We start from the raw sequence: 72,089 nt of genomic DNA on the forward strand, positions 1-72,089 counted from the left end.
TTTTACCTCTTGCCATCCTTTCCCACTCCCTGAAACGACCAGCATAATGTGTAGCTTTCTCATTTTATCCATGTGTTCCTTACATCTGGAACATCATGTTTAGCACTGTAGAAAAACAGATTTATTTCTCACACATTTTTAGGCAACATAACAGTCCATAGAACAGAAGTACCAAGTATTTCAGACCTAGCTTTTTGAGGGACACTCAGGTTACTTTCTGTTTTATTTTGTTGTTCTGCTAATTTGTTTTAAGCCCAGGAAATATTTTTTTAAATACAAAAAAAATTTTAGTTAGGTGTAAGGAGTAGAGTTTAGAGTACGGGTTAGTGTATGGGTTAGGGTACGGGTTAGGGTTAGGGTTAGGGCACGGGATAGGGTTAGGGTACAGTTTAGGGTATGACTACAGGTTAGTGTTAGGGTACGTGTTAGAGTATGGTTTAGTGTTAGTGTACGGGTTAGGATTAGGGTACAGGTTAGTGTAATGTTTAGGTTTAGGGTTAGGGCATGGGTACAGTTTAGGGGACAAATTAGGGTGTGGCAATGGGTTAGGATTAGGGTACATGATAAGGTACAGGTTAGTGTTAGGGTAAGGGTAAGGATTAGGATACGGTTTAGGGTATGGGTTAAGGTTAGGGTTACGGTACGGCTTAGGGTTAGGGTACAGTTCAGAGTATGGCTACGGTTTAGTGTTAAGGTTCGTGTTAGGGTATGGGTTAGTGTTAGGGTACAAGTTAGGATTAAGGTATGGGTTAGGGTACGGTTTAGGTTTAGGGTTAAGGTACGGGTTAGCATTAGGGTACGGTTTAGGGTATGGCTACAGGTTCTGGGTAGAATGTGGGTTAGGGTACGGTTTAGAATTAGGGTATGGTTTAGGGTACAGTTTAGGGTTAGGGTTTCAGTTAGGGTATGGGTTAGGGTTAGGGTACAGTTTAGGGTATGGCTACGGTTTAGAGTTTGGGTTAGGGTTAGGGTACTGGTTAGGATTCGGGTACGTGGTAGGGTATGGATTAGGGTTACATTTAGGGTAAGCGTTAGGGTATGGGATAGGGTTAAGGTACAGTTTATGGTATGGCTACGGTTTAGGGTTGGGGTACGTGTTAGGGTATGGGTTAACGTTATGGTATGGGTTAGGAGTAGGGTATGGGTTAGGGTACAGTTTAGGGTTAGGATTAGTATTAAAGTTCGGGGTCAGGCACCAGTACGGTTTAGGGTACACAGTAGGGTACAGCAATGGGTTAGTGATAGGGTATGTGTTAGTGTATGGGTTAGTGTTAGGGTACAGGTTAGGATTAGGGTACGGTTTAGGATATGGGTTAGGGTTAGTGTTAGGGTTAGTGTACAGTTTTGGGTACAGGTTAGGGTTTGGCTACAGGTTAGGGTTAGGATACGGGTTAGGGTACAGTTTAGGTTATGGCTATGGTTTAGGATTAGGGTACTGGCTAGGGTACAGGTTAGTATTTGAGTACTGTTTAGGATTAGGGTACAGGTTAGGGTACAGTTTAGGTTATGGCTATGGTCTAGGATTAGGGTACCAGCTAGGGTACAGGTTAGTGTTTGAGTACTGTTTAGGATTAGGGTACAGGTTAGGGTATGGTTTAGGGTTAGGTTTAGTGTTAGGGTTAGGGTACAGTGTGGGGTTAGGGTACAGTTTAGGGTATGGCTACTTGTTAGGGTTAGGGTACGTGTTAGGTTATGGGTTAGTGTTAGGTTATGGGTCAGGATTAGGGTTTGGGTTAGGGTACAATTTTGGGTTAGTGTTAGGGTACGTTTACAGTTTAGGGTACAGCTTAGGGTACAGCAATGGGATAGGGTACGTGTTAGGGTATGGGTTAGTTTTAGTGTATGGGTTAGGGTAAGGGTTAGGGTTAGGGTTAGGGCACATGTATGGTTTAGGGTACAGGTTATGGTATGGCAATGGGTTAGTGTTAGCGTACATGTTAGGGTATGGGATAGTGCTAGGGTATGGTTTAGGATTAGGGTACAGTCTAGGATACAGTTTAAGGATAGGGTTACGGTAAGGGGTTAGGGTTAGGATACAGTTTAGGGTATGTCTACGGTTTAGGATTAAGGTACAGGTTAGGGTATGGGTTAGTGTTAGTGTATGGGTTAGGATTAGGGTACAGGTTAGTGTTAGGGTTAGGTTTAGGGTTAGTGTACAGTTTAGGGTACAGGTTAGTGTTTGTCTATGGGTTAGGGTTGAGATAAGATTTATGGTACACTTTAGTGTTAGGGTACAGGTTAGGATTAGGGTACAGGTTAGGGTACGAGTTAGGGTTAGGTTTAGGGCTAGGGTTCAGGTTAGGGTTAGGGTACAGTTTAGGGTATGTCTATGGTTTAGGGTTAGGTTACAGGTTAGGGTATGGGTTAGGATTAGGGTAAGGGTCATGGTATGGTTTAGGGTTAGTGTATGTGATAGGGTTAGTGTACAGTTTAGGGTATGGCTACGGGTTTGTGTTAGAGTATGTGTTAGGGTATGAGTTAGTGTTAGTGTACGGGTTAGGATTAGGGTAAGTGTTAGGGTTAGGGTTAGGTTTAGGGCACGCGTATGGTTTAGAGTACAATTTAGTGTATGGCAATGGGTTAGGGTAGGGTACGTGTTAGGATACATGGTAGTGTTAGTGTATGGGTTAGGATTAGGGTACGGTTTTGGGTATGGGTTAGGGTTAGGGTTACGGTATGGGTTAGGGTTAGGGTACAGTGTAGGGTATGGCTACGAATTAGGGGTAGGGTACGTGTTAGGGTATGGGTTAGTGTTAGTTTACAGGTTTGGATTAGGGTAAGAGTTAGGGTAAGGTTTAGTTTTAGGGTTAGGGTTAGGGCACAGTTACAGTTTAGGGTACAGTGTAGGGTACCTCAACAGGTTAGGGTTAGGGTACATGTTATGGTACAAGTTAGTGTTAGGGTACGGGTTAGGATTAGGGTATGATTTATTGTATGGGTTAGGGTTAGGTTTACAGTATGGATTAGGGTTAAGGTACAGTTTAGGGTATGGCTATGGTTTAGGGTTAGGGTACAGGTTATGGTACAGGTTATAGTAGGGTATAGGTTAGGATTAGGGTATGGGTTAGAGTTAAGGTATAGGTTAGGATTCGGGTACAGGTTAGGGTACGGTTTAGGTTTAGTTTTATGGTTAGGGTATGTGTTAGGGTTTGGGTACAGTTTAGGGTATGGCTACAGGTTAGGGATAGAGTACGGGTTAGAGTATGGGTTAGGATTAGGGTACCAGTTAGTGTACAGATTAGGGTTAGGGTTAGAGTTAGGGTACGGTTTAGGGTACAGGATAGGGTATGGCTATGGATTAGGGTTAGGGTACAGGATAGGGTTAGTGTATGGTTTAGGCTTAGGGTATGGTTTAGGCTTAGTGTATGGGTTAGGGTTAGGGTATGAGTTAGGGTTAGGTTTAGGGTCCGCTTTAGGGTTAGGGTATTTATTAAACCTTTCCCACTCTCCATATATCATTTAGCACATAAAGGAATATTATTTGGGGTCCAGCCATAGAGAGGACTTTAGACACTAGGATAAGACAAAGAGCACACACATTATAAGTAAATCACATTAAGAATTTGTTTTTAACATGTACATTAAAATGCTAGTGCTTAGGAAACCTAGTGAAGGCAGTAGCAGTAAAGGGTAGTTTAATGAGAATAACATCACAGGTTTTCTGTAGAATACATAGATTATGACTGGTTGGAAAGTCAAGCAGGAATGCTTTTGTTCTGAAGATATAAACCCTCTTCTAAATTGAGCTGTTATTAGAAGTTAGAATTTTTTTGCTGCTGTTGTATTGCTTTGTGTTTTCATGATTATTCTGCTCGCATCTCCCTTGTTAAAGCTTTGATTTGGGGAAGAGTGCCATTACTGAAAATGTGTTTACAGAATTATTCTCAAAAACAGAAGGAAATGGTTCTCACCTAAATATTAAGAAATAATCTCTATACTGGTGTACTAACAGAATTATGATTCAGGGATAATAATTCTATGAAATGTAATTAAACACACTATATATATTTTTTTAATTTCCATTGTTACTTTTTAAAAGTACAATTATAATTCAAGTTCTTTGTAACAAGTGAAATTTAAAAAGATTAATGGAAAAGAAAATATTTTACCTCTTGCCATCCTTTCCCACTAGCTGAAATGACCAGCATAATGTGTAGCTTTCTTATTTTATCCAGGTGTTCCTTACATCTGGAACATCATGTTTCTCACTGTAGAAAAACAAATTTAGCTCTCACACTTTTTATAGGCAACATAATAATCCATAGAACAGAAGTACAAAGTATTTCAGACTTAGCTTTTTGAGGGACAATCAGGTTATTTTCTGTTTAATTTTGTTGTTCTGCAAATTTGTTTTAACCCCAGAAAAATATTTTTTTAAATACAAAAAAAAATTAAGCTAGGGGTAAGGATTAGGGTTTAGGGTACGGGTTAGGTTATGAGTTAGGGTATGGGTTAGTGTTAGGGTACAGGTTAGGGTTAGGGTATGGGTTTGGGTACAGGTTAGGGTTAGGTTTAGTTACAGGTTAGGGTACAGGTTAGGGTACGGCTATGGGTTAGGTTTAGGGTATGGGTTATGTTACTGGTTAGGGTTACGATACGGGTTAGGGTACATGTTAGGGTTAGTGTATGGGTTAGGGTACTGGTTAGTGTTAGGGTACGTGTTAGGATTAGGGTACGGGTTAGTGTCAGGGTTAGGTTTAGGGTTAGGGATAAGGTTAGTGTACAGTTTAGGGTATAGGTTAGGGTACAGCTACAGGTTAGGGTTAGGATATGGTTTAGGGTATGGTTTACTGTTAGGGTACATGTTAGGATTAGGGTTAGGGATAGGGTTAGGGTACGGGATAGGGTTAGGGTACAGTTAAGGGTATGACTATGGGTTAGGGTACATGTTAGGGTATGGGTTAGTGTTAGTGTACGGGTTAGGATTACAGTATGGGTTAGGGTAAGGGTTAGGATAAGGCTTAGGGTTAGTGTTAGGGCACAGGTACGGTTTAGGGTACAGGTTAGTGTATGACAACAGGTTAGGGTTAGGGTATGTGTTAGGTTACAGGTTAGTGTTAGGGTATGGATAAATATTAGGGTATGGTTTAGAGTACGGTTTAGGGCTAGGATTAGAGTTACAGTACAGATTAGGTTTAGCGTACAGTTTAGGGTATGACTATGGATTAGGATTAAGGCATGTGTTAGGGTACCAGTTAGTGTTAGGGTATGGGTTAGAGTTAGGGTAAGGTTAGGATTAGGGTACGGATTAGGATACTAGGTAGGGTTACAGTTATGGTAAGGGGTTAGGTTTTAGGGTACAGTTTAGGGTATGGCTACGGTTTATGGTTAGTGTATGGGTTAGGGTATGGGTTAGTGTTAGTGTACGGGTTAGGATTAGGGTATGGGTTAGGGTACAGGTTAGGGTTAGTGTACATTTTAGGGTACAGGATAGGGTATGTCTACAAGTTAGGGTTAGTATACGGTTTAGGGTATGGTTTACTGTTAGGGTACGGTTTAGGATTAGGGTATGGGTTAGGATACGGGATAGAGTTAGGGTACAGTTGAGGGTATGACTATGGGTTAGGGTTAGGTTATGTGTTACAGTACGGGTTAGTGTTAGTGTATGGGTTAGTATTAGGGTACAGGTTAGGGTAAGGCTTAGGTTTAGGGTTAGGGCACGGCTACAGTTTAGGGTACAGGTTAGGGTATGGCAATGCGTTATGGATAGGGTACATGTTAGCGTACGGGTTAGTGTTAGGTTACAGTAAGGTTAGGGTACGGTTTAGGGTACAGGTTACAGTTAGGGTTATGGTACGGGTTAGGGTTAGGGTACAGTTTAGGGTATGGCTAGGGTTTATGGTTAAGGTACATGTTAGGTTACAGTTTAGTTTTAGGGTACGGGTTAGGATTAGGATACGTGTTAGGATATGGTTTAGGGTTAGGGTTAGTCTACAGGTTAGTGTTTGGGTACAGTTTAGGGTAAGGCTACGGGTTCGAGGTAGGGTACGGGTTAGGGTAAGGGTTAGTGTTAGGGTACGGGTTAGGATTAGGGTACAGGTTAGGGTACAGTTTAGGGTTAGGGTACGGGATAGGGTTAGGGTTAGGGTACGGGATAGGGTTAGAGTACAGTATAGGGTATGGTTATGGGTTAGGGTTAGGGTAGGTGTTAGGGTACAGTTTATTGTTAGTGTATGGGTTAGGATTAGGGTAGGGGTTAGGGTAAGGTATAGGGTTAGGTTTAGTGATAGCGTTACGGCATGGGTACAGTTTAGGGTACAGGTTAGTGTACAGCAATGGGTTAGGGTTATGCTACGTGTTAGGGTATGGGTAAGTGTTATGCTACAGGTTAGGATTAGGGTACAGTTTCGGGTATGGGTTAGGGTTAGGGTTACGGTATGGTTTAGGTTTAGGGTACAGTTTAGGGCATGGCTATGATTTAGGGTTGGGTTACGTGTTAGGGTACGTGTTAGTGTTAGGGTATGGATTAGGTTTAAGGTACTGTTTAGGGTATGGTTTAGGGTTAGGGTTAGTGTTAGGGTTAGGTTACGATTTAGGGTTAGGGTACAGATTAGATTATGGCTACAGGTTAGTGGTAGGGTACGGGTTAGGGTAACAGTAGTGTCAGGGTATGGGTTAGGATTAGGGTATGGGTTAGGGTACAGTTTAGGTTTAGGGTTAGGGTACCGTTTAGGGTACAGTTTAGGGTATGGCTATGGGTTAGGTTTAGGGTACAGGATAGGGTTAGGGTACAGTTTAGGATTAGGGTGGGGGTAGGCTGGGTGTATGGGTTAGGGTTAGGTTACGGGTTAGGGTTAGGATACGAGTTAGGGTTAGGGTACACTTTAGGGTTAGTGTATTTATTAATCCTCTCCCACTCTCCAGATATCACTTAACACGTAAAGGAATATTATTTGGGGTCCAGCCATGGAGAGGACTTTAGACACTAGGATAAGACAAAGAACACACACATTATAAGTAAATCACATTAATGTTTAACTGTACATTAAAACACTAGTGCTTAAGAAATCTAATGGAGGCAGAAGTAGTAAAAGGTAGTTTTATGGAATAACATCACAGATTTTCTGTAGAATACACAGATTTTGACTGGTTAGAAAGTCAAAGAGGAATGCTTTTGTTCTGAAGATATAAACCGTCTTCTAAATTGAGCTGTTATTTGAAGTTAGAAATTTTTTGTTGCTGTTGTATTGCTTTGTGTTTTCATGATTATGCTGCTCGCATCTCCCTTGTTAAACCTTTGATTTGGGGAAAGTGCCATTACTGGAAATGAGTTAACAGAATTATTTTCAAGAACATAAGGATACTGTTCTCACCTAAATGTTAAGAAATATCTCTATACTGGTGTACTAACAGAATTATGATTCAGGGATACAATTCTATGAAATGTAATTAAACACAATATATATATTCTTTTCTTTTAAGTGTCCATTGTTACATTTCAAAAGTACAATTATAATTCAAGTTCTTTGTAACAAGTGAATTTTAAAAGGATTAAAGAAAAGAAAATATTTTACCACATACCATGTTCTCCCACTCCCTGAAACGACCAGCATAATGTGTAGCTTTCTCATTTTATCCAGGAGTTCATTACATCTGGAACATCATGTTTCTCACTGTAGAAAATCAAATTTAGCTCTCTCACTTTTTATAGGCTACATAACAGTCCATAGAACAGAAATACCAAGTATTTCAGACTTAGCTTTTTGAGGGACACTCAGGTTACTTTCTGTTTTATTTTGTTGTTCTGCTAATTTGTTTTAACCCCAGAAAAATATATTTTAAAATACAAAAAAATTAAGTTAGCGGTAAGGATTAGGGTTTAGGGTATGGGAAGGGTACATGTTAGGGTTAGGGTACAGGTTAGGATTAGGGTACAGGTTAGGGATAGGATCCATGTTAGGGTATGGTTTAGGGTACAGGTTAGGGTATGGCTACTGGTTAGGGTTAGGGTATGGGTTAGTCTATGGGTTAGGGTTATGGTACGGGTTAGGATTAGGGTATGGGTTAGGGTTAGGGTACAGTTTAGGGTATGGCTATGGGTTAAGGTTAGGATACGGGTTAGGGTATGGGTTAGTGTTAGGTTACAGGTTAGGATTAGGTTTCAGGTTAGGGTATGTTTAGAGTTAGGGTTAGGGTACGGAATAGCATTAGGGTACAGTTTAGGGTATGGCTAAAGGTTAGGGTTATGGTACATGTTAGGGTATGGGTTAGTGTTAGTGTACAGGTTAGGATTAGGGTACAGGTTAGGGTAAGGGCTAGGGTTAGGTTTAGTGTTAGGGCACCGGTAGGGTTTAGGCAACAGATTAGTGTACGGCAACTGGTGAGGGTTAGGGTACGTGTTAGGTTACGGGTTAGTGTTATGGTATGGGTTAGGATTAGGGTATGGTTTAGGGTACAAGTTAAGATTAGGGTTACGCTACTGGTTAGGGTTAGGGTACAGTTTAGGGTATGGCCACGGTTTAGGGTTACAGTACAGGTTATGGTATGAGTTAGTGTTAGGATACGGTTTAAGATTGGGGTACAGGTTATGGTTAGGTTTAGGGTTAGCTTTAGGGTTAGAGTATGGGTTACGGTTAAGGTACAGTTTAGGGTATGGCTACAGGTTAGAGGTAGGGTACAGTTTATGGTACATGTTAGTGTTAGTGTATTGGTTGGGGTATGGTTTAGGGTTAGGGTTAGGGCTAGGGTACAGTTTAGGGTATGGCTACATGTTAGGTGTAGGGTACGGGTTAGGGAATGTTAGTGTTAGGGTACGGGTTAGGATTAGGGTACAGGTCAGAGTACAGTTTAGCATTAAGGTTACAGTTAGGGAACGGGTACGATTTAGGGTACAGGTTAAGGTACAGCTATGGGTTAGGTTTAGGGTACGGGATAGGGTTAGGGTATGGGTTAGGTTTAGGTTACGGATTAGGCTTAGTGTATCTGTATCGGTTAGGGTTAGTGTATGTGTTACTGTTAGGTTAGGAGTTAGGGTTAGGATTAGGGTACGCTTTATGGTTAGTGTATTTATTAATCCTCTCCCAATCTCCAGATATCACTTAGCATGTAAAGGAATATTATTTGGGGTCCAGCCATGGAGAGGACTTTAGACACTAGGATAAGACAAAGAACACACACATTATAAGTAAATCACATTAGGATTTTGTTTTCAACCTGTAAATTAAAACACTAGTGCTTAGGAATTCTAATGGAGGCAGAAGCATTAAAGAGTAGTTTTATGGGAATAACATCGCATATTTTCTGTATATACAGAGATTTTGACTAGTTAGAAAGTCAAGGAGGAATGCTTTTATTCTGAACGTATAAACCCACTTCTAAATTGAGTTGTTATTGGAAGTTAGAAATTTTTTTGTTGCTGTTGTATTGCTTTGTGTTTTCATCATTATTCAGCTTCGATCTCCCTTGTTGAACCTTGGATTTGGGGAAGAGTGCCATTACTGGAAATGAGTTTACAGAATTATTCTCAAGCACAGAAGAAAATTGTTCTCACCTAAATATTAAGACACAATCTCTGTACTGGTGTACTAACAGAATTATGATTCAGGGATAATAATTCTATGAAATATAAAACCCAGATTGGAAATGCAGAAATACTATCGCCTTGTGGCCATTTCCCGCAAGAGCAGATTAAACCCACATCTAATGGTCACTTAACATTCAAAAGGACTCAGGGCTGTAAAGGACACCTCTCCTCAAAAACTATCCTGGGGTAAGGAATGGCCAAAAAAATTCAAAACCGGCAAAATGTTCAAGAAGATAACATGAGGAGGTAAGTTTTACTCACTCTCTTTAAACAGAAAACGAAAATGGATAAAAGCTCAATATCAAAAATTATTAGGCTCATGCAAATCTAATCTACAAAAAGCTTTCAACTCACACCAGTCGACTGACCATCAGCAAAAAGTCTACAAACAATAAATGCTGAAGGGATTTTAGAGACCTGTGTACCCTCTAGCTGCTGGTGAGATGTGAAGTGGTAACAGCCAATAATGAGAACAGAAAGGAGCTGCGTTGAAAAGTAAAAATTGAGCTACCATTCGATGCAGCAGACCCACCGCTGGGCCTCTCGCGTGACAACACCAGAATCCCGAAGACACAGGCTGCAAAAGCTGCACTGAAGCCTTATTCACAATAGCCAAGATATGGAAGCAACCTAAATGTCCATCAACAGATGAATAGATGAAGAAAATGTGGTCCACGTATACAATGGAATATTAGCCATGGAAAACAATGAAACACTGCTCTTTGAGGCACCATAGATGAGCCTAGAGATAATCACAGAACGTGAGGTAAGCTGGAAAGCAAAGGACAGATATCCGATGGTATCACTTATAGGTGTTACGTACGACCTGACAAAAATGGACATATTTCCACAGAGAAAGACACACAAAGACTTAAAAAACAAACCATGCATATCTAAAACCAAAGGTGGTGGAAATGGATAAATTAAGACTCGATTTACCATACCTACACAAATACAGATTAAGTACATATATCTAAAAAGACCAAGCACATGGCAAGGGAGGTCTGTGAAACATTCTGTAATCTTTTACATGGGAAAAGGATCTGTACATGAATAGATATATATGATGTACAAATGAACCAGATTTTGTACACCCAAGACAAACTGTATTCTAATCATTAACCCAATTAAAACAACGAACAATAATTAATAAGACATAAATTTCAGGGGCTTTTCCTGGCACATTCCATTGTAATTTACAACCTAGGAACACGCCTTCCAGAAAGACTCTGCTGCCCGTGTACCCAGATTTGGGAATGGAGAAATGCTGCCCCCTTGTGGCCTTTTCTCACAACACAAGCTTTAAACCCAGTACTAAAGGTCACTAAATATGCACAATCATTGCAGGTATGTAAATGACACCTGACCTGCTCTCAAAATAAATCCTGGGGCAAAAATTGACAACAAAATTCAAAAGAGGGCACCTTCCAAGACAATTTCCGGAGGTATATTGTACTCACACTTTTTCTTTATTTTTTTTCTTAAAGCAAAGAGAAGGGTGTGGAAAGATGCTGAACATTAGGAATTATTAAAGATATGCAAATACAAATTACAAAAACCTATCAGCTCACACCAGTCAGAATGGCCACGAGAAAACATTCTGCAAAAAATAAATGCTGAAGGCGTTGTGGAGAAATGGGTACCCTCGGTTCTAAGGGGGACGTGGTAAGAGCCACTAATGAAAACAAAATGGAGGTGCTTTGAAACGTTAACATTGAGCTACCAGTTAATGAAGCATACCCACTGCTGGGCCTATCACTTGAGAAAATGAGAATCAAAAGTCACAGGCTGGTAATACTGCACTCCAGCAATAATTACCATAGACAACACTTGGAAGCAACGAAAATGTCCATCAACAGAGGAATGCACAAAGAAGAAGTGGTCCATGTACAAAACGGAACATTACTCCACTGAAAAACATAAATCAAATTTAAAAAACACACATAAGTAAGAAGATATAAGCTTTTGGGAGTTAATCAGGGCACATTGCACTCTAAATTATATCTGAGGAACACCACAGGCAGGAAGTTCTGTTTCCCTAGGTACCAGAGTGGGGAACGTAGAAATGCTGCCGACCTCTGGCCGATACCTGCAAAAGCAGCTTGAAAATATGTGCTAATGGTCACTTCATATGCACAAATACCGCAGGTCTGTAAATGAAACATGCCCTCAAAATGTCTTGACGCAGGTAAAGGCCAAAAAATTTCAAAATGGGGCACATGTTTCAAGAAAACAATTTGAAGAAGTAAGCTGTAATAACAGTTTGAACAATAAAAGGACATGCCTGAAAGCTCAATTTCAAAGGATTATGAGACACATGCAAATCCAACCACAAAGAGGTATCAGCTCACACCACTCAGAATAACCATCAGCAAGAAAACTATAAACTACAAATGCTGAAGTGGTTGTGGAGAAATGCATACCCTCAACTTTAACTGGGATGCACCCTGGAAAGGGCCACTAATGAGAACAGAATGGAGATGCCTTTAAAACGTAAACATTGACCTACCATAGGATCCAGCAGGCCCATCCCTGGACCTATAACCAAGAAGACAGAATTGGAAAGACACACACAGACAAATCTGCACTACACAGGATTACAATAGCCAAGATATGGAAGTAACCAAAAAGTCCAGCAACAGATGGGTGGAAAAAGAAGAACTGCTACAAGTAGAGATGGAATATTAGCTGGGGAAAAAATGAAACAATGCCATTTGCAGCACCATAGATGAGTCTAGAAGCAATCACGCAAGTTGTACTAAGTGAGAAAGCAAAAGACACATATCCTATGATATGACTTATAGGTGTTACCTAAAAGTGATACCAATGAAGATATTTCCACAGAGAAATCCAATCACAGATTCATTAAGCAAACTTATGCTTGACCAAATGGAAAGGTGAGAGGATTGGATATATTAGGATATTTGGGTTAACAGAGATATACAAACACACGTGAAATATAGAATCACCAAAGACCTACGGCATACCAAGAGGAGACTGCTCAACATTGTGCCATAACCTACATGGAAAAAGGATCCGAAGGAGAATAGATATATGTATATGTGTAAAAGAACCACATCTTGCACACCTAGAACAAAAAAAAACATTGTAATCAAATTGGTTGTGATAAAAAACAAAAATTAAATTAAGAAACGAACAAGAAGTAATGAGACATAACATTAAGGAGATTTCGCTGGCATTTTCCAGTCTAATTTACAACCTACAGCACAACTTCCATTAGGGCTCTGTTGCCCTAGTAACCAGATTTGGTAAGGAGAAGAGCTGCCACCTTCTGGCCATTTCACACAACAGCGCTAATGCTCACCTAATATTCAAAATAATTGCAGGCCTGTAAATGACACCTGCCATCAAAAAAAATCCTAGGGTCGTAAATCGACCAGAAAATTCCAAAGACGTCAACATTTCAAGAAGATAATTACAACAGGCATATTTGTCGCACACTTGTCTTTTTTTATTTTTCTTTAAAATAAAAGGGAAAGGTAACATGCTCAACATCAGCAATTAATAAAGCCATGCAAATCCAGTCTACAGAAATCTTCACCTCACAGCCGTCAGAATGATTTTCAGCAAAAAGTCTACAAAGAATAAATGCTGAAGGGGTTTCAGAGAACTGTGTACCCACTAGCTGCTGGGGGGATGTAAACCCCTAACAGCCATTACTGAGAACATAATGGAGGTGCGTTTAAGGGTAAAAATTGAGCTACCGTGTGATCTCGTAAGTCCATAGATGCGCCTATCACCTGAGCAGACCACAATGAGAAAGATACAGGCTGGCAATCCTGCACTGCAGGAACATTTACCATAGCGAAGACTTGGAAGAAATCAAAATGACCATCAACAGAAAAATGTACAAGGAAGAAGTGGTCCATGTACACAATGGAATATTAGCCATGGAAAAGAATGAAACTGTGCCATTTGCACCACCATAGAAGGACCGAAAGATCATCACCCAACTTGAAGTACGAAAGAAACTGAAAGACAGATATGCTATGAGGTCACTTATAGGTGTTACCTAAAAATTGATACCCACGAACTAATTTCCAAGAGAAGGAAAAGCATGGATTAAGAAAAAATTACGTTTAACCAAATGGAAAGTTGTAAGGAATGGATGAATTAGGATATGGGGGTTAACAGACATGTACTAATACATATGAAATATATAATCACAAAATACCTATGGAATACCAAGAAAGGTCTACTCAACACTCTGTAATAACCTACACGGGAAAGGATCCAAAGCTGAATAGACAGATACATTGATATAATGAACCAGATTCTGTACACCTAGGAGAAACAAACTCTTTTTATCAAATTTGCTCTGATAATTAATAAAAGTTAAATTTAAAAAACAAACAAGAAGTAAGGAGATATAAGCTCTTGGGGTTTGTCCTGGCACATTCAACTCAAGTTTGCAGCCTACTAACACGATTTCCAGGAAGGCTCTACTGCCCAAAAACCGAGTTGGAAATGGAGAAATGCTGCCGGCTTGTGGCCGTTTCCCGCAAGAGCGGCTTTAAGCCCACAGCTAGTGGTCACTTAACATTCACAAGGACTCAGGGCTGTAAAGGACACCTGCCCTAAATATTTGTGCTGAGGTAGGGAATGGATAAAAAAATTCAAAACAGGCAAATGTTTCAAGAAGATAGTATGAAGAGGTAAGTTTGACTCACTCTCTTTTCTAAAAAAAGGAAAATGGATAAAAGCTCAACCTCAGGAATTATTAGACTCATGCAAATCTAATCTACAAAAAGCTTTCAACTCACACCTGTCGACTGACGATCAGCAAAAAGTCTACAAACAATAAACACTGAAGGGGTTTTAGAGAACTGTGTACCCTCTAGCTGCTGGTGAGATGTAAAGTGGTAACAGCCAATAATGAGAAGAGAAAGGAGCTGCTTTGAAAAGTAAAAATTGAGCTACCATTCGATGCAGCAGACCCACCGCTGGGCCTCTCGCGTGACAACACCAGAATCCCGAAGACACAGGCTGCAAAAGCTGCACTGAAGCCTTATTCACAATAGCCAAGATATGGAAGCAACCTAAATGTCCATCAACAGATGAACAGATGAAGAAAAAGTGGTCCACGTATACAATGGAATATTAGCCATGGAAAACAATGAAACACTGCTCTTTGAGGCACCATAGATGAGCCTAGAGATAATCACAGAACGTGAGGTAAGCTGGAAAGCAAAAGACAGATATCCGATGGTATCACTTATAGGTGTTACGTACGACCTGACAAAAATGGACATATTTCCACAGAGAAAGACACACAAAGACTTAAAAAACAAACTATGCATATCTAAAACCAAAGGTGGTGGGAATGGGTAAATTAAGATTCGATTTACCATACCTACACAAATACAGATTAAGTACATATATCTAAAAAGACCAAGCACATGGCAAGGGAGGTCTATGAAACATTCTGTCATCTTTTACATGGGAAAAGGATCTGTACATGAATAGATATATATGATGTACAAATGAACCAGATTCTGTACACCCAAGACAAACTGTATTCTAATCATTACCCCGATTAAAACAATTAGAACAACGAACAATAATTAATGAGACATAAACTTCAGGGGCTTTTCCTGGCACATTCCATTGTAATTTACAACCTAGGAACACGACTTCCAGAAAGACTCTGCTGCCCTAGTACCCAGATTTGAGAATGGAGAAATGCTGCCCCCTTGTGGCCTTTTCTCACAACACAAGCTTTAAACCCAGTACTAAAGGTCACTAAATATTCACAATCATTGCAGGTATGTAAATGACACCTGACCTGCTCTCAAAAAAAATCCTGTGGTCAAAAATCGACCACAAAATTCAAAAGAGGGCACCCCTCCAAGACAATTTTAGGAGGTATATTGTACACACACTTTTTCTTTTTTTTTTCTTAAAGCAAAGAGGAAGATGTGGAAAGATGCTGAGCATTAGGAATTATTAAAGACATGCAAATACAAATTACAAAAACCTATCAGCTCACACCAGTCAGAATTGCCACGAGAAAACATTCTGCAAAAAATAAATGCTGAAGGCGTTGTGGAGAAATGGGTATCCTCGGTTCTAAGGGGGACGTGGTAAGAACCACTAATGAAAACACAATGGAGGTGTTTTGAAACGGTAAACACTGAGCTACCAGTTAATGAAGCATACCCACTGCTGGGCCTATCACTTGAGAAAATGAGAATCAAAAGTCACAGGCTGGTAATACTGCACTCCAGCAATAATTACCATAGCCAACATTTGGAAGCAACGAAAATGTCCATCAACAGAGGAATGCACAAATTAGAAGTGGTCCATGTACACAATGGAATATTACTCCACTGAAAAATATAAATCAAATTTAAAAACAAACATAAGTAAGAGACGTAAGCTTTTGGGGGTTAATCAGGGCACACTGCACTCTAAATTATATCTGAGGAACACCACAGGCAGGAAGTTCTGTTTCCCTAGGTACCAGAGTGGGGAACGTAGAAATGCTGCCGACCTCTGGCCGATACCTGCAGAAGCAGCTTGAAAATCTGTGCTAATGGTCACTTCATATGCACAAGTACTGCAGGCCTGTAAATGAAACATGCCCTCAAAATGTCTTGACGCAGGTAAAGGCCAAAAAATTTCAAAATGGGGCACATGTTTCAAGAAAACAATTTGAAGAAGTAAGCTGTAATAACAGTTTGAACAATAAAAGGACATGCCTGAAAGCTCAATTTCAAAGGATTATGAGACACATGCAAATCCAACCACAAAGAGGTATCAGCTCACACCACTCAGAATAACCATCAGCAAGAAAACTATAAACTACAAATGCTGAAGTGGTTGTGGAGAAATGCATACCCTCAACTTTAACTGGGATGCACCCTGGAAAGGGCCACTAATGAGAACAGAATGGAGATGCCTTTAAAACGTAAACATTGACCTACCATAGGATCCAGCAGGCCCATCCCTGGACCTATAACCAAGAAGACAGAATTGGAAAGACACACACAGACAAATCTGCACTACACAGGATTACAATAGCCAAGATATGGAAGTAACCAAAAAGTCCAGCAACAGATGGGTGGAAAAAGAAGAACTGCTACAAGTAGAGATGGAATATTAGCTGGGGAAAAAATGAAACAATGCCATTTGCAGCACCATAGATGAGTCTAGAAGCAATCACGCAAGTTGTACTAAGTGAGAAAGCAAAAGACACATATCCTATGATATGACTTATAGGTGTTACCTAAAAGTGATACCAATGAAGATATTTCCACAGAGAAATCCAATCACAGATTCATTAAGCAAACTTATGCTTGACCAAATGGAAAGGTGAGAGGATTGGATATATTAGGATATTTGGGTTAACAGAGATATACAAACACACGTGAAATATAGAATCACCAAAGACCTACGGCATACCAAGAGGAGACTGCTCAACATTGTGCCATAACCTACATGGAAAAAGGATCCGAAGGAGAATAGATATATGTATATGTGTAAAAGAACCACATCTTGCACACCTAGAACAAAAAAAAACATTGTAATCAAATTGGTTGTGATAAAAAACAAAAATTAAATTAAGAAACGAACAAGAAGTAATGAGACATAACATTAAGGAGATTTCGCTGGCATTTTCCAGTCTAATTTACAACCTACAGCACAACTTCCATTAGGGCTCTGTTGCCCTAGTAACCAGATTTGGTAAGGAGAAGAGCTGCCACCTTCTGGCCATTTCACACAACAGCGCTAATGCTCACCTAATATTCAAAATAATTGCAGGCCTGTAAATGACACCTGCCATCAAAAAAAATCCTAGGGTCGTAAATCGACCAGAAAATTCCAAAGCCGTCAACATTTCAAGAGGACAATTACAAGAGGCATATTTGTCGCACACTTTGTCTTTTTTTATTTTTCTTTAAAATAAAAGGGAAAGGTAACATGCTCAACATCAGCAATTAATAAAGCCATGCAAATCCAGTCTACAGAAATCTTCACCTCACAGCCGTCAGAATGATTTTCAGCAAAAAGTCTACAAAGAATAAATGCTGAAGGGGTTTCAGAGAACTGTGTACCCACTAGCTGCTGGGGGGATGTAAACCCCTAACAGCCATTACTGAGAACATAATGGAGGTGCGTTTAAGGGTAAAAATTGAGCTACCGTGTGATCTCGTAAGTCCATAGATGCGCCTATCACCTGAGCAGACCACAATGAGAAAGATACAGGCTGGCAATCCTGCACTGCAGGAACATTTACCATAGCGAAGACTTGGAAGAAATCAAAATGACCATCAACAGAAAAATGTACAAGGAAGAAGTGGTCCATGTACACAATGGAATATTAGCCATGGAAAAGAATGAAACTGTGCCATTTGCACCACCATAGAAGGACCGAAAGATCATCACCCAACTTGAAGTACGAAAGAAACTGAAAGACAGATATGCTATGAGGTCACTTATAGGTGTTACCTAAAAATTGATACCCACGAACTAATTTCCAAGAGAAGGAAAAGCATGGATTAAGAAAAAATTACGTTTAACCAAATGGAAAGTTGTAAGGAATGGATGAATTAGGATATGGGGGTTAACAGACATGTACTAATACATATGAAATATATAATCACAAAATACCTATGGAATACCAAGAAAGGTCTACTCAACACTCTGTAATAACCTACACGGGAAAGGATCCAAAGCTGAATAGACAGATACATTGATATAATGAACCAGATTCTGTACACCTAGGAGAAACAAACTCTTTTTATCAAATTTGCTCTGATAATTAATAAAAGTTAAATTTAAAAAACAAACAAGAAGTAAGGAGATATAAGCTCTTGGGGTTTGTCCTGGCACATTCAACTCAAGTTTGCAGCCTACTAACACGATTTCCAGGAAGGCTCTACTGCCCAAAAACCGAGTTGGAAATGGAGAAATGCTGCCGGCTTGTGGCCGTTTCCCGCAAGAGCGGCTTTAAGCCCACAGCTAGTGGTCACTTAACATTCACAAGGACTCAGGGCTGTAAAGGACACCTGCCCTAAATATTTGTGCTGAGGTAGGGAATGGATAAAAAAATTCAAAACAGGCAAATGTTTCAAGAAGATAGTATGAAGAGGTAAGTTTGACTCACTCTCTTTTCTAAAAAAAGGAAAATGGATAAAAGCTCAACCTCAGGAATTATTAGACTCATGCAAATCTAATCTACAAAAAGCTTTCAACTCACACCTGTCGACTGACGATCAGCAAAAAGTCTACAAACAATAAACACTGAAGGGGTTTTAGAGAACTGTGTACCCTCTAGCTGCTGGTGAGATGTAAAGTGGTAACAGCCAATAATGAGAAGAGAAAGGAGCTGCTTTGAAAAGTAAAAATTGAGCTACCATTCGATGCAGCAGACCCACCGCTGGGCCTCTCGCGTGACAACACCAGAATCCCGAAGACACAGGCTGCAAAAGCTGCACTGAAGCCTTATTCACAATAGCCAAGATATGGAAGCAACCTAAATGTCCATCAACAGATGAACAGATGAAGAAAAAGTGGTCCACGTATACAATGGAATATTAGCCATGGAAAACAATGAAACACTGCTCTTTGAGGCACCATAGATGAGCCTAGAGATAATCACAGAACGTGAGGTAAGCTGGAAAGCAAAAGACAGATATCCGATGGTATCACTTATAGGTGTTACGTACGACCTGACAAAAATGGACATATTTCCACAGAGAAAGACACACAAAGACTTAAAAAACAAACTATGCATATCTAAAACCAAAGGTGGTGGGAATGGGTAAATTAAGATTCGATTTACCATACCTACACAAATACAGATTAAGTACATATATCTAAAAAGACCAAGCACATGGCAAGGGAGGTCTATGAAACATTCTGTCATCTTTTACATGGGAAAAGGATCTGTACATGAATAGATATATATGATGTACAAATGAACCAGATTCTGTACACCCAAGACAAACTGTATTCTAATCATTACCCCGATTAAAACAATTAGAACAACGAACAATAATTAATGAGACATAAACTTCAGGGGCTTTTCCTGGCACATTCCATTGTAATTTACAACCTAGGAACACGACTTCCAGAAAGACTCTGCTGCCCTAGTACCCAGATTTGAGAATGGAGAAATGCTGCCCCCTTGTGGCCTTTTCTCACAACACAAGCTTTAAACCCAGTACTAAAGGTCACTAAATATTCACAATCATTGCAGGTATGTAAATGACACCTGACCTGCTCTCAAAAAAAATCCTGTGGTCAAAAATCGACCACAAAATTCAAAAGAGGGCACCCCTCCAAGACAATTTTAGGAGGTATATTGTACACACACTTTTTCTTTTTTTTTTCTTAAAGCAAAGAGGAAGATGTGGAAAGATGCTGAGCATTAGGAATTATTAAAGACATGCAAATACAAATTACAAAAACCTATCAGCTCACACCAGTCAGAATTGCCACGAGAAAACATTCTGCAAAAAATAAATGCTGAAGGCGTTGTGGAGAAATGGGTATCCTCGGTTCTAAGGGGGACGTGGTAAGAACCACTAATGAAAACACAATGGAGGTGTTTTGAAACGGTAAACACTGAGCTACCAGTTAATGAAGCATACCCACTGCTGGGCCTATCACTTGAGAAAATGAGAATCAAAAGTCACAGGCTGGTAATACTGCACTCCAGCAATAATTACCATAGCCAACATTTGGAAGCAACGAAAATGTCCATCAACAGAGGAATGCACAAATTAGAAGTGGTCCATGTACACAATGGAATATTACTCCACTGAAAAATATAAATCAAATTTAAAAACAAACATAAGTAAGAGACGTAAGCTTTTGGGGGTTAATCAGGGCACACTGCACTCTAAATTATATCTGAGGAACACCACAGGCAGGAAGTTCTGTTTCCCTAGGTACCAGAGTGGGGAACGTAGAAATGCTGCCGACCTCTGGCCGATACCTGCAGAAGCAGCTTGAAAATCTGTGCTAATGGTCACTTCATATGCACAAGTACTGCAGGCCTGTAAATGAAACATGCCCTCAAAATGTCTTGACGCAGGTAAAGGCCAAAAAATTTCAAAATGGGGCACATGTTTCAAGAAAACAATTTGAAGAAGTAAGCTGTAATAACAGTTTGAACAATAAAAGGACATGCCTGAAAGCTCAATTTCAAAGGATTATGAGACACATGCAAATCCAACCACAAAGAGGTATCAGCTCACACCACTCAGAATAACCATCAGCAAGAAAACTATAAACTACAAATGCTGAAGTGGTTGTGGAGAAATGCATACCCTCAACTTTAACTGGGATGCACCCTGGAAAGGGCCACTAATGAGAACAGAATGGAGATGCCTTTAAAACGTAAACATTGACCTACCATAGGATCCAGCAGGCCCATCCCTGGACCTATAACCAAGAAGACAGAATTGGAAAGACACACACAGACAAATCTGCACTACACAGGATTACAATAGCCAAGATATGGAAGTAACCAAAAAGTCCAGCAACAGATGGGTGGAAAAAGAAGAACTGCTACAAGTAGAGATGGAATATTAGCTGGGGAAAAAATGAAACAATGCCATTTGCAGCACCATAGATGAGTCTAGAAGCAATCACGCAAGTTGTACTAAGTGAGAAAGCAAAAGACACATATCCTATGATATGACTTATAGGTGTTACCTAAAAGTGATACCAATGAAGATATTTCCACAGAGAAATCCAATCACAGATTCATTAAGCAAACTTATGCTTGACCAAATGGAAAGGTGAGAGGATTGGATATATTAGGATATTTGGGTTAACAGAGATATACAAACACACGTGAAATATAGAATCACCAAAGACCTACGGCATACCAAGAGGAGACTGCTCAACATTGTGCCATAACCTACATGGAAAAAGGATCCGAAGGAGAATAGATATATGTATATGTGTAAAAGAACCACATCTTGCACACCTAGAACAAAAAAAAACATTGTAATCAAATTGGTTGTGATAAAAAACAAAAATTAAATTAAGAAACGAACAAGAAGTAATGAGACATAACATTAAGGAGATTTCGCTGGCATTTTCCAGTCTAATTTACAACCTACAGCACAACTTCCATTAGGGCTCTGTTGCCCTAGTAACCAGATTTGGTAAGGAGAAGAGCTGCCACCTTCTGGCCATTTCACACAACAGCGCTAATGCTCACCTAATATTCAAAATAATTGCAGGCCTGTAAATGACACCTGCCATCAAAAAAAATCCTAGGGTCGTAAATCGACCAGAAAATTCCAAAGCCGTCAACATTTCAAGAGGACAATTACAAGAGGCATATTTGTCGCACACTTTGTCTTTTTTTATTTTTCTTTAAAATAAAAGGGAAAGGTAACATGCTCAACATCAGCAATTAATAAAGCCATGCAAATCCAGTCTACAGAAATCTTCACCTCACAGCCGTCAGAATGATTTTCAGCAAAAAGTCTACAAAGAATAAATGCTGAAGGGGTTTCAGAGAACTGTGTACCCACTAGCTGCTGGGGGGATGTAAACCCCTAACAGCCATTACTGAGAACATAATGGAGGTGCGTTTAAGGGTAAAAATTGAGCTACCGTGTGATCTCGTAAGTCCATAGATGCGCCTATCACCTGAGCAGACCACAATGAGAAAGATACAGGCTGGCAATCCTGCACTGCAGGAACATTTACCATAGCGAAGACTTGGAAGAAATCAAAATGACCATCAACAGAAAAATGTACAAGGAAGAAGTGGTCCATGTACACAATGGAATATTAGCCATGGAAAAGAATGAAACTGTGCCATTTGCACCACCATAGAAGGACCGAAAGATCATCACCCAACTTGAAGTACGAAAGAAACTGAAAGACAGATATGCTATGAGGTCACTTATAGGTGTTACCTAAAAATTGATACCCACGAACTAATTTCCAAGAGAAGGAAAAGCATGGATTAAGAAAAAATTACGTTTAACCAAATGGAAAGTTGTAAGGAATGGATGAATTAGGATATGGGGGTTAACAGACATGTACTAATACATATGAAATATATAATCACAAAATACCTATGGAATACCAAGAAAGGTCTACTCAACACTCTGTAATAACCTACACGGGAAAGGATCCAAAGCTGAATAGACAGATACATTGATATAATGAACCAGATTCTGTACACCTAGGAGAAACAAACTCTTTTTATCAAATTTGCTCTGATAATTAATAAAAGTTAAATTTAAAAAACAAACAAGAAGTAAGGAGATATAAGCTCTTGGGGTTTGTCCTGGCACATTCAACTCAAGTTTGCAGCCTACTAACACGATTTCCAGGAAGGCTCTACTGCCCAAAAACCGAGTTGGAAATGGAGAAATGCTGCCGGCTTGTGGCCGTTTCCCGCAAGAGCGGCTTTAAGCCCACAGCTAGTGGTCACTTAACATTCACAAGGACTCAGGGCTGTAAAGGACACCTGCCCTAAATATTTGTGCTGAGGTAGGGAATGGATAAAAAAATTCAAAACAGGCAAATGTTTCAAGAAGATAGTATGAAGAGGTAAGTTTGACTCACTCTCTTTTCTAAAAAAAGGAAAATGGATAAAAGCTCAACCTCAGGAATTATTAGACTCATGCAAATCTAATCTACAAAAAGCTTTCAACTCACACCTGTCGACTGACGATCAGCAAAAAGTCTACAAACAATAAACACTGAAGGGGTTTTAGAGAACTGTGTACCCTCTAGCTGCTGGTGAGATGTAAAGTGGTAACAGCCAATAATGAGAAGAGAAAGGAGCTGCTTTGAAAAGTAAAAATTGAGCTACCATTCGATGCAGCAGACCCACCGCTGGGCCTCTCGCGTGACAACACCAGAATCCCGAAGACACAGGCTGCAAAAGCTGCACTGAAGCCTTATTCACAATAGCCAAGATATGGAAGCAACCTAAATGTCCATCAACAGATGAACAGATGAAGAAAAAGTGGTCCACGTATACAATGGAATATTAGCCATGGAAAACAATGAAACACTGCTCTTTGAGGCACCATAGATGAGCCTAGAGATAATCACAGAACGTGAGGTAAGCTGGAAAGCAAAAGACAGATATCCGATGGTATCACTTATAGGTGTTACGTACGACCTGACAAAAATGGACATATTTCCACAGAGAAAGACACACAAAGACTTAAAAAACAAACTATGCATATCTAAAACCAAAGGTGGTGGGAATGGGTAAATTAAGATTCGATTTACCATACCTACACAAATACAGATTAAGTACATATATCTAAAAAGACCAAGCACATGGCAAGGGAGGTCTATGAAACATTCTGTCATCTTTTACATGGGAAAAGGATCTGTACATGAATAGATATATATGATGTACAAATGAACCAGATTCTGTACACCCAAGACAAACTGTATTCTAATCATTACCCCGATTAAAACAATTAGAACAACGAACAATAATTAATGAGACATAAACTTCAGGGGCTTTTCCTGGCACATTCCATTGTAATTTACAACCTAGGAACACGACTTCCAGAAAGACTCTGCTGCCCTAGTACCCAGATTTGAGAATGGAGAAATGCTGCCCCCTTGTGGCCTTTTCTCACAACACAAGCTTTAAACCCAGTACTAAAGGTCACTAAATATTCACAATCATTGCAGGTATGTAAATGACACCTGACCTGCTCTCAAAAAAAATCCTGTGGTCAAAAATCGACCACAAAATTCAAAAGAGGGCACCCCTCCAAGACAATTTTAGGAGGTATATTGTACACACACTTTTTCTTTTTTTTTTCTTAAAGCAAAGAGGAAGATGTGGAAAGATGCTGAGCATTAGGAATTATTAAAGACATGCAAATACAAATTACAAAAACCTATCAGCTCACACCAGTCAGAATTGCCACGAGAAAACATTCTGCAAAAAATAAATGCTGAAGGCGTTGTGGAGAAATGGGTATCCTCGGTTCTAAGGGGGACGTGGTAAGAACCACTAATGAAAACACAATGGAGGTGTTTTGAAACGGTAAACACTGAGCTACCAGTTAATGAAGCATACCCACTGCTGGGCCTATCACTTGAGAAAATGAGAATCAAAAGTCACAGGCTGGTAATACTGCACTCCAGCAATAATTACCATAGCCAACATTTGGAAGCAACGAAAATGTCCATCAACAGAGGAATGCACAAATTAGAAGTGGTCCATGTACACAATGGAATATTACTCCACTGAAAAATATAAATCAAATTTAAAAACAAACATAAGTAAGAGACGTAAGCTTTTGGGGGTTAATCAGGGCACACTGCACTCTAAATTATATCTGAGGAACACCACAGGCAGGAAGTTCTGTTTCCCTAGGTACCAGAGTGGGGAACGTAGAAATGCTGCCGACCTCTGGCCGATACCTGCAGAAGCAGCTTGAAAATCTGTGCTAATGGTCACTTCATATGCACAAGTACTGCAGGCCTGTAAATGAAACATGCCCTCAAAATGTCTTGACGCAGGTAAAGGCCAAAAAATTTCAAAATGGGGCACATGTTTCAAGAAAACAATTTGAAGAAGTAAGCTGTAATAACAGTTTGAACAATAAAAGGACATGCCTGAAAGCTCAATTTCAAAGGATTATGAGACACATGCAAATCCAACCACAAAGAGGTATCAGCTCACACCACTCAGAATAACCATCAGCAAGAAAACTATAAACTACAAATGCTGAAGTGGTTGTGGAGAAATGCATACCCTCAACTTTAACTGGGATGCACCCTGGAAAGGGCCACTAATGAGAACAGAATGGAGATGCCTTTAAAACGTAAACATTGACCTACCATAGGATCCAGCAGGCCCATCCCTGGACCTATAACCAAGAAGACAGAATTGGAAAGACACACACAGACAAATCTGCACTACACAGGATTACAATAGCCAAGATATGGAAGTAACCAAAAAGTCCAGCAACAGATGGGTGGAAAAAGAAGAACTGCTACAAGTAGAGATGGAATATTAGCTGGGGAAAAAATGAAACAATGCCATTTGCAGCACCATAGATGAGTCTAGAAGCAATCACGCAAGTTGTACTAAGTGAGAAAGCAAAAGACACATATCCTATGATATGACTTATAGGTGTTACCTAAAAGTGATACCAATGAAGATATTTCCACAGAGAAATCCAATCACAGATTCATTAAGCAAACTTATGCTTGACCAAATGGAAAGGTGAGAGGATTGGATATATTAGGATATTTGGGTTAACAGAGATATACAAACACACGTGAAATATAGAATCACCAAAGACCTACGGCATACCAAGAGGAGACTGCTCAACATTGTGCCATAACCTACATGGAAAAAGGATCCGAAGGAGAATAGATATATGTATATGTGTAAAAGAACCACATCTTGCACACCTAGAACAAAAAAAAAACATTGTAATCAAATTGGTTGTGATAAAAAACAAAAATTAAATTAAGAAACGAACAAGAAGTAATGAGACATAACATTAAGGAGATTTCGCTGGCATTTTCCAGTCTAATTTACAACCTACAGCACAACTTCCATTAGGGCTCTGTTGCCCTAGTAACCAGATTTGGTAAGGAGAAGAGCTGCCACCTTCTGGCCATTTCACACAACAGCGCTAATGCTCACCTAATATTCAAAATAATTGCAGGCCTGTAAATGACACCTGCCATCAAAAAAAATCCTAGGGTCGTAAATCGACCAGAAAATTCCAAAGCCGTCAACATTTCAAGAGGACAATTACAAGAGGCATATTTGTCGCACACTTTGTCTTTTTTTATTTTTCTTTAAAATAAAAGGGAAAGGTAACATGCTCAACATCAGCAATTAATAAAGCCATGCAAATCCAGTCTACAGAAATCTTCACCTCACAGCCGTCAGAATGATTTTCAGCAAAAAGTCTACAAAGAATAAATGCTGAAGGGGTTTCAGAGAACTGTGTACCCACTAGCTGCTGGGGGGATGTAAACCCCTAACAGCCATTACTGAGAACATAATGGAGGTGCGTTTAAGGGTAAAAATTGAGCTACCGTGTGATCTCGTAAGTCCATAGATGCGCCTATCACCTGAGCAGACCACAATGAGAAAGATACAGGCTGGCAATCCTGCACTGCAGGAACATTTACCATAGCGAAGACTTGGAAGAAATCAAAATGACCATCAACAGAAAAATGTACAAGGAAGAAGTGGTCCATGTACACAATGGAATATTAGCCATGGAAAAGAATGAAACTGTGCCATTTGCACCACCATAGAAGGACCTAAAGATCATCACCCAACTTGAAGTACGAAAGAAACTGAAAGACAGATATGCTATGAGGTCACTTATAGGTGTTACCTAAAAATTGATACCCACGAACTAATTTCCAAGAGAAGGAAAAGCATGGATTAAGAAAAAATTACGTTTAACCAAATGGAAAGTTGTAAGGAATGGATGAATTAGGATATGGGGGTTAACAGACATGTACTAATACATATGAAATATATAATCACAAAATACCTATGGAATACCAAGAAAGGTCTACTCAACACTCTGTAATAACCTACACGGGAAAGGATCCAAAGCTGAATAGACAGATACATTGATATAATGAACCAGATTCTGTACACCTAGGAGAAACAAACTCTTTTTATCAAATTTGCTCTGATAATTAATAAAAGTTAAATTTAAAAAACAAACAAGAAGTAAGGAGATATAAGCTCTTGGGGTTTGTCCTGGCACATTCAACTCAAGTTTGCAGCCTACTAACACGATTTCCAGGAAGGCTCTACTGCCCAAAAACCGAGTTGGAAATGGAGAAATGCTGCCGGCTTGTGGCCGTTTCCCGCAAGAGCGGCTTTAAGCCCACAGCTAGTGGTCACTTAACATTCACAAGGACTCAGGGCTGTAAAGGACACCTGCCCTAAATATTTGTGCTGAGGTAGGGAATGGATAAAAAAATTCAAAACAGGCAAATGTTTCAAGAAGATAGTATGAAGAGGTAAGTTTGACTCACTCTCTTTACTAAAAAAAGGAAAATGGATAAAAGCTCAACCTCAGGAATTATTAGACTCATGCAAATCTAATCTACAAAAAGCTTTCAACTCACACCTGTCGACTGACGATCAGCAAAAAGTCTACAAACAATAAACACTGAAGGGGTTTTAGAGAACTGTGTACCCTCTAGCTGCTGGTGAGATGTAAAGTGGTAACAGCCAATAATGAGAAGAGAAAGGAGCTGCTTTGAAAAGTAAAAATTGAGCTACCATTCGATGCAGCAGACCCACCGCTGGGCCTCTCGCGTGACAACACCAGAATCCCGAAGACACAGGCTGCAAAAGCTGCACTGAAGCCTTATTCACAATAGCCAAGATATGGAAGCAACCTAAATGTCCATCAACAGATGAACAGATGAAGAAAAAGTGGTCCACGTATACAATGGAATATTAGCCATGGAAAACAATGAAACACTGCTCTTTGAGGCACCATAGATGAGCCTAGAGATAATCACAGAACGTGAGGTAAGCTGGAAAGCAAAAGACAGATATCCGATGGTATCACTTATAGGTGTTACGTACGACCTGACAAAAATGGACATATTTCCACAGAGAAAGACACACAAAGACTTAAAAAACAAACTATGCATATCTAAAACCAAAGGTGGTGGGAATGGGTAAATTAAGATTCGATTTACCATACCTACACAAATACAGATTAAGTACATATATCTAAAAAGACCAAGCACATGGCAAGGGAGGTCTATGAAACATTCTGTCATCTTTTACATGGGAAAAGGATCTGTACATGAATAGATATATATGATGTACAAATGAACCAGATTCTGTACACCCAAGACAAACTGTATTCTAATCATTACCCCGATTAAAACAATTAGAACAACGAACAATAATTAATGAGACATAAACTTCAGGGGCTTTTCCTGGCACATTCCATTGTAATTTACAACCTAGGAACACGACTTCCAGAAAGACTCTGCTGCCCTAGTACCCAGATTTGAGAATGGAGAAATGCTGCCCCCTTGTGGCCTTTTCTCACAACACAAGCTTTAAACCCAGTACTAAAGGTCACTAAATATTCACAATCATTGCAGGTATGTAAATGACACCTGACCTGCTCTCAAAAAAAATCCTGTGGTCAAAAATCGACCACAAAATTCAAAAGAGGGCACCCCTCCAAGACAATTTTAGGAGGTATATTGTACACACACTTTTTCTTTTTTTTTTCTTAAAGCAAAGAGGAAGATGTGGAAAGATGCTGAGCATTAGGAATTATTAAAGACATGCAAATACAAATTACAAAAACCTATCAGCTCACACCAGTCAGAATTGCCACGAGAAAACATTCTGCAAAAAATAAATGCTGAAGGCGTTGTGGAGAAATGGGTATCCTCGGTTCTAAGGGGGACGTGGTAAGAACCACTAATGAAAACACAATGGAGGTGTTTTGAAACGGTAAACACTGAGCTACCAGTTAATGAAGCATACCCACTGCTGGGCCTATCACTTGAGAAAATGAGAATCAAAAGTCACAGGCTGGTAATACTGCACTCCAGCAATAATTACCATAGCCAACATTTGGAAGCAACGAAAATGTCCATCAACAGAGGAATGCACAAATTAGAAGTGGTCCATGTACACAATGGAATATTACTCCACTGAAAAATATAAATCAAATTTAAAAACAAACATAAGTAAGAGACGTAAGCTTTTGGGGGTTAATCAGGGCACACTGCACTCTAAATTATATCTGAGGAACACCACAGGCAGGAAGTTCTGTTTCCCTAGGTACCAGAGTGGGGAACGTAGAAATGCTGCCGACCTCTGGCCGATACCTGCAGAAGCAGCTTGAAAATCTGTGCTAATGGTCACTTCATATGCACAAGTACTGCAGGCCTGTAAATGAAACATGCCCTCAAAATGTCTTGACGCAGGTAAAGGCCAAAAAATTTCAAAATGGGGCACATGTTTCAAGAAAACAATTTGAAGAAGTAAGCTGTAATAACAGTTTGAACAATAAAAGGACATGCCTGAAAGCTCAATTTCAAAGGATTATGAGACACATGCAAATCCAACCACAAAGAGGTATCAGCTCACACCACTCAGAATAACCATCAGCAAGAAAACTATAAACTACAAATGCTGAAGTGGTTGTGGAGAAATGCATACCCTCAACTTTAAGTGGGACGCACCCTGCAAAGGGCCACTAATGAGAACAGAATGGAGATGCCTTTAAAACGTAAACATTGACCTACCATAGGATCCAGCAGGCCCATCCCTGGACCTATAACCAAGAAGACAGAATTGGAAAGACACACACAGACAAATCTGCACTACACAGGATTACAATAGCCAAGATATGGAAGTAACCAAAAAGTCCAGCAACAGATGGGTGGAAAAAGAAGAACTGCTACAAGTAGAGATGGAATATTAGCTGGGGAAAAAATGAAACAATGCCATTTGCAGCACCATAGATGAGTCTAGAAGCAATCACGCAAGTTGTACTAAGTGAGAAAGCAAAAGACACATATCCTATGATATGACTTATAGGTGTTACCTAAAAGTGATACCAATGAAGATATTTCCACAGAGAAATCCAATCACAGATTCATTAAGCAAACTTATGCTTGACCAAATGGAAAGGTGAGAGGATTGGATATATTAGGATATTTGGGTTAACAGAGATATACAAACACACGTGAAATATAGAATCACCAAAGACCTACGGCATACCAAGAGGAGACTGCTCAACATTGTGCCATAACCTACATGGAAAAAGGATCCGAAGGAGAATAGATATATGTATATGTGTAAAAGAACCACATCTTGCACACCTAGAACAAAAAAAAACATTGTAATCAAATTGGTTGTGATAAAAAACAAAAATTAAATTAAGAAACGAACAAGAAGTAATGAGACATAACATTAAGGAGATTTCGCTGGCATTTTCCAGTCTAATTTACAACCTACAGCACAACTTCCATTAGGGCTCTGTTGCCCTAGTAACCAGATTTGGTAAGGAGAAGAGCTGCCACCTTCTGGCCATTTCACACAACAGCGCTAATGCTCACCTAATATTCAAAATAATTGCAGGCCTGTAAATGACACCTGCCATCAAAAAAAATCCTAGGGTCGTAAATCGACCAGAAAATTCCAAAGCCGTCAACATTTCAAGAGGACAATTACAAGAGGCATATTTGTCGCACACTTTGTCTTTTTTTATTTTTCTTTAAAATAAAAGGGAAAGGTAACATGCTCAACATCAGCAATTAATAAAGCCATGCAAATCCAGTCTACAGAAATCTTCACCTCACAGCCGTCAGAATGATTTTCAGCAAAAAGTCTACAAAGAATAAATGCTGAAGGGGTTTCAGAGAACTGTGTACCCACTAGCTGCTGGGGGGATGTAAACCCCTAACAGCCATTACTGAGAACATAATGGAGGTGCGTTTAAGGGTAAAAATTGAGCTACCGTGTGATCTCGTAAGTCCATAGATGCGCCTATCACCTGAGCAGACCACAATGAGAAAGATACAGGCTGGCAATCCTGCACTGCAGGAACATTTACCATAGCGAAGACTTGGAAGAAATCAAAATGACCATCAACAGAAAAATGTACAAGGAAGAAGTGGTCCATGTACACAATGGAATATTAGCCATGGAAAAGAATGAAACTGTGCCATTTGCACCACCATAGAAGGACCGAAAGATCATCACCCAACTTGAAGTACGAAAGAAACTGAAAGACAGATATGCTATGAGGTCACTTATAGGTGTTACCTAAAAATTGATACCCACGAACTAATTTCCAAGAGAAGGAAAAGCATGGATTAAGAAAAAATTACGTTTAACCAAATGGAAAGTTGTAAGGAATGGATGAATTAGGATATGGGGGTTAACAGACATGTACTAATACATATGAAATATATAATCACAAAATACCTATGGAATACCAAGAAAGGTCTACTCAACACTCTGTAATAACCTACACGGGAAAGGATCCAAAGCTGAATAGACAGATACATTGATATAATGAACCAGATTCTGTACACCTAGGAGAAACAAACTCTTTTTATCAAATTTGCTCTGATAATTAATAAAAGTTAAATTTAAAAAACAAACAAGAAGTAAGGAGATATAAGCTCTTGGGGTTTGTCCTGGCACATTCAACTCAAGTTTGCAGCCTACTAACACGATTTCCAGGAAGGCTCTACTGCCCAAAAACCGAGTTGGAAATGGAGAAATGCTGCCGGCTTGTGGCCGTTTCCCGCAAGAGCGGCTTTAAGCCCACAGCTAGTGGTCACTTAACATTCACAAGGACTCAGGGCTGTAAAGGACACCTGCCCTAAATATTTGTGCTGAGGTAGGGAATGGATAAAAAAATTCAAAACAGGCAAATGTTTCAAGAAGATAGTATGAAGAGGTAAGTTTGACTCACTCTCTTTTCTAAAAAAAGGAAAATGGATAAAAGCTCAACCTCAGGAATTATTAGACTCATGCAAATCTAATCTACAAAAAGCTTTCAACTCACACCTGTCGACTGACGATCAGCAAAAAGTCTACAAACAATAAACACTGAAGGGGTTTTAGAGAACTGTGTACCCTCTAGCTGCTGGTGAGATGTAAAGTGGTAACAGCCAATAATGAGAAGAGAAAGGAGCTGCTTTGAAAAGTAAAAATTGAGCTACCATTCGATGCAGCAGACCCACCGCTGGGCCTCTCGCGTGACAACACCAGAATCCCGAAGACACAGGCTGCAAAAGCTGCACTGAAGCCTTATTCACAATAGCCAAGATATGGAAGCAACCTAAATGTCCATCAACAGATGAACAGATGAAGAAAAAGTGGTCCACGTATACAATGGAATATTAGCCATGGAAAACAATGAAACACTGCTCTTTGAGGCACCATAGATGAGCCTAGAGATAATCACAGAACGTGAGGTAAGCTGGAAAGCAAAAGACAGATATCCGATGGTATCACTTATAGGTGTTACGTACGACCTGACAAAAATGGACATATTTCCACAGAGAAAGACACACAAAGACTTAAAAAACAAACTATGCATATCTAAAACCAAAGGTGGTGGGAATGGGTAAATTAAGATTCGATTTACCATACCTACACAAATACAGATTAAGTACATATATCTAAAAAGACCAAGCACATGGCAAGGGAGGTCTATGAAACATTCTGTCATCTTTTACATGGGAAAAGGATCTGTACATGAATAGATATATATGATGTACAAATGAACCAGATTCTGTACACCCAAGACAAACTGTATTCTAATCATTACCCCGATTAAAACAATTAGAACAACGAACAATAATTAATGAGACATAAACTTCAGGGGCTTTTCCTGGCACATTCCATTGTAATTTACAACCTAGGAACACGACTTCCAGAAAGACTCTGCTGCCCTAGTACCCAGATTTGAGAATGGAGAAATGCTGCCCCCTTGTGGCCTTTTCTCACAACACAAGCTTTAAACCCAGTACTAAAGGTCACTAAATATTCACAATCATTGCAGGTATGTAAATGACACCTGACCTGCTCTCAAAAAAAATCCTGTGGTCAAAAATCGACCACAAAATTCAAAAGAGGGCACCCCTCCAAGACAATTTTAGGAGGTATATTGTACACACACTTTTTCTTTTTTTTTTCTTAAAGCAAAGAGGAAGATGTGGAAAGATGCTGAGCATTAGGAATTATTAAAGACATGCAAATACAAATTACAAAAACCTATCAGCTCACACCAGTCAGAATTGCCACGAGAAAACATTCTGCAAAAAATAAATGCTGAAGGCGTTGTGGAGAAATGGGTATCCTCGGTTCTAAGGGGGACGTGGTAAGAACCACTAATGAAAACACAATGGAGGTGTTTTGAAACGGTAAACACTGAGCTACCAGTTAATGAAGCATACCCACTGCTGGGCCTATCACTTGAGAAAATGAGAATCAAAAGTCACAGGCTGGTAATACTGCACTCCAGCAATAATTACCATAGCCAACATTTGGAAGCAACGAAAATGTCCATCAACAGAAGAATACACAAATTAGAAGTGGTCCATGTACACAATGGAATATTACTCCACTGAAAAATATAAATCAAATTTAAAAACAAACATAAGTAAGAGACGTAAGCTTTTGGGGGTAAATCAGGGCACATTGCACTCTAAATTATATCTGAGGAACACCACAGGCAGGAAGTTCTGTTTCCCTAGGTACCAGAGTGGGGAACGTAGAAATGCTGCCGACCTCTGGCCGATACCTGCAGAAGCAGCTTGAAAATCTGTGCTAATGGTCACTTCATATGCACAAGTACTGCAGGCCTGTAAATGAAACATGCCCTCAAAATGTCTTGACGCAGGTAAAGGCCAAAAAATTTCAAAATGGGGCACATGTTTCAAGAAAACAATTTGAAGAAGTAAGCTGTAATAACAGTTTGAACAATAAAAGGACATGCCTGAAAGCTCAATTTCAAAGGATTATGAGACACATGCAAATCCAACCACAAAGAGGTATCAGCTCACACCACTCAGAATAACCATCAGCAAGAAAACTATAAACTACAAATGCTGAAGTGGTTGTGGAGAAATGCATACCCTCAACTTTAAGTGGGACGCACCCTGCAAAGGGCCACTAATGAGAACAGAATGGAGATGCCTTTAAAACGTAAACATTGACCTACCATAGGATCCAGCAGGCCCATCCCTGGACCTATAACCAAGAAGACAGAATTGGAAAGACACACACAGACAAATCTGCACTACACAGGATTACAATAGCCAAGATATGGAAGTAACCAAAAAGTCCAGCAACAGATGGGTGGAAAAAGAAGAACTGCTACAAGTAGAGATGGAATATTAGCTGGGGAAAAAATGAAACAATGCCATTTGCAGCACCATAGATGAGTCTAGAAGCAATCACGCAAGTTGTACTAAGTGAGAAAATGAAAGACACATATCCTATGATATGACTTATAGGTGTTACCTAAAAGTTGATACCAACGAAGATATTTCCACAGAGAAATCCAATCACAGATTCATTAAGCAAACTTATGCTTGACCAAATGGAAAGGTGTGAGGATTGGATACATTAGGATATTGGGGTGAACAGAGATATACAAACACACGTGAAGTATAAAATCACCAAAGACCTACGGCATACCAAGAGGAGACTGCTCAACATTGTGCCATAATCCACATGGAAAAAGGATCCGAAGAAGAATAGATATATGTATATGTGTAAAAGAACCACATCTTGCACACCTAGAACAAAAGAAAAAAACACATTGTAATCAAATTGGTTGTGATAAAAAATTAAATTTAAAAACGTACAAGAAGTAATGAGACATAATCTTAAGGAGTTTTCCCTGGCATTTTCCGTTCTAATTTACAACCTACAGCACAACTTCCCTTATGGCTCTGTTGCCTTAGTAACCAGATTTGGTAAGGAGAAGTGCTGCCGCCTTCTGGCCGTTTCACACAACAGCGCTAATGCTCACTTAATATTCAAAATAATTGCAGGCCTGTACATGACACCTGCCATCAAAAAAAATCCTGGGGTCGTAAATCGACCAGAAAATTCCAAAGACGTCAACATTTCAAGAAGACAATTTCAAGAGGCATATTTTGCGCACATTTTGTCTTTTCTTTTCTTTTTTTCTTTAAAATAAAAGGGAGGGGGGCTGCTGGGAAGATGGCGGAAGAGTAAGACGCGGAGATCCCCTTCCTCCCCACAGATACACCAGAAATACATCTACACGTGGAACAACTCCTACAGAACACCTACTGAATGCTGGCAGAAGACCTCAGACCTCCCAAAAGGCAAGAAACTCCCCACGTACCTGGGTAGGGCAAAAGAAAAAAAGAAAAAACAGAGACAAAAGAATAGGGACGGCACCTGCACCAGTGGGAGGCAGCTGTGAAGGAGGAAAAGTTTCCACACACTAGGAAGCCCCTTCGCAGGCGGAGACTGCGGGAGGCGGAGGGGGGAGCTTCGGAGCCAAGGAGGAGAGCACCGCAACAGGGGTGCGGAGGGCAAAGCGAGGAGATTCCCACACAGAGGATCGGTGCCGAACAGCACTCACCAGCCCGAGAGGCTCGTCTGCTCACCCGCCGGGGCGGGCGGGGCTGCGTGCTGAGGCTCGGGCTTCGGTCGGAGCGCAGGGAGAGGACTGGGGTTGGCGGCTTGAACATAACCTGAAGGGGTTAGTGCACCACGGCTAGCCAGGAGGGAGTCCGGGGAAAAGTCTGGACCTGCCAAAGAGGCAAGAGACTTTTTCTTCTCTCTTTGTTTCCTGGTGCGCGAGGAGAGGGGTTCAAGAGCGCTGCTTAAAGGAACTCCAGAGACGGGCGCGAGCCGCGGTTAAAAGCGCGAACCCCAGAGACGGACGCGAGCCGCGGCTAAAAGCGCGGACCACAGAGACGGGCGGGAGACGCTAAGGCTGCTGCTGCCGCCACCAAGGGGCCTGTGTGCGAGCACAGGTCACTCTCCACACCCCTCTTCCGGGGAGCCTGTGCAGCCCGCCACTGCCAGGTTCCCGGGATCCAAGGACAACTTCCCCGGGGGAACGCACGGCGCACCTCAGGCTCGTGCAACGTCACGCCGGCCTCTGCCGCCGCAGGCCCGCCCCGCACGCCGTGCCCCTCCCTCCCCCCCGCCCCCCGGCCTGAGCCGGCGACCTACACGCAGAGGCGGGGCCAAATCCAAAGCTGAGCCCCGGGAGCTGTGAGAACAAAGAAGAGAAAGGGAAATCTCTCCCAGCTGCCGCAGAAGCAGCGGATTAAAGCTCCACAATCAACTTGATATACCCTGCATCTGTGGAATACATGAATAGACAACGAATCATCCCCAATTGAGGAGGTGGACTTTTAGAGCAAAATCTATGATTTTTTTCCCTTTTCCTCTTCTTGTGAATGTGTGTGTGTATGCTTCTGTGTGAGATCTTGTCTGTATAGCTTTGCTTCCACCATTTGTCCTAGGGTTCTATCCGTCCATTGTTGTTTTTTTTAAAATTTTTTTCTTAATAATTAATTCTAATAACTTTATTAAACTTTACCTTCTTTCTTTCTTTCTTTCTTTCTTTCTTTCTTTCTTTCTTTCTTTCCTTCCTTCCTTCTTTCATTCCTTCCTTCCTTCCCTCCTTTAGACAACGAATCATCGCAAATTGAGGAGGTGGACTTTGAGAGCAAGATTTATGATTTTTCCCCCTTACCTCTTTTTGTGAATGTGTATGCTTCTGTGTAAGATTTTGTCTGTATAGCTTTGCTTCCACCATTTGTCCTAAGGTTCTATCCGTCCCCTTTTTTTTTCTAAATAATTATTTTTTAATTCAATAACTTTATTATACTTTATTTTATTTTACTGTATCTTCTTTCTTTCTGTCTTTTTTCCTTCCTTCCCTCCTTCCTTCCTTCCTTCCTCCCTCCCTCCCTCCTTTCTTTCCTTCTTGCCTTCTTTCCTTCTTTTCTTCTTTCTTTCTTTCTTCCTTCCTTCCTTCTTTCCTTCCTTCCTTCCCTCCTTTCTTTCTTTCTTTCTTTCTTCCTACTTCTACTAATTCTCTCTACTTTTTCTCCCTTTTATTCTGAGCCGTGTGGATGAAAGGCTCCTGGTGCTCCAGCCAGGAGTCAGGGCTCTGCCTCTGAGGTGGGAGAGCCAATTTCAGGACACTGGTCAACAAGAGACCTCCCAGCTCCACATAATATCAAATGGCGAAAATCTCCCAGAGACCTCCATCTTAACACCAGCACCCAGCACCATTCAACGACCAGCAAGCTACAGTGCTGGACAACCTATGCCAAACAACTAGCAAAACAGGAACACAAACCCACCCATTAGCAGACAGGCTGCCTAAAATAATAATAAGTCCACAGACACCCCAAAACACACCACCAGATGTGGACCTGCCCACTAGAGAAACAAGATCCAGCCTCATCCACCACAACACAGGCACTAGTCCCCTCCACCAGGAAGCTTACACAACCCACTGAACCAACCTTAGCCACTGGAGACAGACATCAAAAACAACAGGAACTACGAACCTGCAGCCTGCAAAAAGGAGACCCCAAACACAGTAAGATAAGCAAAATGAGAAGACAGAAAAACACACAGCAGATGAAGGAGCAAGATAAAAATGCACCAGACCTAACAAATGAAGAGGAAATAGGCAGTCTACCTGAAAAAGAATTCAGAATAATGATAGTAAAGATGATCCAAAATCTTGGAAATAGAATGGACAAAATGCAAGAAACATTTAACAAGGACCTAGAAGAAATAAAGATGAAACAAGCAATGATGAATAACACAATAAATGAAATTTAAAATACTCTAGATGGGATCTATAGCAGAATAACTGAGGCAGAAGAACGGAGAAGTGACCTGGAAGATAAAATAGTGGAAATAACTAATGCAGAGCAGAATAAAGAAAAAAGAATGAAAAGAACTGAGGACAGTCTCAGAGACCTCTGGGACAACATTAAACGCACCAACATTCGAATTATAGGGGTTCCAGAAGAAGAAGAGAAAAAGAAAGGGGCTGAGAAAATATTTGAAGAGATTATAGTTGAAAACTTCCCTAATATGGGAAAGGAAATAGTTAATCAAGTCCAGGAAGCACAGAGAGTCCCATACAGGATAAATCCAAGGAGAAATACGCCAAGACACATATTAATCAAACTGTCAAAAATTAAATACAAAGAAAACATATTAAAAGCAGCAAGGGAAAAACAACAAATAACACGCAAGGGAATCCCCATAAGGATAACTGCTGACCTCTCAGCAGAAACTCTGCAAGCCAGAAGGGTGTGGCAGGACATACTGAAAGTGATGAAGGAGAAAAACCTGCAACCAAGATTACTCTACCCAGCAAGGATCTCATTCAGATTTGATGGAGAAATTAAAACCTTTACAGACAAGCAAAAGCTGAGAGAGTTCAGCACCACCAAACCAGCTTTACAACAAATGCTAAAGGAACTTCTCTAGACAAGAAACACAAGAGAAGGAAAAGACCTACAATAACGAACCCAAAACAATTAAGAAAATGGAAATAGGAACATACATATCGATAATTACCTTAAATGTAAATGGACTAAATGCTCCCACCAAAAGACACAGATTGGCTGAATGGATACAAAAACAAGACCCATATATATGCTGTCTACAAGAGACCCACTTTAGACCTAGAGACACATACAGACTGAAAGTAAGGGGATGGAAAAAGATATTCCATGCAAATGGAAACCAAAAGAAAGCTGGAGTAGCAATTCTCATATCAGACAAAATAGACTTTAAATAAAGACTATTAGAAGAGAGAAAGGACACTACATAATGATCAAGGGATTGATCCAAGAAGAAGGTATAACAATTGTAAATATTTATGCACCCAACATAGGAGCACCTCAATACATAAGGCAAATACTAACAGACATAAAGGGAAATCGACAGTAACACATTCATAGTAGGGGACTTTAACACCCCACTTTCACCAATGGACAGATCATCCAAAATGAAAATAAATAAGGAAACACAAGCTTTAAATGATACATTAAACAAGATGGACTTAATTGATATTTATAGGACACTCCATCCAAAAACAACAGAATACACATTTTTCTCAAGTGCTCTTGGAACATTCTCCAGGATAGCTCATATCTTGGGTCACAAATCAAGCCTTGGTAAATTTAAGAAAATTGAAATTTTATCAAGTATCTTTTCCGACAAAAACGCCATGAGACTAGATATCAATTACAGGAAAAGATCTGTAAAAAATACAAACACATGAAGGCTAAACAATACACTACTTAATGACGAAGTGATCACTGAAGAAATCAAAGAGGAAATTTAAAAATACCTAGAAACAAATGACAATGGAGACACAATGACCCAAAACCTATGGGATGCAGCAAAAGCAGCTCTAAGAGGGAAGTTTATAGCAATAAAAGCCCACCTTAAGAAGCAGGAAACATCTCAAATAAACAACCTAACCTTGCACCTCAAGCAATTAGAGAAAGAAAAACAAAAAAAACCCCAAAGTTAGCAGAAGGAAAGAAATCATAAAAATCAGATCAGAAATAAATGAAAAAGGAATGAAGGAAACGATAACAAAGATCAATAAAACTAAAAGCTGGTTCTTCGAGAAGATAAACAAAATAGATAAACCATTAGCCAGACTCATCAAGAAAAAAAGGGAGAAGACTCAAATCAATAGAATTAGAAATGAAAAAGGAGAAGTAACAACTGACACTGCAGAAATAAAAAAGATCATGAGAGATTACTACAAGCAACTATATGCCAATAAAATGGACAATCTGGAAGAAATGGACAAATTCTTAGAAATGCACAACCTGCCAAGACTGAATCAGGAAGAAATAGAAAATATGAACAGACCAATCACAAGCACTGAAATTGAAACTGTGATTAAAAATCTTCCAACAAACAAAAGCCCAGGACCAGATGGCTTCACAGGCGAATTCTATCAAACATTTAGAGAAGAGCTATCACCTATCCTTCTCAAACTCTTCCAAAATATAGCAGAGGGAGGAACACTCCCCAACTCATTCTACAAGGCCACCATCACCCTGATACCAAAACCAGACAAGGATGTCACAAAGAAAGAAAACTACAGGCCAATATCACTGATGAACATAGATGCAAAAACCCTCAACAAAATACTAGCAAACAGAATCCAACAGCACATTAAAAGGATCATACACCATGATCAAGTGGGGTTTATTCCAGGAATGCAAGGATTTTTCAATATATGCAAATCTATCAATGTGATAAACCATATTAACAAATTGAAGGAGAAAAACCATATGATCATCTCAATAGATGCAGAGAAAGCTTTTGACAAAATTCAACACCCATTTATGATAAAAACCCTGAAGAAAGTAGGCATAGAGGGAACTTTCCTCAACATAATAAAGGCCATATATGACAAGCCCACAGCCAACATCATCCTCAATGGTGAAAAATTGAAAGCATTTCCACTAAGATCAGGAACAAGAAAAAGTTGCCCACTCTCACCACTCTTTTTCAACATAGTCTTGGAAGTTTTAGCCACAGCAATCAGAGAAGAAAAGGAAATAAAAGGAATCCAAATCGGAAAGGAAGAAGTAAAGCGGTCACTGTTTGCAGATGACATGATACTATACATAGAGAATCCTAAAGATGCTACCAGAAAACTACTAGAGCTAATCAATGAATTTGGTAAAGTAGCAGGATACAAAATTAATGCACAGAAATCTCTGGCATTCCTATACACTAAGGATGAAAAATCTGAAAGTGAAATCAAGAAAACACTCCCATTTACCATTGCAACAAAAAGAATAAAATACCTAGGAATAAACCTACCTAAGGAGACAAAAGACCTGTATGCAGAAAATTATAAGACACTGATGAAAGAAATTAAAGATGATACAAATAGATGGAGAGATATACCATGTTCTTGGATTGGAAGAATCAACATTGTGAAAATGACTCTACTACCCAAAGCAATCTACAGATTCAATGCAATCCCTATGAAACTACCACTGGCATTTTTCACAGAACTAGAACAAAAAATTTCACAATTTGTATGGAAACACAAAAGACCCCGAATAGCCAAAGCAATCTTGAGAACGAAAAATGGAGCTGGAGGAATCAGGCTTCCTGACTTCAGACTATACTACAAAGCTACAGTAATCAAGACAGTATGGTACTGGCACAAAAACAAAAATATAGATCAATGGAACAGGATAGAAAGCCCAGAGATAAACCCACGCACATATGGTCACCTTATCTTTGACAAAGGAGGCAGAAATGTACAGTGGAGAAAGGACAGCCTATTCAATAAGTAGTTCTGGGAAAACTGGACAGCTACATGTAAAAGTATGAGATTAGATCACTCCCTAACACCATACACAAAAATAAGCTCAAAATGGATTAAAGACCTAAATTTAAGGCCAGAAACTATCAAACTCTTAGAGGAAAACATAAGCAGAACACTCTATGACATAAATCACAGCAAGGTCCTTTTTGACCCACCTCCTAGAGAAATGGAAATAAAAACAAAAGTAAACAAATGGGACCTAATGAAACTTAAAAGCTTTTGCGCAGCAAAGGAAACCATAAAGAAGACCAAAAGACAACCCTCAGAATGGGAGAAAATATTTGCAAATGAAGCAACTGACAAAGGATTAATCTCCAAAATTTATAAGCAGCTCATGCAGCTTAATAACAAAAAAACAAACAACCCAATCCAAAAATGGGCAGAAGACCTAAATAGACATTTCTCCAAAGAAGATATACAGAGTGCCAACAAACACATGAAAGAATGCTCAACATCACTAATCATTAGAGAAATGCAAATCAAAACTACAATGAGATATCATCTCACACCAGTCAGAATGGCCATCATCAAAAAATCTAGAAACAATAAATGCTGGAGAGGGTGTGGAGAAAAGGGAACCCTCTTACACTGTTGGTGGGAATGTAAATTGATACAGCCACTGTGGAGAACAGTATGGAGGTTCCTTAAAAAGCTACAAATAGAACTACCATATGACCCAGCAATCCCACTACTGGGCATATACCCTGAGAAAACCATAATTCAAAAAGAGTCATGTACCAAAATGTTCATTGCAGCTCTATTTACAATAGCCCAGAGATGGAAACAACCTAAGTGTCCATCATCAGATGAATGGATAAAGAAGATGTGGCACATATATACAATGGAATATTACTCAGCCATAAAAAGAGACGAAATTGAGCTATTTGTAATGAGGTGGATAGACCTAGAGTCTGTCATACAGAGTGAAGTAAGTCAGAAAGAGAGAGACAAATACCGTATGCTAACACATATATATGGAATTTAAGAAAAAAAAATGTCATGGAAAACCTAGGGGTGAAACAGGAATAAAGACACAGACTTACTAGAGAATGGACTTGAGGCTATGGGGAGGGGGAAGGGTAAACGGTGACAAAGCGATAAAGAGGCATGGACATATATACACTACCAAACGTAAGGTAGATAGCTAGTGGGAAGCAGCCGCATAGCACAGGGAGATCAGCTCGGTGCTTTGTGACCGCCTGGAGGGGTGGGATAGGGAGGGTGGGAGGGAGGGAGACACAAGCAGGAAGAGATATGGGAATATATGTATATATATAACTGATTCATTTTGTTGTGAAGCTGAAACTAACATACCATTGTAAAGCAATTATACTCCAATAAAAAAAAAACCTTTAAAAATATCTGTGTCTTTCAATCTAATACATATAGGAATTTAGAATACGGTAAATGTGACATTTCAAAAGATCAGGTAAAGAGTGTGCTAGTCAATGAACAACACTGCGGCAATTGCCTATAGTTGGGGGAAAAAATAAAGCTAACTATTTAAACTTATGGATAAAAATAAAATGCTATATACGGCTAAATGTAAAAAAACAAATAAAAAACTATAAATTTGAAAGGACTTTCAAAAGAAGAGGAAAAAAAGCACAAAACCATAAACCCATGAAGAAAAAAAAGGTAAACAAAACTTTTAACTTCTTTATGACAAAAGAAACCATAAACAATATTGAAAAATACATTTGAAAACCAATGTGAGGCTGGGAGAAAATATTACAACTATATAACAGTTTAATATCTGGTATATATGAATAGGTACTATAAATCAATGAGAAAAAAAAGAAAGAAAGAAAATCAGGTAAGAGGGGTATTTCTGACCAGAAGATTCTCTAGAATTGATTCATAAACTAACCTACTAGAATGACAGGTGTAGCTTGCCATCCAACTTTATTTAAAACGACACAGAAAAAAAACTGAAATAGACTAGTTAATATAACAGATGCAAGGAAATCTGGAATGGCTTCTCTCTATATATAAGATAGCAGTACATTTTATTTGGTGCAATTACAGAGGAATGACCTTCAGTTTCTTCACAAGCTAGCTCTTATTTTTGTAATCTCATCTCAAAGCTCACTCTGGCCTTATATATTCTTTGAAGTCAGAGTATTTAGAAAATAAGGAAGTTGAAATCCTACATCCAAGATTGAAAGGACTCTGCCCTACCTTTACTCAGAGACCAATTATACATTAACTAAACTACTATTATACTGTTTTTTAGTGGCATATAACACATTTTTGGGTAAGGCACCACAGTATCTTTATAATAATGAAGATAGTGATATGGATCAAAGGCCACTCAATTAATTGTGGTTGAAACTCTTAACGAGAAGAACAGAGTTCAAAATATTTATTTAGATAGGAAGTGGCTAGTTTGATAAGAACCCCTTGAACAATACACTCCCTCCCACCTCACCTTGATTTGATGGCTCAACAGGAGCTGACAGATAAGGGGTAGAAGGCATGGACAGCCTAGGACCCCCTAGATGTCAGCTTTGGACAGTGTTTCTTAATTCTGGGTTGCACAGCATAATCGCTTGAGAATGTATTTTAAATTACTGATACATAGCCCTAACTTCTCTTCCTTCCTTCCACCCCAAGAAATTTCTATTTGATTAGTCTGAGGTGGGACCTGGGTGATGGTACTTTTTACAAAGCTCTAAGCTGACTCTGATGGGTAGCTAGAGTTGAGATCTGTTGATCTAGAAATAGGGTTAATATTTCAAACCAGTTGAGAAGCCAAATGGACTCTGACACACACTTGATTGTGCATATCACTCAGCATATGTATTTCTCAGCAATAAAAATAAAGCTTGATACAAGGCTGTTTCGCTGGCCAAAAACAAGAAGATTTTTGTATCTTTACTGAGCATGGTTTAAGATTAATTATATACTTCTTGATGACTGTGGAATGGAAGAATTGTGCAGTTCTTTCCCTAACCTCATTCCCTCTACCTGTCTTCTCATTCCACCCAATGTGGACAAGAGATGCTATGAAATAGCCCAATTCAAGAACATGCAGATGGCTAACAGACACCTGAAAAGATGTCCAACATTGCTTATCATTAGAGAAATGCAAATCAAAACAACTGAGAGATATCACCTCACACCTACTAGAATGGATATCATCAAAAAGTCAAATATTGGCAAGGATGTGAAAAAAAGGGAACCCTTGTGCACTGTTGGTGGGAATGTAAATTGGTGCAGCCACTATGAAAAACCGTATGGAGGTTCTTCAAAAAACTAAAAATAGGGGAATTCCCTGGTGGTCCACTGGTTAGGACACGGCGCTTTCACTGACATGGGCCTGGAGTTCGGGAAACTAAGATCCTGCAAGCCGAGGGGTGTGACCAAAAAAACAAAACCAAAAACAAACAAACAAACCAAAAACAACTAAAAATAGAACTACCATATGACCCAGAAATTCCACTCCTGGGTATATATCTGAAGAAAACAAAGACACTGATTTGAAAAGAAATATGCACCCAAATGTTCATAGCAGCATTATTTACAATAGCCAAGATATAAAAGCAACTTAAATGTCCATCAACAGATGAATGAAAAAGAATATTTGGTATATATATGTGTGTGTGTGTGTGTGTGTGTGTGTGTGTGTGTGTGTGTGTAATGAAGTATTACTCAACCATAAAAAATAATGAAATTCTGACGTTTGCAACAACATGGATGGACCTAGAGAGAATTATGCTTAGTGAAATAAGTCAGACAGATAAAGAAAAATACTCTGTTATCACTTATATGTGGAATCTAAAAATAAAGCAAATGACTGTGTATAACAAAACAGAAACAGACTCACAGGTATAGAAAACAAACTAGTGGTTACCAATGGGGAGAGGGAAGGGGACAGACAAGATAGGGGTTTGGAATTAAGAGGCACAAAATACAGTGTAAAAACTAGATAAGAAACAAGGACATATTACACAGCACAGGGAATATAGCCATTGTTTTGATCTAACTTTTTTTTAACATCTTTATTGGAGTATAATTGCTTTACAATGGTGTGTTAGTTTCTGCTGTATAACAAAGTGAAGCAGCTATACATACACACACATCCCCATATCTCCTCCCTCTTGTGTCTCCCTCCCACCCTCCCTATCCCACCCCTCCAGGTGGACACAAAGCACTGAGTTGATCTACCTGTGTTATGCGGCTGCTTCCCACTAGCTATCTATTTTACATTTGGTAGTGTATATACGTCCATGCCACTCTCTCACTTCATCCCAACTTACCCTTCCCACTTCCCGGGTCCTCAAGTCTATTCTCTACATCTGCGTCTTTATTCCTGTCCTGCCCCTAGGTTCTTCATAACCATATTTGTTTTTTTAGATTCCATATAACCATATGTGTTAGCATACGGTTTTTGTTTTTCTCTTTCTGAATTACTTCACTCTGTATGACAGTCTCTAGGTCCATCCACTTCACTACAAATAACTCAATTCCTTTTCTTTTTATGGCTGAGTAATATTCCATTGTATATATGTGCCACACCTTCTTTATCCATTCATCTGTCAATGGACACTTAGCTTGCTTCCATGTCCTGGCTATTGTAAATAGAGCTGCAATGAACATTATGGTACATGACTCTTTTTGAATTATGGTTTTCTCAAGGTATATGCCCTGTAATGGGATTGCTGGGTCATATGGTAGTTCTATTTTTAGTTTTTTGAGGAACCTCCATACTGTTCTCCATAGTGGCTGTATCAATTTACATTCCCACCAACACTGCAAGAGGGTGCCCTTTTCTCCACACCCTCTCCAGTATTTATTGTTTGTAGATGTTTTGATGATGGCCATTCTGACCAGTGTGAGGTGATACCTCACTGTAGTTTTGATTTGCATTTCTCTAATGATTAGTGATGTTGAGCAGCTTTTCATATGCTTCTTGGCCATCTGTATGTCTTCTTTGGAGAAATGTCTATTTAGGTCTTCCACCCATTTTTGGATTCGGTTGTTTGTGTTTTTGATATTGAGCTGCATGAGCTGCTTGTATATTTTGGAGATTACTCCTTTGTCAGTTGCTTCATTTGCAAATATTTTCTCCCACTCTGAGGGTTGTCTTTTCATCTTGTTTATGGTTTCCTTTGCTGTGCAAAAGCTTTGAAGTTTCATTAGGTCTCATTTGTTTATTTTTGTTTTTATTTCCATTTCTCTAGGAGGTGGGTCAAAAAGAATCTTGCTGTGATTTATGTCATGGAGTTTTCTGCCTATGTTTTCCTCTAAGAATTTTATAGTGTCTGGCCTTACATTTAGGTCTTTAATTCATTTTGAGTTTATTTTTGTGTATGGTGTTAGGGAGTGTTCTAATTTCATTCTTTTACATGTAGCTGTCCAGTTTTCCCAGCACCACTTATTGAAGAGGCTGTCTTTTCTCCGTGGTATATTCTTGCCTCCTTTATCAAAGATAAGTTGACCATAGGTGCATGAGTTTACCTCTGGGCTTTCTATCCTGTTCCATTGATCTATATTTCTGTTTTTGTGCCAGTACCAAACTGTCTTGATTACTGTAGCTTTGTAGTATAGTCTGAAGTCAGGGAGTCTGATTCTTCCGGCTCCTTTTTTCTTTCTCAAGATTGCTTTTGCTATTCAGGGTCTTTCATGTTTCCATACAAATTGTGAAATTTTTTGTTCTAGTTCTGTGAAAAATGCCATTGGCAGTTTGATAGGGATTGCACTGAATCTGTACATTGCTTTGGCTAGTATAGTCATTTTCACAATATTGATTCTTCCAATCCAAGAACGTAGTATATCTCTCCGTCTATTTGTATCATCTTATTTTCTTTCATCAGTGTCTTATAGTTTTCTGCATACAGGTCTTTTGTCTCCTTAGGTAGGTTTATTCCTAGGTATTTTATTCATTTTGTTGAAATGGTAAATGGGAGTGTTTCTGGAATTTCTCTTTTAGATTTTTCATCATTAGTGTATAGGAATGCAAGAGGTTTATGTGCATTAATTTTGTATCCTGCTACTTTACCAAATTCATTGATTAGCTCTAGTAGTTTTCTGGTAGCATCTTTAGGATTCTCTATGTATAGTATCATGTCATTTGCAAACAGTGACAGTTCTGCCTCTTCTTTTCCAATTTGGATTCCTTTTATTTCTTTTTCTTCTCTGATTGCTATGATAGCCATTGTTTTGTAATAATTTTAAATGGAGTATAATCTATACAAATATTGAATCACTATATTGTACACCTGAAACTAATATAATATTGTAAATTAACTGCACTTCAATTTTAAAAAAAAGGAGAACAACAGTGGAAACAATAGGGACTGCCTCTCTTAGGATTACCTCTGATCTTTCTATAAAGTTGGGAAAATAAGAACACACAACCTCCTTTCATAAAGCTAGAAAGGTAAGAATTTTTGAAGAGGGTAATTCTCCAGTAAGTCACTTCAAGCTAAGAAAGATTGAGGCAGGTAGCATAGATAAGTTATGCTTTAGTTTTTGGGTGAACATTCTTGGAATTTAGCACTGATGACAATCTTTCTGGTCAAATTTTTCCTCCCCATCAACAGATTATGTAAGACCTTTAGGGAAAAGAGGAGAAATTCCCTTTCTTTTTCCAGTGTTGTCAAAAGACTTAAAACACTTTCCATTCTTTGGATTATTCATTTACATGTAAAATTTGTGAAATAGCACACAGGATTGTCCTGTCCAAAATTACCCTAAGTGTTTGTAAAAAGTACCATCATAGACTAATCAGACAGAAATTTCTTGGGAGAGGGGAGGGGGAAGGGAGGAAAAGAACAGGGCTATGAATCAGTAATTTAAAAATAATCTTATTGGGAGATTGGGATTGACATATGCACACTCCTATATATAAAATAACTAATAAGGACCTAATGTATAGCACAGGGAACTCTACTCAATACTCTATAATGACCTATATGGGAAAAGAATCTAAAAGAGAGTGGATATATGTATATGTATAACTGATTCACTTCGCTGTATAGCAGAAACTAAAAAACACTGTAAATCAACTATACTCCAATAAAACTTAAAAAAAAATTAGTCTCAAGTGATTATACTGTGTACCCAGGATTAAGAAGCACAGGCCTAGGCTGCCATCTCCATGTCTCTTACCCCTTGTCTATCAGCTCCTGCTGAGCCCTCAAGACAGGGTGAGGTGATAGAAAATGCATTGTTCAAGGACCCTCTTATCCAACCAGCCAACAATTTATATCCAACAGAATTTATATAAAGAAAAGAACATTTCTAAAGAAAAATCTCCTCTCCCCCAGAAATCCATTATATGACCTTGATATGTTTTATTTTGTAAATATGAAGTAACATTCATGGATTCCAGGAAGAGAGCAGGAAAAAGCAAGAGAAATACAGTGAGAGAGAGAGAGAAGAGAGGTTTTAACTTCTAATTAGACACAGTCCACTCAACATGACACCGAGAAAGTGTAAAAAAGATCATTAAATATGATCACAGGGGCTTCCCTGGTGGCGCAGTGGTTGAGAGTCCGCCTGCCGAGTTCGTGCCCCGGTCCGGGAAGATCCCACGTGCCGCAGAGCGGCTGGGCCCGTGAGCCATGGCCGCTGAGCCTGCGCGTCCGGAGCCTGTGCTCCGCGACGGGAGAGGCCACAACAGTGAGAGGCCCGCGTACCGCAAAAAAAAAAAAAAGATCACAACTACTCATTTTTAACTTCCTTTAAAACAGAGGGAAGCAAGCATGGATCACAGGAAAACAGAAAAGAGAGAAACAGAATAGCAACAGTAGATGAATCATTTTTTATTCATCCTTCATTAATTAGAAAGTCTTTACTGAAAACGATTATTTTCAAATTACTGTATTAAAAAAATGCACTGTAAAATTCACTAAAGTTGCGCGCGAGCTCGGCGTCCCAGCGGCGGGGTCGGCCGAACGCGGAAGGGGTGGAGGGAGCCCGCGGCGACGGCGGCGGCGGCTACAGCCGTGAAACGGCGGAGACCGTGGCGGGCACCCGGCGGCTGATCACCAAGCCGCAGAACCTGAACGACGCCTGCGGGCCTCCCAGCAGCTTCCTCGAGATCGATGTGAGCAACCCTTAGACAGTGCGGGTAGGCCAGGGTCGGTTCACCACCTACGAAAGCAGGGTCAAGACAAATCTGCCTATTTTCAAGCTGAAGGAATCTGCCGTTAGAAGAAGATACAGTGACTTTGAGTAGCTGCGAAGTGAATTAGAAAGAGAGATCAAGGTTGTAGTTCCCCCAGTCCCTGGGAAAGCATTTTTGCGTCAACTTTCTTTTAGAAGAGATGATGGAGTATTTGTTGACAATTTTATTGAAGAAAGGAATCAAGGACTGGAGCAGTTTATGAACAAGGTCGCTGGTCATCCTTTGGCACAGAATGAACGTTGTCTTCATATGTTTTTACAGGATGAAATTATAGATACAAGTAATGCTCCATCAAAAATAAGACATGCCTGAAATTTGGCAAGAAGCGGCAAAAAAACTTTCCATGACTATTAATGATTCATACGCACCAGTGAAGAAGTTTTAACTTTAGTATGCTGCACAAAAACTGGTGTAATATGCCTTCAGTATACTAACATAATGCTCAGTTCTGTTTTGTTTTGGCAGTTGACAAGAAGTTAATTTGCTTTAGTGAACAAAATCCCTCATTCCAGCCTTTCCATATAAATAGCCCTTTCTTGCTGTTTTAATGTGGTACACACTGTAGTTTCACAAACCTGTTACTCCAGTATAACCTGCAGTGTCCTAACTAAAATTACTCATTTGGTCTTCACCTGCAATTTTTGTGTCATGTTTGCTTCTCGGATCTGAGTAATAGAATTTTTCTCTTATCCCCTTTTTAATAGGTGGTGTCACGACCTAATTTATGTGTGGAAGCTACTACACATTGGTTTCCAGTACCCTACACGTAAGATACACACTTGTGTGCAGAAGGTATCTCCCTTCAGGCTTGTAATCCCCTTCACATGGAAGATCAATGAGGAAAATCTTTATATTCTGTATAAAAGCAAAATCAAATTTATATACTAAAATTATTTGTCTAAAAATTTAGGTTGTTTTCAAATAAAAATAAAAATGCATTTCTGATACACAAAAATAAAATTCACTGAAGTTAAAATACAGGCATATCTGGTTTTATTGTGCTTTGCTTTATTGTGTTTCTCAGACAATGCTTTTTTCTACAAATTAAAGGTTTGTGACAATCCTGCATACAGTAAGTCTATCAGTGCCATTTTCCCAACAGCATTTGCTTATTTAGTGTCTCTGTGACACATTTTGATAATTCTTGCAATATTTCAAACTTAACTATATTTGTTATGGTGATCTGTGATCAGTGATCTTTGATGTTACTATTGAAAAAAGACTAAGATTTGCTGAAGGTCAGATGATGGTTAGCATATTTTAGCAATAAAATATTTTAAAATTAAGGTATGTATGTTTTTGAGATATAATCCTATTTCGTACTTAATAGACTACAGTATAGTGCAACTTTTAATGCACTGGGAAACCAAAAAATCAGTATGACTAGCTTTATTGCAATAATCACTTTATTGAGGTGTCTGGAATTGAACCCACAGTATGTCTGAGGTATGCCTGTAGTGACAAGAACACTAGGGAAAATATCGATATTAATAAACGATTATATCCGATACGATAAACATATAATTCTATTAAAAATACAAATATTTTATGAGATATTACTATGTGACATCACTATGTGTTTTGCTGCCCTTTGTACTAATCTGTCCCCCAAACAAGATTGTGATTGACCTGAAAGAAAAGTAAGGACTTTAATTCTGGAGCTTCAATATCTTACCTGACGCAAGTAGAAGTCTCAAAAGGCAATGGAGTTAGCCAGATGTGAAAACAGAGTAAGGATGTAAAATACCAGATCGTCTATTGTACAGTTTATTGGAGGTTCTCACTAGAGCAGTAAACAAAGAAAAATAGTAATATTGCAAATTAACTCATTTAAAAACTGGATTAATTCATGTTCTATACAGGCACTATAGGTATAGAGCAGGGAAGAAAGTAGGTACCAATTCCCACCTTTAAGGAGTTTACATTCTTGTGAAGGGAGATAATAAACATTAAAAAAGTTAAATACAGAGTGTATTAAACGGTGATAAATATTGAGGAGAAGATAAAGTAGCAAAGGTAGATAACGGTTGCATGAGGGTGGCAACATTAGACTGTTTGTCCAGGGAGAGTCCCACTGGAAAGGAGAATAAAGACCTGAGAGAGTCGTGGGAATATCTGGAGGAAGAGTATTCCAGGTGGAGGAAAGAGTAAGCAGGAAACAAAAGCAGCTTGGAGTATTCATGGAGCAACAAGGAGACTGGTCTGATTAGAGCAGGTGATCAAATGAGTGTGAGATGAGGTCAGAGATGGAGTCCCAGGGACTCCACTGAAGAACCCAGTGGACCAACGTAAGGATTAGAGATGCAAGGAGAACCATGGCAGAGTCTAGGTCCAACATAGCAGAAAGGGTTCAGAAGGTCACACAATCTGAGGAGCAAAGCGCCTAGGACTGAATTTGGGCAGCTGAAGAAAACGCTTGAGGCAAGGAGACTGGTATCAGTGGATAAAGTTTTGAGAAAAAAAGAAGAGGAACCTATTCTGTAACAATCCTGGCTTAGTTTTATTGGTCTGTATAAATTATCAAGTGAACATAAAATTTCTTCTCTTTCAGCAATAGATACGCTAGCTCAGGTTGATTTGCATGAAGAGAAATATAAAAAAAAGAAATCTAACCTCCCATTTATCAATTGATTTTCTGTGTATAAGCAATTATTTGTGCATTTATTCAAGTGAGCAAATGAACAACTGCAACTAAAGTATTGCTTTATAATCCTGTAAGGTCCAGAGTCCAGAGTCTCCTCCTGCTTCTGATTAATTCCATACCGCACCTAGCTACAGAGCTCAGGAGTCAGAAACCTGATTTGCATGACCGAAAATTCTCTCTGACCCAAGGATATTGCCTTGGGTGGTATAATCTCTTCCCCCTGTGTTTGTAGAGGGGACACAAAAACATTTCAAAATCCTGCCAACACAACTCAGAACCAAGTTGAGAATTTTCTATGGGCCACAAGTGACAGTCGTGAAACAATTTCCTGCCAAAGATGCTTACTTATCCAATAGAGCACTGCAGAAGATTTCCTTTGACTAATGAAAATCATGAGGGTGAGTTTTATTTTTAAATATTGCTGTTATTGTTTGTGCTTGTCTCTGTGTGTGTGTGTGTGTGTGTGTGTGTGTGTGTGTGTGTGTAGGAGAGACAGAGACAGAGAGACAGAGAGACTAGGTCTAGTGCTTCTAAGAGAAGTATTTCAGTCACAAAGATAGAGCAGACCTGAGGGTACAAGACATAAGACTTAGATCTTTTACTCTCTCAAGTCTGATCCACCTGACTGCCACACATCCTTTTCTATATTTCATAAGAACATTACTTATTTCAAAAATATAACCAGAAATTAGCAATTAATAAGTGTGCTATTTGCATTCTAAAGTCATGAAAAATTACCTTATAGGATTGAAAACCAATACTCTTATACTGGCCACTCTTTGTAATAATGAAATAAAAGCTTCTTTTAAGGAACGTGTTGCTGTGGAATTCCAAGATGCTTTTAATATTCATGGTAAATACATTTTAATGTGCAGTAATTGGGCATTTTAGGAGTAGAGATCCAACCTATAGTGGCTAATATTCTGATTCATAGTAAATCCTGAAAAAAACTGATGTATAATGAGACTGTGGGTAAGTAATTAACCTTCTCTGTTTGGAAAAATAAACAAGGACAACTCATGGACAGATAGAGAGTGGAAAATGTTATTTCTGGCCATCAGTGGGGTATTATTCAAATTATCCTAACATAAGATTTATATATTGCTCTAAAAAATTTTTATGCAAGAATGTGGTATTGGACTACTTTGATGTTAACTTTAAACATTTAAGTGTTTTGCAATATTTAATGAACTCCTTTTTGTCACTGTTATTTTTTCAGTAGAATGGTTGGATTGTACAGGTAAATTTCCCCTGTGTTTTCTTCTTTTTTTTTTTTTTTTTTCTTTTGCGGTACGCGGACCTCTCACTGTTGTGGCCTCTCCCGTTGTGGAGCACAGGCTCCGGACGCGCAGGCTTAGCAGCCATGGCTCACGGGCCCAGCCGCTCCGCGGCATGTGGGATCTTCCCGGACCGGGGCACGAACCCGCGTCCCCTGCATCGACAGGCGGACTCTCAACCACTGCGCCACCAGGGAAGCCCTCCCCTGTGTTTTCTTATGTACAAGACCATATTATTACATGAGCATTTTTTTTTTTTTGCTATTGTTGACTATCTATTTAGAATCTAAAATTATGCAAATATAACAGGAAAGGAAATGCAGTTTATGTTCTCTTCCTCAATGATGTTTATATATCACTTTAGAAATTTAACACAATTTTTCTCATTGCCTTATTATGATTTTATATATATGTCATACACATAATAATATGCTTAATTTCAAAGCAATATTCAATAGTGGAAAAATATGAGGACCAAAAAGTGACAGAAAATGAGAGTCATATGGGCAGGAGTAGATGCAGGAAACAATGTTGTTATAAAAGGACAAATCAATTTGAATAGAGTGGTAGATATTCAGCTTGTAGAAAATTGAAGAACATTGAAAAGTGAGCAGCTGATTTAGCGATGTCACTGCTGTTGACCATTGCCAGTGAATTTACAGTGTAATATTAGGAGAAAAAGTGTAATTATACATGACAGAAAAGACAAAGGCAGGTGGTCTGGCAATTTTTTGAGGAAGAAGGTTGGATGCAAGAACAAAGATACCAACGGATGATATGACAATTTATCTAGGAGAGCTGGACCAAACTTTCTGCTCAAACAGTACCAATAGTAATTATGTAAATAAATCCAATTCTCACAGGCATTTCTCAGGCATTTGGCTGAGAAATAAGTAGAAAATTGTTGGTCTCTAGCAAGAAGAAAAATGATAATATAAACAGGAAGTGAGAATATAACTGAGTCATGTTATAGCCAGTTTAATAAAGTAAAGATGGCTACATCTTGGTTACTTAAATTCTTGGAATTCTTGGAATTTGTCTCAATTACTTAAATAATTATTTTTAAAAAACAACAATTAAAAAAAAACAACAATTAAATAATCTGAATGACATGAGACCATATTATCTTCAAATACATTTTCTGAAAAAAATTTAAACATGTAGAATTTACATTCAGAATGAATGAGTTTTTTCTATAATTTTTAAAGGCTACACTCCATTTACAGTTATTACAAAACATTGGCACAGGAAAAATATATTTCCTGTGTTGTATAATGCATCCTAGCAACCTGTCTTACACTCAGTAGTTTGTACCTCCCGCTCCCCCACCCCTATATTGCCCCTCCCTCCTTTAAAATTGTTTATAAAAAAAGAATGAATGAGTTTTTTCATACAGGCTTTCAAAGTAAAGATCAGATTCAAAGATGAAAAAGGATTTTCCCTGTTTATTGCTCATTTCTCAGATTCTTGCTTTTTGTCATAAAATTTGATTCTCTTCAATGTGATTGTCACCACATAGTGACGCATTTACCTCACCAAATAAAATTTCGTATTTCATCTTTTATATATTATTTTAAAGTACTGATACGTACTCAAATTTTAATTTCCAGGAAATCAATTGGAAAAGATAGATGAGTTCTTTTATTACTCTTTATTCAAAATTGTGTTGGATTTTTAGTCAAATTTAAATCTTCAGGTAATTCATCTCCTAACCTCTATTAGTCTGCAGTTAGATATTTTAAATATAGAATTGAAACACACATAAATGAAATATTTAAGTGTATCATTTTTTACTGTGCCTCTTTTTTTTTTGAAGTATAGTTGATTTACAATATATTAGTTTCAAGTGTACAATTTATTGATTTGATGGGGGGTTTTTTGGGTTTTTTGTTTTTTATTTTGTGTGTGTGTGTGTGTGTGTGTGTGTTTTGGCGGTACGCGGGCCTCTCACTGTTGTGGCCTCTCCCGTTGCGAAGCACAGGCTCCGGACGTGCGGGCTCAGCGGCCATGGCTCACGGGCCCAGCCGCTCCGCGGCATGTGGGATCTTCCCGGACCAGGGCATGAACCCGTGTCCCCTGCATCGGCAGGCGGACTCTCAACCACTGCGCCACCAGGGAAGCCCATAATGTTATAACTTTTGCTTCAACCATCAAATGTATTCCAGAAAACTCAAAAGGAAAAGGAAAATCTATCATATTTGTCCATATTTGTTCTCCTTCCTTTGTTCTGTCTTCCTTACTGATGTTCCAAGATTCCTTGTTTTATCATTCCCTTTCAATTTCAAGACTTTATTTAGCCATTCCTTTAGGACAGGTCTGCTGGCAAGAAATTCTCTAAGTTAACCTTAATCTGAAAATGTCTTTATTTCCCTTTCATTCCTAAAGTGTGTTTTCACTGAGTAGAGAATTCTGATTGAGTTTTTTTTTTTCAGCACTTTAAAAATATTCTGCCACTTCCTCTGATTTCTGTGGTTTCTGATTAGAAATCTATTATAATTCAAATAGTTTTTCCCATAAAGGTAAAGAATCATTCCTCTACCTTCAAGATTTTTTTCTCATTAATTTTCAGAAGTTGGATTATGATGTGTCTCGGCATGGATTTATTCAGGTTTATCCTATTTGTGGTTTGCTTAGCTTATTGAACATATAAGTTAATGTCCTTTGTCAAATTTGGGAAATTTTCAGCTATCATTTCTTCAAATACTTTTTCAGCTCCACAGTCTTTCTCCTCTCCTGGGCCCCCAATGACATGTACATTAGATCTTTTGTTATAGCTCCACAGGACCCTGAGTCTTTATTCATTTATTTCAGTCTCTTTGTTGTTCAGATTGGATAATTAGTATAGTACTATCTTCAAGTTCACCGACTAATTCTTCTGTCATCTCTATTCTCTGCTAAGCCTATTCAGTGAGTATTTTATTTTGGACATTGTATTTTCTTAAATTTCTATTTTGTTCTCCTTTCTATTTGTTTACTGAGACTTTCTGTGTTTTCTGATTTGTTAAAAGTGTGTTCATAATTGCTTATTTTTATGATGACCACCATAAAATCCTTGACAGGTCATTCAGATATCTTTGTCATTTTGATGTTGATGTGTATTGATTGTCTTTTTTTTTTTGCGGTACGTGGGCCTCTCACTGCTGTGGCCTCTCCCGTTGCGGAGCACAGGCTCCGGACGCGCAGGCTCAGCGGCCATGGCCCACGGGTGCAGCCGCTCCGCGGCATGCGGGATCCTCCCAGACCGGGGCATGAACCCGCGTCCCCCGCATCGGCAGGCGGACTCCCAACCACTGCGCCACCAGGGAAGCCCTGATTGTCTTTTTTTAATTTGAGATGATATTTTCTTGGTTCTCCCAGGTATGAATTGTGATTTTCTATTGTATCCTGGACATTTGGGGTCTTATGTTACGAGACTATGGATTTTATTTCCATCATCTGTTTTATCAAGGCTCAAATGGCAGCAAATGTATGAGAAAAAGAAGATATCTCATATTGCTAAGTGAAGGTGGAACTACAGATCCCCCACTCAGCATTAACACTGTGGAAGGAGAGAGGCACTTTGTTACTGCTGTGTAGGGCTCTGGTCCTGTGCTGACACAACCTCACCTGGTAGAGTGAGGGCCACCTCATTACTGTTCTCTGTGTGATCTCCGTTGACTTGGTGGCAAGGCAGCGGGACTGGCCTCACTGCTGCTGGGTGGGAATGAAAGTTCCAGCTCTCCTCTTTGCCTTCACTGACAACAGCCAGGACGAGAAGGGGTACCTTGTTAGCTGAGTGAAGGTGAACCTCTAGGCTCCTCAGTCTTTGCTGAATAGCGGGAGTGGGGCTACAGTTTTCTCTGTGGTGTTTGGTTGGAGTAGGGGAGTTATTGCCTAAAAGTTTTCATTTTGTTAGATTGCCTATTCCTGGTCCTGTGATCACAAAGAGCAGGCTTTCCTTGGGGATTAGTTTATCTTCGCCCATTGGCATTTCTGGGTTGTTGGCTTCTCCAGCACCCAGCCAGGGATATATTAAGGAAAAAGAAAAAAAAAAAAAAAACGGAGAACTCACTACGTGTCATTTTTGACACCTTTCAGAGTCTTCTTGTATTTGTTATATATATATATATATATATATATATATATATATGTACAGTTTTAGGCTTCAGTTATTATGAGGAATAGGAAAAAGTGTGTCTATTCCATTTTGTCCCGGAACTAGGTAATCCCTTGGTTTCTTAATTGACTGATAATATTGTTTCTAATGTCTTCAACCATTTGAACAAACATTCTCACCAAACAATTAATAGACTTGAGTTTATTTTCTCTGGACACATTTCTTTGGCTTCTTCAATCAAACACAATTTATCTCACTCACCTTTGGTTGATGGTGTCTCTTACTTGACTAAAACCTGAGTTATTAAAAATTTTTTTGGTTGCAGCGTGATTTTTCCTTTTATATTTCCATGAAAAAAATTTTTCTATAATGAGATTTTAAATTTTATAATTTTTACCACAGTTGCTTTACAATAATTTGAAAATATTATAATGAATGCTAGTCTGGTAATGCCAGTGTATATTGTTAACCTTTAGCAAAGCTACAGTATCTTTGCATAATAAATACATAACTCAATAATAAAATAATCCACACCCTAATGTACCTTAAAATGTTTTATTCAAAGTCTACTTTTTTTCTCCTTTACTTGTTTTGACATGATTATGGTTCCCTGGTAATAAAACAAAGATATAAAATAAAGTGTTGCAGTGCTGTGACAGTCCAGCCACTCAAAATGATGTGGAGTTATAACTGTGTCACTGCACTTCATCTTGATGCAACTACTCATCTCTGTTACTGTAGTGAAAAGGCAGCTATAGACCATATGTATATGAATAAGCATAGCTGAGTTCAGTGGACAGCAAAATTTGAATTTTTTATTTTTGTGTCACAAATACTATTCTTTTCATTTTTCCAATGATATAAAAATGTAAGATCCATTCTGAAATCACAAGCCTTCCAAAAATGTATGTCAGACTTGAGTTGGCCAATCCCTGCCCTAGATCACGTTTAGCTTCATAGGATACAGCAAAGTGATGAGGGCATATCTGGAATCTGGCAGAGATCCCCTCATTTACTGTGAAGTGTCCACACTCAGCAACCCTTCACAACCCATGGGAGAAGCACTTCTCTAACCCCTGGTCTACAATGAGATATTCAATCCCACACTGTTTTCTGAGTGGCTGCTGCAATCCACCCCTGTGATACTTAGAAGTAATGAGATCCCTCAAGTCTATCTATGAAGATTGAAACTTGGTCATAGACCTACAGGTTACTTGAAGTATAGAATAAAACTTCTATTGTAGAAACAGCAGTAAGATTGAGCTGAATGGTAATATGAAAATTCTCTGGCATAACTTTTTCAGAATCTCACCCCAAAGTAGATGACGTAGACACTTTCCCTGCAACTCACCTTCTCTGCCTCTTAGTGGTGTTCTTTATTATCAATGTATCCCGGGAGGAATATCGCAAAAATGGTAAGTTACTAAATATTTAAATAATTAAAGTCATGACATCTTAAGAGAACTGTCCACTACTCTGACAGACTTTGACATGGTTCCTGAGTGGTGATGATAACAGAGAGGAGCAGAGTATGAACTTCCCATTATAAAAGCAGAATTGGAGCCAATAGATGTGGCAGTCTCATTCCATTGTTTACTTGTTGCTTTTGATGGGAGCTCATTCATTTAGTTCTGGACAACACAGTTTAAGAGAGTTTGACAAACTGCAAGTCATCAAGTGTACCATTCCCCCAAATTGTAAAGCTTCTAAAAACATTTCTTTTAAATTAACAGAATAAATAAATAAATAGTTGAAATTTCTCAACTATTTTGATAACCCTTCATTGAGAGTAGATTCTCTCAGTCTCTGTTTCTCCCTCTCTCTCTCTCTCTCTTCAGAGTTATCTCAACTGTTAGCATAAGAAATAACTGCTTGAAGTTGTAAAGAGTCATATTTGAGCTCTATATATAAGGAAATATTTTAATGGTGAGACCTTTTTCATTATTTAATATACCTGAAAAAAAGGTCATGAGTTGACTAACCACTGATACCACTTAATTGAAATCTTAATGGTCATACACAGGAATTGTTTTTCTTATATTAAAGAGTAGATTTCTAAATCAGATGGAGGATTGAATTATAATATATTTTATCGTAAAGAATGTGCAAGTGTAAAGAAGAAATCCTATATTCTCAAGCAAGATTTGTAGGGTGATGTTAAGAAAAATTTTACCACAGAGTTTTCACAATTTTTTAAAGTTGCTGTAAGAAAAAAATTATTATCTCCTTAGAAAAATAAAATGTGCAATATTTTACAAATTCAAAAATCCTGAATATGCAGAAATTTTCAAAGATACACACTGGGATTTTTTTCAGTATAGATTCCTAGATGGCATTAGGAATCAATGAGTATTAATGAATGAAATCCCACAAAAATATTTTATTCTAAAAACAAACACACTGAATTTAAATAAATGTTCTTAAGTAAAATCAAGACAAAATTTTTTAAAACTCAATGTAAATGAACACAGTCAACACAACAGAAAAATGGTTATTGGCACAATACAGGAAGCAAAATTTGAACAAATATCTTTTAAAATTCCTAATAATAGATTAAAGCAATCCATATAGTATTAGAATAGTATTAGAATCTACTTCAAAGGATAGAGCCACACAATCCAACTGAAGGAATTCAAACATCATAGCTATGGAAGGGCTAATTGCAAATATTTCACTGAGGACTATTATAGAACAGGCAACAGGAAAGCTACCGTTCTACTCTCTTAGGCTGATAAAAGAGATGGATATGGAAACACTAAAATCCTCCAATGGGGTTTTGACCTGGGTCCAGATTTGTGACAGCAGCAGTGGCAACAGCAACAGAAGTGACATCAGTGGCTGTAGCTGTGGGAAAGAGGAGGAGGTTCTCATTTGTGCAGTGAGAGGGCCTGCAATGGAGGCAAGCTTGCCCATCTGTCCCCAGAGCCTATTCCTGTGACATCTGCATAAATATTAATTCTCTGTTCTGAGTGTTGGAAGAGAAACAAATATTCATAGTAACTTTATTTGTATTAGCAGAAAATTGGACACAAAGCAAATACCTTTCAATAGATGAAAGGTTAAATAAACTGTTGTACATCCATACAGTGGAATACTATTCAGCAGTAAAGTAGAGCAGACTATTGATTCATACAGCAAACCTTTTGGACTTACACTGTTCTTTGTGAAAAAAAAGTCTATTTCAAAAGATTATATATTACGTCATTCCATTTGTATAACATTTGAAAAATTACATAACTATAAAGATGGAGTGTAGATTAGTGGTTGACAGGGTACAAGAGCTGAACAGGGTTGTGGAGTAGGAATATAAAGAGATTGTATGAGATATTTTCTTTGTGTTATGGAATATTTCTGTATCTTTATTGTGGTGGTAGTAACTTGACACTGTATAGGGTGGAACATTACATAAACACAGACGTACATACACACCCAGACACACATACACATCAATGCATGGCAAAACGGTGAAACCTGAATGCTACATGTTGTATAGTTAATAATATTGTACCCATGTTAACTTATTGGCTTTGATATTTTGCTATAGTTATAAAGATGTTATCTATCATTAGTGGAATATGGATAAAGGACACACAGGGCTTTATATGTAAAAAAAAAAAGGCAGGAAAAGAAGGCTATGATTGCCATGCTGTATCAGGTAAAGTAGAAGAAACTAGAAATGAAAGAAAAATAAATTCACAACAGAGAAAAAGAAACTAAAAAACCCAGCCAAATCAAAATTTTGGAGCTGAAAAATATATCTGAAATGTAAATATTACTCAATTGACACAATAGCAGAATGTAGATGACGAAGTAAAAAAACCAGAAACTGTAAGACAAATCTATAGAATTTTTTTTTATCTGAAGAATAAAAAGGAAAATATACTTAAACAATGAAGAGAGCTGTGGAGAAACTATAAGGTAATACTAATAGTTCTAACACAAAAATCATGAGATTCCCAGAGGAGAGAGCAAGATTGAGGCATAAAATATACTTGAAAAGAATGTCAAAAATTTCTCAAACTTGGTGATGATTTACACTTAAGGTTACAAAATGCTTGGCAACATACAAGAAGAATAAACTTCAAGAATAGCTACATGCCTAGATACATCACAGTCATAATTCTTGAAAACCAAAGATAAAGAAATAACTCCTGAAAGTTTCTAAAGGAAAACAGCAGAGAAGAAATGATTTAAGATCAGGTGGTTTCACATCAGAAATCATAGGAGTAAGAATATAGTGCATCAATAGCATTCAAATGCTGAATGAGAAGACTGTCAACCCAGTAGTCTATATATCCAGTGAAAATAGACTTCCTTCAGTGATAAAGACAAAATTAAGACAATCATGCACGAAAGGAAGGAAAGTCAAGGAATTTATCAGAATATTTGCTTAATAAGAAACTGTAAAGGAATTTCTGCAAGCTTAAGGGAAATGACACCAGAGGGAGTAATAGAGAGGAAAGGAAGGACATGGTGGATAGAAATAAGATGAAGAGTTTGTCTATTTCAGTTTTCATTCTGAAAATTAAAAATTTCTTCTATTTTTTTTAGAAGACATGAAGAAAGAGAAAGGTATTTTATCTTCATCTATGTACAAAGGATTTGATTAATTAATAAACTTTTAATAATTATAATATATATATAATTATATTATAAATTATAATTATATATATAATTTTAATAATTATAATTATAAAAATTAATCAATTTAAACTTCTTAATTCATTTGTAAATTGTATCAATTTATTGGAAACAAATAAATTTATCTAATCTGTTTATTCAGAGAAAGGAAGGAAGGAAAAGGAGAATTTATCTCCACCCAAGTGGAAAATACATACCTGAAGAAAAACTCAGACTTAGATTGTATAAAAGCAATGTTTAGTACCTTGGCATTATGTAAAATAGAGTTTTGTCCATACAAGAATTAATATTTGATCCTCTGTAATTTTATTTATGAATTACTTCAGTTATTTTAATCAATATTTGTCTTACTTGTTTTGCAGAGAAAATAAAAGAAAATGGTGAGTTTCAAATTTTGATCCACTTACAAAGATATCGTTGCAGCAAACCCAGTTTTAGACAATGGTAAGGAAAGGGTTCCAGTATCTTCACATTGTATAAGGAAAAACTTCCCCCTGGTATACCAATCTATCTGAAACTCTGTTCTATTTGCAATTTGCTTCAATTTAATCTGTAATAAGTTTGTTCCTATTTGTTTTTCCAAATTGTCAAAATGTTTGTCTAATTTTTTTTTTAGAGACAATGAAGGAAGAAAATAAGCCAGAGCAAGGTAGGCCTTTTATCTTCACATAAATATAAATTATGTAGCTAAAGCAATGTCAGCCCTTGACTCTATGAGAGTAACTCTATGGGTATTTTGGCATTTTGTTAGAACCAAGGGCCTTGTTCATGAGTAAATGAATTGATTAGACCCTCTGTTATTTCATTTGTAGATTTCTTCTACTGATTTATTTTTTAGTTCTATTGAGGTAAAATTTATATAACATTAAATTAACAATTTTGAAGTGTACAGTTCAGTGGCATTTGGTACATTCACAATATTGAGTAACTATCACTTCCATCTAGTTCCAAAATAATTTTATCACCCTAAAAGTAAATTCTGTACTCGTTAAGAAGTCACTTCTCATTCCCCTGCTCCTTAGTCTCTGGCAACCACTGGTCTGCTTTCTGTCTCTGTGATCTCATATGCATGGGATTATACAATATGCCCCCTTTTCTGTCTGCCTTCTTTCACTTACATAAAGTTTTTGAGGTTCAGTCATGTTGTAACGTGTATTCGTACTTCATCCATTTTTAAGGCTGAGTAAAAGTTCGTTGTATGGGTATACCACATTTTGCTTATCCATAAGTTGTTGATGGGCATTTGGGCTTTTTATACCTTTTGATTATTGTGAATGGTGTTGCTCTGGATATTTCTATACATGTATTTGCTTGAATGTCTGTTTTCAAGAATTGGGGGTTTACATACTTAGCAATTGCTGGGTTATATGGTGTACAATTTTTTTACTTTTTGAGAATCTGCTAAACTATTTCCCATAAAGATGGCACCATTTTACATTACAATCAGCAATGTATTAGAGTTCCGGTTTCTCTCCAATCTCAATAACACTTGTTATTTTTCAATATTTAAAATTATAGCCATACTAGTGCCTGTAAAGTGGTATCTCATTGTGGTTTTGATTTGCATTCCCCTAAGGACAAAAGAAGTTGAGCATCTTTTCATATGCTAATTGGCATTCCTTGGAGAAATATCTATTCAAGTTCTCTGCCATTTTTAAACTGGGTTCTTTTTCTTTTTGTCGTTGAGCAGTAAGAGCTTTTTTCCTACATATATTTCTGATACTGGGCCCTTAAAATATATAATTTGCAGATATTTTCTCCCATTCTGTACCTTGTCTCTTCACTTTTTCGTCTTTTGATGCACAGAAGTTTTCAATTTTTTTATTAAGTCCAATTTCTCTGTTGTTTTTTCTTTTGTTGCTTGTGCACTGGTGTCATTTCTAAGAATCCATTCTCAAACCCAAGGTCATGAAAATGTAACTTTATGTTTTCTTTTTAGAGTTTTATAGTTTTAAGCTCTTGTATTTAAGTCTGATTCATTTTGAGTACATATTATGAATGTAGTAGAACATAAAACAGTGAATAAGAGAGTGAATTAATTACATGAATTAATAGTCAGAGGTTTTTCATGATGTTAAATGACTAATTGGATTTTCAAATAATGTGGTTGAAATAAAAAAAAAATATGTAGTATACTCTGTTTAACTTTTTGAGGGTCAGCCAAACTCTTTCCATAGTCTTGCTACGTATTACACAGTATTACATAGCACTGCATAGTATCAGGATTTGAGAGTGCTACTGTACTCTAACACTTCGTTCTTCTATTGTAAATTTCTTTCTCTAAAAACAAAATACACAGGCAAATGCATGCCCCATTTTTTCTCTTTTATCACATATTAAGTTAAATTAAAAGAAAATAAATTATTTATGAATCATTGGAGTAGATTGGTTAAAAATAACTAACAATTATATGCTTAAAACTTTCTACCGGAGAGACCTGGTAATGGGAGAATTATATTATAATGAAAGTCAAAGCAAATAATAACAAAGAGAATGAGAGAGGGGCCATATGCAGATGAAACAGTTTTACATTTTATAGAAAATAGAAAATGGGTATTATTAGTACATAGCAGAGCAACAGTGATCATAAAACAGAAGAGGAGGCCTACCCTCCTGTATAAACCTTTAACGATTTCCAGACATAGCAATGTCAAAGGCAATGAAGAATTAGAGTGCATCATGGAGTTGAAAATAGGGTGTACATGGAAACAACTTTTATGAATTTTCCCAGTATGAATTTTACTGCCATATACTCAATAATCTAGGAACTTGCTCATCACACAAACAAAAGACAACTAATACTTCATCTTTATAAAAATTGAATTTCTCTAAAGAAAAAAATTTCTTAACTATTTGCTACTTAGAAGGGCTCCAAAATAATGGCTGGCTCTACCTCTTATGATCCTAAGGAGGAATTTACCTTTTATAGAGCTATTTCCAGAGACAAAGAATGTCCAGTTTGCTTTTAAATGGCCTTACGTTTAAATATGAATTCATTACTAAGCCTCACCCATCATTTGACATGTTGTTCGACAAAGAGGATGAAAAGCTTTTTTTTTTTTTTTTTTTTTGCGGTACCCGAGCCTCTCACTGTTGCGGCCTCTCCCGTTGCGGAGCACAGGCTCCGGACGCGCAGGCCCAGCGGCCATGGCTCACGGGCCCAGCCGCTCCGCGGCATGTGGGATCTTCCCGGACCGGGGCACGAACCCGTGTCCCCTGCATCGGCAGGCGGACTCTCAACCACTGCACCACCAGGGAAGCCCTGAAAAGTTAATTTTAAAAATGATGTTGAGGACTTCCCTGGTGGCGCAGTGGTTGGGAATCCACCTGCCAAGGCAGCGGACATAGGTTCAAGCCCTGGTCTGGGAAGATCCCACATGCCGTGGAGCAACTAAGCCCTGCGCCACAACTACTGAGCCTGTGCTCTAGAGCCCGCGAGCCACAACTACTGAAGCCTGCACACCTAGAGCCCGTGCTCCGCAATAAGAGTAAGCCACTGCAATGAGAAGCCCGCACACCGCAACGAAGAGTAGCACTTGCTTGCTGCAACTAGAGAAAGCCCGCGTGCAGCAATGAAGACCCAACGCAGCCAGAAATAAAATGTAAATAAATAAATGTTTAAAAAATGATGCTGAGCTGCCCAGAGATAATACAGAGAACAGATTATTTTATTGGATAAAATAGTTAATTTTGATGTCAGACAGACTTTGGATAAGGTTCTGACTCTGAAATAAGCAACTGTGGGGAGCTCAGCAAGTAATGTATCCTTGCTGTAACCTCAGTTTACACTTCTGCGTAATTTTAATAACTTTCCCGGAGCACTTTTGATGATCAAATGTAATGCTACTTCTAAAGCATGTATCACAGAGTCTAGTATGGAGAAAGCACTCAATGAATGTCAATGGTAATTGTCATGATGGTGGTGATGATGGTGATGATAGCAATGATGTTATTAAGTCTTAATAAGGACTTTAGGAAATCATTTTGTGGGATTTTAAGTTCAGTCATGATAAATTAAAAATTCTTTATCTACTTTACCACTTGGCAAAGAGCAATGTTGACCCCTATATATTTTACAGTAAAACACCCAGAAAATAAATGTTTTTTTCCCTCTAAAGTGGCTAACCTATTTTATATATAGAATAGGTGAAGAGATTTTTGGGAAGATTTTGTGTTTGTTTTGTTTCTGTTTCATAGTGATTTTTATATTACTCTTTTTTATTTTTCAGATCAAATTAAGAAAGAAAACGGTAAATTTAATGATTTTTTACAAAATATGATCATATTAGCTGTTTCATAAGAATTCTTATATTACTCTTTTTATTTTTTCAGATCAACTTAGGAAAGAAAATGGTAAACTCTTTTTTTTATTTATTTTGGGCTGTGTTAGGTCTTCATTGCTGTGCATGGGCTTTCTCTAGTTGTGGCGAGGGGGGCTACTCTTCACTGTGGTGCACTGACTTCTCATTGCGGTGGCTTCTTTTGTTGCGGAGCATGGGCTCTAGGTGCGTGAGATTCAGTAGCTGTGGCACGCAGGCTCAGTAGCTGTGGCACACGGGCTTAGTTACTCCGCGGCATGTGGTATCCTCCCCAACCAGGGCTTGAACCCGTGTCCCCTCATTGGCAGGCAAATTCTTAACCACTGCACCACCAGGGAAGCCCAGAAAATGGTAAACTTTAATGACAATTTATAAGATGTGATCTTTCTATAGTGATTTTTCTTGCTTCCTCCCTTTTCCGTTCCTCCTACCTCCTCTGTGTAATTTTCTCTTTCGTGATTTTTATTCATCCTTACTGTATTACAACATCCGTTACCTGTTTCTCTCTTTGTTCTTCTCTCGTCAGTTAACTTACTTTTCCCATCATTCTTCTCTTTATCTAATGTATTATTTTTTGATTTTCTCCATGCCAACAATAACTCCTTGTCATGGCTCTGAGATGAACAAAATGTTAATGAGAATATATCTGAAAGAGCTCTTGTGGTGCTTACTGTGCCCACAGTCTGATTCTAAGAAAAATTCAAAAGCTCTTCTATGCAGGACACTTTTTAAAAAGTACAGTCGATTGTTCCTTGTAGAGAACGCCACTGTTTTCTACCTTGTGATTGAAGCCTCAACTGGCTGCCCCAGGGGTGGAGATTTAGGGCATAGTGTTACAGAGTCTTCGTTTTGCATTTAAACAGACCTGGTTTCAAATCATTGATCTGTCCATTTACCAACAGAAACTTCTTCATGTTATTGACCCCTTTGATTCTCAGATCTTTCTGTTTTGAACAGAGGAGCACTACTTCACAATTATTTTGCTAGTATTAATTACATAAAGCCTTTAGCAAATATTTAAGTCACTGGAAAATTGAATAAGTTGTAGCTTGTATTGCATGACAACATTGCAGGTGATGATAATCATGACTCTCAGTATTCTAAATTAGATTAGAAAGAATACTTCATGGAGGAATTTGATAATTTCCCTCTTGAATTTTAACTGTAAAATTATCTATATTAACACATATTATGTTTTCTTTCTTTTTTTTTGAAATGTGTTGGAGAAAACAGTATATCATCCTTCCAAGTGAGTTTAATTTTTCTTTTCTCTGTAACATTAAAATGAAGTTTTTACTTTTGTTTTTCAGAAAAATTGCAAAAGGAAATTGGTAATTGTATTCTAATAGTTAACTATTTGCAAGATTATGTCCTCCTCTGGTGATCCCTTGCTTCTCTTCATTCTTTCCCCTTAACTCCTTATTTTAGGTATCTCTTGCATTTCCCTTTTGCCTCTGTATATTGCAGCTATCATGTTAGGAATAATTTACCTGCTTACCTTGATTAAGTCCTTAAAATCATGTGATTCAACTTTATTTTATCCATGAAAATAATTTCAGAAGGGAGCAATGGCTTGACTAATGATAGAAATGATTATGATAAACTCCTCAGAAGAATGCATGTCTTTTTTTCTGTATCTTCATCTCTTTGGGAGTCCCCATCTTACATGTGCATCTCCTTTCAGATGAGAGGAAAGCTCAATTTAGGAATGGTAAGTAACTCAGGAGTTCTTTCATGGGATCAAATTCCACAAATAATAAGACACCTACCCTTTTCTAAACCTCCTTCCCAGAAAAAGTCAGGAGTAATATACCATTGCATGTGCTCATTGTGTAGAAGCATAAATGGAAGAGAATCTGTAAAAGTGAGTTAACTCATTTTCTTTCTTAGAGTATCTTTTTTACTGAGATGGAAAAGAAAAACAATGTAATTGTTTTGATGGATATTTCCCAAGCTTTCCTTCCTTTCTCTTCACTTCCCTCACCACTCTTTTCTTTCCTGTTTCCGTCTTTGCCTCACCTTTTCAATTCTTTATTCTTTCACCTCTGTTTTTCCTAATTCCTTACCTTTCTCCTTTCCTCCTTGCATTCCTTCCATTTCGTCCATTATTCTTTCTTTCCGTCTTCATTTCTCAAACTATCCACCTTTCTTTCCATCATTTCTTTATTTTCTATGTTCCCTTTTTCCCTTTTCTTCCTTCTCTTGCTTGTAGCTTGATTTTTCTTCTAACTTTACCTTTTTTCTGTACATATACACAAACCCAACCATTTTCAAATTAAAGGGATGGTCACACTATGGTGAGGAAGGAAAGGGACAGAGAGATAAATAAGTAACTGAATACTTAGACAATGCCAGTGATGAGAGAGGAAAAGATATGAGAAGGACCAGGGAAGGGTAATAACATTTTCTCATTTTGTTCACTTGCAGGCTGGCAGAAGACATCATTGTACCCCGGTGAGTACATTGGCCTGAAGATGATTCTAAGATATTTAATTAAGCTCCTAAATTCTATGAAACATCATGCTAACTACCACATGATGGAGAAAAATATAGAAAGCACAACTTGTGGCCCATAGCAAACATGGCAAAAAATGATCATTTTTAAAGTATTTTTCTTCTCATCTCTTTCTCACCTCCATCTCACAAGACACAAGTTAATTAAAGCAGATACCAAGAAATGAAAGCAGAGTATAATTTTCTCTTCTGTGATTTTTATTTATTCTTACTATATTACAACATCAGTACTCCTTGCATAACTCAAGGTTATGAATTTTTTTCTCTAATTTTTCTACTGAAAATTTTATATTTTTAGCTGTTACCTTTAGGTCTATAACACATTTTGAGTTAATTGTTTTGTGTGTGTTAAGGGAAAGATCTAAATATGTCTTTTTGTACGTGGATATCCAATTGTGTTAGTACCAACTCTTGAAAAGAGTGTACTTTTCCTCATTGAATTGCATTGGACCCTTTTGAAAAAAATCAATTGATCATAAACTGAATTCTGGACTCAAAATTCTGTTCTGTTGCTCTAATTTAGTTTACTCTTTTCTTTTTTAGTCCTTTCAGGGAGAAGCTTAGGCTGTTGGTTTAAGATAATACTCCTTTTCTACTTCAGACATTTAAAGCTCTAAATTTCCCTCTAGGCACTACTTTTAGCTGCATCCAATAAAGTTTGGTAGGTAGTGTTTTCATTTTTATTCAATTCAAAATATTTTCAAAATTTTCTTTTGATTTCCTTTTTGATCCACAGATTATTTATAAATATATTGACTAATATCCAAATGTGGTTTATATCTAAAATTTGCTTCTGTTTTTTATTCCTAATTTAATTTTATTGTAACAAGAGATCATCCTTTTACGGGCATTCTTTTATTAATCATTTGAAATATTTTTTCATGAATGAGTGAGTCCCAATTTGATGTGTGCCTTTGTTACTTTCCATGTAAAGTGATTATTTCTGACAATTTTTCCAGTCTTAATTGTTGCTTTCGGTGAGAGGATTTGCTGAGCTATTTACTCAGCCATTCCAGAAGAACTCTTCATGTTATTTTTGACATTTTTCTCCAAATTTAGTAGGCTTCTCAACATTTCCTGACAGTTTCATGTGTTAATAATTATATCCAAAATACAACTTTAGACATATTTGTCAATCTCATTTTTTTTCTTATATGTTTCCCTTTATGATTGCGCACTTGAAGCTACCTGGTAAAACTGAAAAAAGTCCATCATCCTGATTTTTGCTCATTCTTGATTTTCCTACAACACTTTGTTCAATGCACTATTCCCTTGAGCTGAGTGCACTTTTAATTTCATCTCTTATTTTAGCTGGCCTACAAAAGTGATTGCCATACTTGTTCTGTAAAGGCCAAGATTGTAAATACTTTAAGGTTTGTGGGTTATATGGTCTGTCACAGTTACTCAACTGTGCCCGTTTAGCACAAAAGCAGCCACAGGTAATACATAAAGAGTTAGCATCACTGTGCAACAATAAAACTGTATTTACACAAACATGGGGTGGGCTGGATTTGGCTCCTGGACCATAATTTGTTGACTCTTGGTCTAGAAAAAAATCACCTTTTAAACTTGAAAATTTACACATTTGGGGAGTTTTTCGTTTATTTTGATTTATGTTTGAAAAGAAGGTGAATAATTATTTTTTAAATGAATAGTTTTTTTAAAATAGGATGTCAATAACAGATCCAAGAATACTCTCTTTCAAATTAACTCCTGTAGTCCTGTTTAGGGCACACGATATGTTTCCTAAATGATCATAGGAAACAGTTTTAGCAACTGTTTTGTCTCTTCTTATCATGGATGTCTCTACATGCAGTCAGTTTTATCTGTTTTGTCACTTCTATTGCCTAAGCATTAAACCAAGACCACAGTGTTGGTTATGATATTTTGCTTTCATTTTACAATGTTGCCGAAATACCAGCTTCCCTGTGCACCGAGGCGGAAGAGAAATACGGAAACAGGGATTTTGGAGGAAGAGAGAGATAGCTTTATTTTTCTTCCAGGCAGCAGGAAAGACACAACAGGCTAGCGCCTCAAGAACTGTGCCCCCCCACTCCTTGGGAATCAGGGAAGATGTTATATGTGGGGCTCGAAGTCCAGGGTATATGATAAGGATCAAAGTAGTGAAGGTCTTGCCTTCTTCCTTTCCTTTGCATTATTTCAAAACAGTCATAGCTGGTGTCAGGCCGCTCGGTAATTGGGGTCCTGCAGTCTGGTAATTGTGTCCATTTGCCTCTGGTTTATCGTTCGGTGACCTTGTTTCTGAAATGCAAAAACTATAGGGGGTGATTTGTTACGAGGGGTGTATGGAATGTAAGTGCTGGGACCTAATAAGCTTAGGAGTAAGGGGCACGGGTTGTAATTCACACAGAGCTAGGGGTGATAGGTACAGAATGTAAATTACATAGTGTCAGGAAGTGAGGTTAGCTTTGTCAAGTACAAATCTAGTTAGTACAAATTAGTGACAGTTAAAGTAAACCAAGGAGTGATTAACTCTTTCAGGCCAGGTTATGTTTCTTTAGCCTGTTCACTGTTCCCTTTATTTTCCTTGTTATCAGGGGAGGGAAAACTTCATTTCTACTTTTGCTGCAAGAACAACAGCACTTTCTGCGTTGAGCAGTGTAATTAACTTTGATTTTTACAAAAATCAGTTCCCATGTCTCTGTGGTTTAACCACACATACAAATTTTATGAATATACCTGGGTCAGTGGCTCTCCTGGGCAACTCTCTTCAAAATAGTAACTCTGAGAACAAGTTTTTTTCCCCAGTCTTCTATATTCTCAATTTTAAGGGCCTTTTAGTTTTGGAATTGGGTGGGAAAGTGTTACAGTGAGAAGAAGAACAAAAAAAATCACATGAACAATTTTCTTGTCAAGCCTAGAACTGATATGGTTCCCTGCTGAGCACATTTTATCAGTCACAACTCAGTCACATAGTCTCACCTAAATGCAGTGAAGGTGGTGAGAGGCAGACATGTAATTTTGCTATTTGCTTAAGAAGAGGGTAACTGTGAGTTGGGAATGCCTGTAGTCTGCACCACATAAAGTATAA

At 38.3% G+C, this 72,089-nt stretch overlaps 1 pseudogene; it reads left to right on the forward strand.

Annotated features, from left to right (window-relative positions):
* Positions 1-30,971: 30,971 nt before the first annotated feature.
* On the forward strand, positions 30,972-49,975 carry LOC132527922 (sorting nexin-3-like; annotated as a pseudogene).
* Positions 49,976-72,089: the final 22,114 nt, after the last annotated feature.

This window comes from Lagenorhynchus albirostris, chromosome 10 (genome assembly GCF_949774975.1).
Source record: "Lagenorhynchus albirostris chromosome 10, mLagAlb1.1, whole genome shotgun sequence".
NCBI classification, from domain to species: Eukaryota; Metazoa; Chordata; class Mammalia; order Artiodactyla; family Delphinidae; genus Lagenorhynchus; species Lagenorhynchus albirostris.